This window comes from Zea mays, chromosome 2 (genome assembly GCF_902167145.1).
Source record: "Zea mays cultivar B73 chromosome 2, Zm-B73-REFERENCE-NAM-5.0, whole genome shotgun sequence".
Classification (NCBI taxonomy): Eukaryota; Viridiplantae; Streptophyta; class Magnoliopsida; order Poales; family Poaceae; genus Zea; species Zea mays.
In genome coordinates this window covers 140,148,620-140,220,708 of record NC_050097.1, presented here as the reverse complement: position 1 = coordinate 140,220,708, position 72,089 = coordinate 140,148,620, and the positions used below count along the sequence as shown (strand labels likewise).

The 72,089-nt window shown below is 48.4% G+C and overlaps 1 protein-coding gene across 3 annotated transcripts; it reads right to left on the bottom strand.

The window, feature by feature from the left end:
* Nucleotides 1-58,589: 58,589 nt before the first annotated feature.
* Nucleotides 58,590-63,105, bottom strand: LOC606407 (calcium-dependent protein kinase ZmCPK11). Of its 3 annotated transcripts, none has more exons than XM_008670432.3 (8): nucleotides 62,677-63,105; nucleotides 61,911-62,581; nucleotides 61,229-61,372; nucleotides 60,987-61,139; nucleotides 60,741-60,856; nucleotides 59,442-59,609; nucleotides 59,124-59,348; nucleotides 58,590-59,011 (listed from the first exon to the last, which is right to left on the bottom strand). In XM_008670432.3, the coding sequence occupies exons 2-8, from the start codon at nucleotides 62,503-62,505 to the stop codon at nucleotides 58,880-58,882; spliced, it is 1,533 nt and encodes a 510-aa protein (XP_008668654.1). In that variant the 5' UTR covers nucleotides 62,506-62,581; nucleotides 62,677-63,105; the 3' UTR covers nucleotides 58,590-58,879.
* Nucleotides 63,106-72,089: the final 8,984 nt, after the last annotated feature.

Sequence of the window (72,089 nt, the reverse complement as noted above, 5' to 3'; positions counted from 1 at the left end):
AACTCTCGTCCGTTGGGACGCCACAACGTGGAGTAGGCAAGTTTTGTACTTGGCCGAACCACGGGATAACCACCGTGTCAACTCTGTGATTGCTTTCTTGTGGTTATCGTGTTTTGAGTTCTCTCTAGCCACTTGGCCATACTTGTGCTAACCCTTAACAAGTTTTTGTGGCTTAAGTTTTGAACTTTTACAGGATCACCTATTCACCCCCCCCCCCTCTAGGTGCTCTCAGAACTTCACTGTGCTACACCACTTACACCCAACTATAAATACACCCAGCTACCCTCTCCCTCTCCACACACACTCAACACCCTCAGCCAAGGAAAACACCCCACCCACTCAGTTACTCTGCTCTGCCGGCTACACGCATACTGTCGCTTCGCCTCCAGTCCACCCTCCTAGTAAGCACCTCTGCTCCACCACCAGTAATATCACAACACCACATGACACATATTCTACTCAAGACTCTACCTATCCATATATCACTATTCTGACCACTATACTAAATATTTGTTGGTATACTTCTTGGTAAGCACCTTTGAGTAGGGATGATCAGGGACTCCCTAGTTTAGGGGAGGGTCTAAGGTGATGGCTCAGCTGGTTTAGGCGTGAGCAGAAGGATTGTCCCCTCATATAAGGACCGGTTTGTCGTCCTTCACTACCTGTACTCATGATAAGTACAATCACTCGAGATTGTGTGGACAGTCACTCAATCTGAACTCGTACGGTCCAACCCCAGGGTTATGAAGGCTGGGGAGCACCGGGAGGATAAGGAGGGGGAATGTTTTGTCCGGTTTGGACATGGCGGTGGCCTGATTCCTTCTGGTATAACCGTTAAGGTTAGGACGTGCGGGGAAAGAAAGAGATTCGGATTCGGGTCTCACTAGCTATGAGATCGTAGAGCCGGACTAGTGGGTAAAGTGTACACCTCTACGCAGAGTTTGAAAACCTATTCGAATAGTCTGTGTCCACAGGAATGGACGAGTCTGGTGTGGTATGACAATTAGTGTTTTGTTTTCAAAAAAAGAGGTGCGTTTGAGAAAATTGGTTTTTAAAAGGTCCGGCGGTTGAGCCGTGAGCTATGGTGGACGGGAAGTCCAGTAGCTGTTTTTGAAAATGAAAACCAGTGGGAAACTGCTGAGAGACCTGGATGGTTTAGTCCAGGGGATTTTGTTCTATATTGAAAAAAAAACTTCCTGCTCCTTTGGGAGAGGATGCGCTTTGAAAAATGCAAAATGTTTTACAAAACAACCTTGCATAAAATATTGTTGTTTCTGCAAAATATCCTGAGCTCCACATATTCCATGCATTATATCTGATTTCCCCATTCCACGGGTGAAGGTGGGCTGCTGAGTACGTTTGTACTCACCCTTGCTTATTTGTTGTTTTTCAGAAAAGGAGATTGGGTAAGAGTTACGACTGTTCCCAACCTTGCTTGTGGCTGTTGGACCGCTGATTTGCTTCGCTGCGTATATCGGGCTGCTTCATCCCCACTCTGATGATATGTCCCGAGTTGTGGACCAACTCTTAAAGTTGTTCACCACCTTTATAGGTTTGTCTCGTTTAAGCAGATCTGTAATCATCTGATGTATAAATGTGTTTACTAGCCTCCTAGGACTAGTAATTCTATCTTATTTGAGTCCTAGAGGATTGGGGCGCTTCAGGTGGTATCAGAACTGTTAGGTTGGCCGGAGGACGTAACCCTTAGCCTGATCCAAAAGTTTTTAAGTCAAAACTATTTTCTTAAAAAAATTCTTGCTCTCATCCCTTCATTTCAAAAATGCTTTCCCCCTTTCCTTCTCTCAGATGTCAGATGGAGGTTCGCTGCCAAACCAGCTTTTGCCAGAATGAAGATGGTTTCCCCAAGTTGCCGAGAGCATGCATAGTTCGCCTCGGAATCAGGAGCCAGCCAGAGTATGGTGGTCGTGAATTCGTAGAGCATGGCACAGAGAAGTGTGTCGTGACTGTATACATTGGATCCAGTCCGCACCATGTGGAATGGAGTGTCACTGCTGCTAGGCACAGATTCAAAGACACCTGCCAAGTCATCGCCCGCAAGGCATGGAGGGCCTTGTGTCAGATCTATTAAGAAGAAGTGGCCGACACACCGCTCACATTCTTTCCGCCCTTTCAGAGAGACCGTCCAGTTTGGATGGCCAGGATGCGTGCATTGTAAGGGAAGCAGCTACTTAAGGATGACCCCACAGTCGTGCACCTCATTGCATACCTGCTCACCCTGGATGCGTAGTATGATTTCTTGGCTCGGCACCACCGTCAGATGATTGCTCGAGCAGAAGATGCAGAGAAGCGCAACCGTCAGCTCCATGTGGATCTCACCACAGCTCAAGCCCGTGTAGCTGCCTTGGAAAGTCGTGAAGTCATTGCTGTTGAAGCCCTGAAGCAAGCCAAGGATGAGCATGTCCAGAAGTTGATGGAGGCCTACTTGGTAACCCATAACCAACGTAGAGCCCTGCGGATCCAAGAGCCTGCTTCATCCAACCCAGTTCAACCCAGGAGAGCTGAAGATCCCCAGATTCTTGAAGGTCACCCAGTCTGTATCAGAGAAGAGAAGAAGGCTTGGGAACTACCAGAAGAAGCCATAGTCTTGGAAGGAATTCCAGTCTTTCCTCAGGCTATGAATAAGCAAGAGCACCCTGAGTCCTCCCAAGATCCCCCGCCAGAGTTGTTTGAGCCCCTCACCATGAAGAAGATTCCAGCACCGTCCCGTGAGATCAAAGAAGAAGCTGCAAGCACCCCACCAGCACTGCCGCCCTCTAAGGAGCTACAAGAGCCAGTCCTGCTTGAGGAAGAGTCCAACCCCGTGCTTCCACCTCAGTCGCCGCCAGAAGAAGTCATCAACATCAGCTCCCTCTTAACCCATCCAGGAGATGTCTCAGATTGAAGTTGTGTGCAAGCCTTACCAGAAGAGAAGTTGCCTGGTCTGAAGTTAGTATGCCCAGTCCTCTGCATGCATTGGGTAGTGAAGTTTTTCTTCACTTTGGCTAGAGCTCTGCATGTATGAGAGGTAATCGTGTAATCCCGTGCTTTGAAAAACTCTATTTGTGTGGCCCCCTAGGGCATTTCAAAATGAAAATTGCTTGATGTTTTCTCCCCTTTCGTGTGCATATGTGATGCCTTAACATTAGTGCTTATAAGTCGTATTTAGCATAGTTCTCAGTTCAGGAGCCGAGCAATAGTAGTTATGCTTAGCCCCCGAATCTGAGTAGTCCGTGCTTTGGAAAAACTCTATTCTTCCCCTATTCAAAATATTTGATTTGTTTGTGCTTATCATTGCTGATTTTTCTTTCTTTTTAAGAAAGGTTTTCTCTAAAAACATAAATCACAAATTAGATCTAATCCTCACCTTATGCTTCCATTCTCATCTTAACCCATATCAAGAGAAAAGTGCCTTACCCAAGAAGATACCGGGAAGCTTACCCTTGAAGCATGGAATAAGCTACAGAGGAACCTATCCAGTCGCTCAGTCAAAAGGACCGACCGTGAGAATCAAAGCACTACCCCTGAGTCAAAGTAAACAGAAAAATAGGACAGAAGAAGTTATTACCATACAGAGAGGCAAAGATTCTTGGAACCAGAGACCACAAACATCAGGGTCATTGACCCCACCACTCACCCGTGCCCCTCGCACGCGTGCCCGCCTCCATGCGCACCACCACCACCCCACTTCCCCTTTGTAGCGCACCCACCGCCACCATTGTCGCCGGCAACACCAGGCTCCCTTTTCCCCTCCGTCGCATCCGTTGCCTCGTGTCACCTGCTCCATCACCACCACTCTGCAACCGAACACCACCGCTCGCCTATAAATCCCCCCACCAGCTCCCTTAGTTTTCATCCCATGCAAAGCACACACCAGATAAAAATCCCCTTTGCCAAACCACAAGCAACTCCATTTTCCCACTCCCTCGCCCCTAAGATCACAATGATTGGTGATTCTTGGGTTGAAGACTGTTGTACATGGTTCATAGTCCTTGGTTTCCTCCTCTGTATGATGGTAATACTCTTTGATAGAATCCTCCAGTGGGAAGAGCAAAGAGAAAGAAAGGGTCAGTGAAAAGAAGATAGTGAAGAGAAGATGAGAAGAAAGTTGTCCTAGAATCAACCCTGTGTCAGTCATTTCTCCGCAGACTGCTCAAGCAGCAATAGCAGAAGAAGGCCCCGTAACACCCTTGTTATGAGGTACTTCAAGGAGTTCAAATCCCCAAGATTCAAGAGTTCTACCCTCGTTCTTTTTAAGTGGGGTAGTGTTCCAGTAAGGTTCCTGCTATGGAGAAAAAAGAAGAAGGCCTGTAGCAAGCTTGTGGAGGACCAGATCATCAAAGCATATAAGTTTCTGGATGAGAAGTGGTCACCCAAGTTTTGTTGATAAAGCACCAGAAGACTAATCAAGGAAGGAATCCATGTGGAAGTTCGTAAGAGAAAGGTTTGCGTGTTGGCATCAATGCTTCTTCAATAAGCTAGCTGCCAAGCAAAACCTAGAAGCCTGAAGATGTTCTTGAGTAGCTCGAATCAGCGTTTGTAATCGGCAACCAGATGCTCCTCAAGGCCAGATCTTGTTGAAGTTCCATCTTCTCGAAGAGTTGCAAAGTGAAGATATGTAGCTGAAGTAAAGCTATACCCATAACCCTTCTAAGCCGAATCTCGAGGACGAGATTCCTTTTAAGTGCGGTAGATTTGTAGCATCCCAAAAATTCAAATCCTGAAATTTTCTCAAACTCCCTCTAAATTCAAAATGAATTTCAAATTTCGTTTCAAAATGTTTGTTTGCAAGTTGATATCAACAAATAAATTATAGTGGTCTATATTCTCCCCAAAATCCTCCTCAAAATATCCTACAAATATTTCCCCAGTGATCACCCTCAATTTCTTTTCAGAAATACTGCCCAAATATTTCTCCAAGTGATCCCCCTCAAATTCTTCCAGAAATACCGCCTAGATATTTCTCGAGTAATCCCCTTCAAGTTCTTTCCAGAAATACTGCCCAGATATTCCACTGATATATCTCCAAGTATTTTCTTCCTGAGAAATACCTTCAGAATCATTTTTCAAGTCCCTACAAATATTTTCTGCATAACTTTCCTCATGCTCATACGTATACGTATACCTCCAGTGTCATATGGTGAGCTCTACAAGCTAATCTCACTTATACAAGACAAATACATGCTAATCTCCCACTAATCCTCTCATCCTCCCACTAATCCTCTCATCCCTCCCCCTAATCCCCCCACCATGGCTATAAATAGACGGGCAAGGGCCTCCTCTCATCCCACCCCAAGCCATTTCATGGCAACTCTCTTCCCCCCCACACACACCCACTCCACTTCCCACACAAGCACACACTAGCACAAGGATCGTTCGGTCGTTCTTCGATCGTTCGTCCCCCTGTTCTAAGTTTGTTCGTTCGTTCGATCGATCGTTCGTCCGATCGTTCATGGTTCGTTCGCCCGATCGTTCGATCGTTCGTCCGTTCGTTCGTCCAAATAATCTTTTTCCTGCCGTTATGCTGCCGAAACTCCGATCGTTCGTTCGTTCGATCGTTCATCGTTCGTTCATAGTTCATATTCATCATTCGTTCATAGTCCCTATTCATCGTTCTTCCAGATAATCTTTGTCCTACCGTTATGCTGCCGAAATTCCGATCGTTCGTTCGTCCGATTGTTCGATCGTTCGTTCATCCAAATAATCTTTTTCCTACCATTATGCTGCCGAAATTCCGATCGTTCGTTCGTTCGATCATTCGATCGTTCATCGTTCGTTCATAGTTCCTATTCATCGTTCATCGTTCGTTCATAGTCCCTATTCATCGTTCTTCCAGATAATCTTTGTCCTGCCGTTATGCTGCTGAAATTCCGATCGTTCGTCCGGTCATTCGATCGTTCGTCCGTTCGTTCATAGTTCCTATTCATCGTTCATCGTTCGTTCATGCGAACTATTCACCATCACACCATTACTATTCATTGTTACTGTTTACTGTTACTATTCATCATCGTTACTATTCATCGACACTATTCACCATCGTTACTATTTATCGTTACTATTCATCGATCATTCGATCACCCCAAATTTCAACTACTCATCCGTCATGCTGTCCAGTCCACCTAAGACCAGCCAGACCCATATTCCAGTCATACGAACTCTGGTGACTGTGATTTTCCTTCCAGTAGGGAACTTCCCATCTGGTCACCCATCCCAGGTTTCTCCAAGTTGAGCACGCTTAACTTTGAGATTCCTTCGAACCAGGCTCCCAAACTCAGATTCCAATAATTCTTGTTTCTAAATTCTTATCAAATTATTCTCTATCCATCCATGTCATCCCTTAAGCATGGTTCATGTTCCAGAAAACTCCCAAAATACTCTTGTCCCATATTCTGCCTATAACTCTCCTGTTCATACTAAGTCAGACGATTCATTCGTCACTATTCTCACCAACAGTGAACTTCACTGTGCTACACCACATACACCCAGCTATAAATACACCCAGCTATCCTCTCCCTCTCCACACACACTCAACACCCTCAGCCAAGGAAAACACCCCACCCACTCAGTTACTCTGCTCTATCGGCTACACGCATAGTGTCACTTCGCCTCCAGTCCACCCTCCTGGTAAGCACCTCCGCTCCACCACCAGTAATATCACAATACCACATGACACAGATTCTACTCAAGACTCTACCTATCCATATATCACTATTCTGACCACTATACTAAATATTTGTTGGTATACTTGCTGGTTTGTATGTTTGCTTGTTCATGTTGCATAGTTATCGAAGCGTTCGTGTCGTCTCGTGGAGGCCAGATCTGTAAGTCTATGCCAGGCTGTGGAGCTAGAAGCCAGTTCCGCGAGCTTCCCTTCCCCCTTTGCCGAATAAGCACGGCAAGCTCACTGGATCCCTTTGATGCATAAATTACCTATGATTTTTCAACCACAACCCTCAGCCTGTTATTTTATGCATGATATGATTTTGAGACAAGTTATTATGGCCACCCAGCCGCTTGCCGCAATCAATCCTTGATATATTTGTTCCAAATGATTTGAGAAAAGGTGTGAGTTTTCAAAAGAAAATGCTTTTCAAAATGTGTATGATGAAGGGTTTTCACCCTTATCACCTTTGAGTAGGGATGATCAGGGACTCCCTGGTTTAGGGGAGGGCCTAAGGTGATGGCTCAGCTGGTTTAGGCATGAGCAGAAGGATTGTACCCTCATATAAGGACCGGTTTGTCGTCCTTCACTACCTGTACTCATGATAAGTACAACCACTCGAGACTGTGTGGGCAGTCACTCAATCTGAACTCGTACGGTCCAACCCCAGGGTTATGAAGGCTGGGGAGCACCGGGAGGATAAGGAGGGGGAATGTTTTGTCCGGTTTGGACATGGCGGTGGCCTGACTCCTTTTGGTATAACCGTTAAGGTTAGGACGTGCGGGGAAAGAAAGAGATTCGGATTCGGGTCTCACTAGCTATGAGATCGCAGAGCCGGACTAGTGGGTAAAGTGTACACCTCTGCGCAGAGTTTGAAAACCTATTCGAATAGTCTGTGTCCACAGGAATGGACGAGTCTGGTGTGGTATGACAATTAGTGTTTTGTTTTCAAAAAAAGAGGTGTGTTTGAGAAAAGTGGTTTTTAAAAGGTCCGGCGGTTGAGCCGTGAGCTATGGTGGACGGGAAGTCCTGTAGCTGTTTTTGAAAATGAAAACCAGTGGGAAACTGCTGAGAGACCTGGATGGTTTAGTCCAGGGGATTTTGTTCTATATTAAAAAAACTTCCTGCTCCTTTGGGAGAGGATGCGCTTTGAAAAATGCAAAATGTTTTACAAAACAACCTTGCATAAAATATTGTTGTTTCTGCAAAATATCCTGAGCTCCACATATTCCATGCATTATATCTGATTTCCCCATTCCGCGGGTGAAGGTGGGCTGCTGAGTACGTTTGTACTCACCCTTGCTTATTTTTTGTTTTTCAGAAAAGGAGATCGGGTAAGAGTTACGACTGTTCCCAACCTTGCTTGTGGCTGTTGGACCGCTAATTTGCTTCGCTGCGTATATCGGGCTGCTTCAGCCCCACTCTGATGATATGTCCCGAGTTGTGGACCAACTCTTAAAGTTGTTTGCCACCTTTATAGGTTTGTCTCGTTTAAGCAGATCTATAATCATCTGATGTATAAATGTGTTTACTAGCCTCCTGGGACTAGTAATTGTATCACATTTGAGTCCCAGAGGATTGGGGCGTTTCACGAAGCTACTACCCTAGGTGGGAAATTTTACTCTGAGATATGGCTGAAGGGCGGACAAGAAGTCGCTGATGAAGCCATCAAAAGGAACAAAAAAGAATCACATGATGCTTCAGAAGAGGCAAAAAGAGCTGAAGAAGCTGCCGAGCGGGCTAGGGTTATAGGTACATCTTTTGTGTTTTAGCTTTGTAATCTGTTTTGGCTTTGGAACTAACAAACATACTTTGGTGTAGCTGAACTATCTCCCCCTCCACAGCCATATGACCCAAAGGCTGATACGTCCCTGAAGGAAGCGCTCGAGACTATTAGAATTGCCAATGAAGCTGTTGATGAAGCTGTCAAAGAGTTGTTAAACGAAGCTGCTGAGAAGGTCCTGAATAAAAACTAAGAGTTTGTATTTTTGCTAGTTGAATGTCATTGATCATGATCCCTAGTTTTGCAAGAAACACTTGTAAACAATTTGTGTGTGTATTGTTGTAATATATTTCTTTGTGATGCATGAAACTTCTGTACATATCGTTTTTGAGCCGCTGGCGAAAAAACACCTTCCCTTCTTTTCATGCTTCACGAAGAAAAAGATTCCCCTTCTATTGATTCAATTCTGAGTATTTTGCCACAATTGCTGTGTAGTAATACTGCTGACGAAGATTCCCCTCATGTGTAAAAATATATCTGCCGAAGGCATATCTTGCGCTAGAGCACATCCTTTCATGATCCAACAGGTATTTTTGAAGGAGCAATTTTCCTTCTTCACGGCTTTTTTCTGATGCAAAATGATGTATGAAGTGATGCTATGCGATATGATATGATGGTATGATGCAAAATGGTGTTTATGCCGAAGATAAAAACTCACACGAATACACACCCAGACTCTGCATCCTCTTAGGAACGACTTTGGAGTCTCTTCACCTTTTACTTAGGTGGTATTTCAGCTCTGCATTCCCTTAGGAACAACTTTGGAGCTAAGCTCTACATCCCCTTAGGAATGACTTTGGAGCTTCTTCACCATTTACTTAGGTGGTATTTAAGCTCTGCATCCCTTTAGGAACGACTTTGGAGCTTCTTCACCTTTTACTTAGGTGGCATTTAAGCTCTACATCCCCTTAGGAACGACTTTGGAGCTTCTTCACCTTTTACTTATGTGGTATTTCAGCTCTGCATTCCCTTAGGAACGACTTTGGACCTTCATCACCTTTCCTGTTACACTCGATGGTGTAACCACAAATTTTTTACAACAGGTCGAAGGTTAAACCTTCTTATATTGTCTTCGAAGGGGAGCAACGTAAGGACAGAAAGGTAAAGAGTACATTAGGTATGAAAATTTTGTAATAGAGCTCCTATGTGACTTTAGTAAATAAGCCTTGACTCAGGCACAATGCTGTTGACTGTGCGAGCTTCGAATTCTTCACGCGCGTCACGCTGTTGTGGAGCCTAACGATGCCCTTCTGGCTGTTGGTTATGGACCAAGGTAGGCGCCAGTGGTGGCGGTGGTGGCAACTGAGCCCGGGAAGCTTGGGAGTGACTTGCCGAAGTAACAGAAGTCGTAGGCTGTTGATTGCCCACATACTCCAGAATATACGGAGAATAGCATGAAGCAGTATGCAAGACCTGCTTCGACGGGTTCTGCCGTGCTTCGGCTTCAGCGATTTCCTTCTGCTTTTAGATCGTGACTTGGCACGTCCTTGTCGTGTGTCCCTTATCTTCGCCATAGAACAGGCAGAACAGTCTCCTGGGCTGATTACCATATCTTCCTCCGAAGCTTATGCCCCCTCTGCCTCTTAGAGCTGGTGTCCTGAAGGAACTTTGTTGTGCCCCTGATGCTTGGGAGTTGTGTTGTTGCCCTTAGGTATGATTTTCCTTGTCGTCGCTTGAGCTAGGATTATGGATCGTCCTGACATGCCTTGGGTTGAGTCTTCCTTCGAAGCCCCTGGTCATCTCTGAGTATCTATAGGCTTCTTCCCTTCTTTGCCGAAAGTCATTGTTGGCTCTGATGTACTTGTCCATTTTCTGGAGAAGCTTCTCCAAGGCTTGTGGTGGTGAAAGGGAAATAGGGTCAAACCTTTTCCTAAATGATTTTGGTGGTTGAAATGCCCAACACAAACAATTGGACTAACTAGTTTGCTCTAGATTATATATTCTACAGGTGCCAAAGGTTCAACACAAACCAATAAAAAGATCTAAGTTAGGGTTCAAAAGAAACCGAAGATAACCCTAGTTTGGCGCACTGGACTGTCCGGTGTGCCACCAGACAGTGTCCGGTGCCCCAGGGACCGTACAGGCTGAACTCTTCACCTTCTAGTTTCTGGAAAGCCGCTCTGCTATAATTCACTGGACTGTCCGGTGTGTCACCGGACTGTCCGGTGTGCTAGTGGAGCAACGGCTAAGAAGCGCAACGGTCGACTCCAACGGTCGCCTGCACCGTGAACAGTGTGCGGACAGTTCGCGTAGAGTCAGAGCAGTGCCTGAAGGCGCACCGGATAGTGAATAGTGCATGTCCGATGCCCCAAGCTGTCAGAGCTCCAACGGTCGAAACCGTCAAAACCCTAACAGTTGGGTGACGTGGCTGGTGCACCGGATAGTGTCCGGTGGCGCACCGGACTGTCTGGTGCGCCCATCGACAAACAGCCTCCCCAACGGTTGGTTTGGTGGTTGGGGCCATAAATACCCCCCAACCACCACCACTTCAAGCATCCAAGTTTTTCAGACTTCACATTCAATACAAGAGCTAGTGCATTCACTCCAAGACACAAACAAGAGATCAAATCCTCTCCAAAGTCCAAAATCACTCCAAACACTTAGTGACTTGTGAGAGAGATTTTCGTGTTCATTTGAGTTCTTGTCGCTTGGATCGCTTTCTTCTTACTCTTTCTTGTTCTCAAGACACTTGTAATCAAAGCAAGAGACACCAAGTTGTGGTGGTCCTTGTGAGGGATCTAAGTGACCCGTTTGATTAAGGAGAAAGCTCACTCGGTCTAGGTGACCGTTTTAGAGAGGGAAAGGGTTGAAAGAGACCTGGTCTTTGTGACCACCTCAACGAGGACTAGGTTTGCAAGAACCGAACCTCGGTAAAACAAATCACCGTGTCATCCGCTTCATTTGCCTTGATTTGTTTTTCACCCTCTCTTTCGGACTCGGCTTTATTTCTAACGCTAACCCTGGCTTGTAGTTGTGCTTAAAGTTTGTAAATTTCCGTTTCCGCCTATTCACCCCCCTCTAGGCGACTTTCAATTGGTATCAAAGCCTGGTGCTTCATTAGAGTCTAACCACTCGAAGTGATGTCGGGAGATCACGACAAGAGGGAGATCATGACCGGCGGTGACAAGTCCGCAAGCTCGGGGAGAACCCATTCGAGGGAGTCCGACCACAAGCACAAGGAGGAATCCTCTTCCTCCATCAAGTCACAACGGAGAGGTGACAAGAAGAAGAAGATGAAGAAAGTGGTCTACTACGAGACCGACTCTTCGTCACCCTCCACCTCCGGCTCCAAATCGGCGTCCATCACTTCTAAGCGCCATGAGCAAAATAAGTATAGTAAGATGCCCCTCCGCTATCCTCGAATTTCCAAACGCACTCCATTACTTTCCGTTCCCCTAGGCAAACCACCATTTTTTGATGGTGAGGATTATTGTATGTGGAGTGATAAAATGAGGCATCACCTAACCTCACTCCACAAAAGTATATGGGATATTGTTGAGTATGGAGCGCAGGTACCGAAGGTAGGGGACAAGGACTACGATTCGGACGAGGCCGACCAAATTTGGCACTTTAACTCCCAAGCCACAACTATACTCCTCGCCTCCTTGTGTCGAGAGGAGTATAACAAGGTGCAAGGGTTGAAGACGGCCAAAGAAATTTGGGACGTCCTCAAAACGGCGCACGAAGGGGACGAGGTGACCAAGATCACCAAACGAGAGATGATCGAGGGGGAGCTCGGTCGATTCATCCTCAACCAAGGAGAGGAGCCACAAGCCATGTACAACCGGATCAAGACCTTGGTTAACCAAGTGCGCAACCTCGGGAGCACCAAGTGGGATGACCATGAAATGGTCAAGGTTATTCTTAGATCACTTGTTTTTCGTAATCCCACTCAAGTTCAATTAATTCGTGGTGATCCTAGATATAAGTTAATGTCTCCCGAGGAAGTGATAGGAAAATTTGTGAGCTTTGAGTTGATGATCAAAGGCTCCAAGCAAATCGTCGAGCAAGGTGGCTCCTCCACACTCGAGGTGCAACCCATCGCATTCAAAGCGACGGAGGAGAAGAAAGAAGAGTCTACATCAAGTAGGCTCCCCATCGATGCCTCCAAGCTCGACAACAAGGAAATGGCGCTCATCATCAAGAGCTTCCGCCAAATCCTCAAGCAAAGGAGGGGGGAAGGATTACAAACCCCGCTCCAAGAAGGTTTGCTACAAGTGTGGTAAGCCCGGTCACTTTATTGCAAAATGTCCTATTTCCAGTGACAGTGACAGGGGCGACGACAAGAGAGGGAAGAAGAAGGAAAAGAAGAAGTACTACAAGAAGAAGGGCGGCGATGCCCACGTGTGTCGGGAATGGGACTCCGACGAGAGCTCCACCGACTCCTCCTCCGACGAGGACGCCGCCAACATCGCCGTCAACAAAGGCCTTCTCTTCCCCAACGTCGGCCACAAATGCCTCATGGCAAAGGACGGGAAAAAGAAGAAGGTAAAATCTAGATCCTCCACCAAATATGCAACATCTAGTGATGAGGCTAGCTCTAGTGATGATGAAGATAACCTGCTCACTCTTTTTGCCAACTTAAACATGCAACAAATAGAAAAATTGAATGAATTGATAGGTGCCATTCATGAGAAGGATGAACTCTTGGTTAGCCAAGAGGAATTCCTGATTAAGGAAAACAAAAAGCATGTTAAAGTAAAAAATGCTTATGCTCAGGAAATAGAGAAAAATGAAAATTTGACTAAGGAGCTTAGCATTTGCCATGACACTATCTCTAACCTTAGAACTGAGAATGCTAGTATTAATGCTAAGGTTGAGAAATTAAATGATTGTAATGATTCAATTATCAGTCTTAGAAATGAAAATGACTGTTTAATTGCTAAGATTGATAAATTGAATAAATCTATTTCTAGCCTTGAAACTGAGAATGATAAGTTAATTTCTAAGGCTAAGGACTTGAATGTTTGCAATGTTTCTATTTCCAATCTTAGAAATGAGAATGCTATTTTACATGCTAAGATTGATGAATTAAATGTTTGCAAACCATCTACATCTACTATTAGTTATGTTACTATTTGTACTAGATGTAGAGACATTAATGTTGATGCTATTCATGATCACATTGCTTTAATTAAACAACAAAATGATCATATAGCTCAATTAACTAGTAAAATCAATGAGCATGAAATTGAGAATGAAAATTTTTAATTTGCTAGAAGCATGCTCTATAATGGGAGACGCCCTGGCATTAAGGATGGCATTGGTTTCCAACAGGAAAGCAATGTCAAGCTTAATGCCCCTAAGAGATTGTCCAATTTTGTAAAAGGCAAGGCTCCCATGGCTCAGGATAACGAAGGTTACATTTTATATCATGCTGGTTATCCTGAGCACATGATTAGAATAATTCATGCTAGGAAGTCTCATTTTGTTTCCCATCATGCTTTTATGTACAAGAATGAGGCATCTAGCTCTAGGCATTCTACACATGTTAAAATGCCTAAAAAGAAAACTCCTACTGCATCAAATGAACCCAATGTTTCATTTAAGACTTTTGATGCTTCTTATGTGCTTACTAACAAATCAGGCAAAGTAGTTGCCAAATATGTTGGGGGCAAACACAAGGGCTCCAAGACTTGTGTTTGGGTAACCAAGGTGCTTGTTTCTAATATGAAAGGACCCAAGACTGTTTGGGTACCTAAGAACAAGGCCTAAACTTGTTTTGTAGGTTTATGCATCCGGGGGCTCAAGTTGGATCATTGATAGCGGATGCACAAACCACATGACAGGGGAGAAAAGGATGTTCTCCTCCTACGAGAAAAATGAAGATTCCCAAAGAGCTATCACATTCGGGGATGGAAACCAAGGTTTGGTCAAAGGACTTGGTAAAATTGCTATATCACCTGACCATTCCATTTCCAATGTTTTTCTTGTAGATTCTTTAGATTACAACTTGCTTTCAGTTTCTCAATTATGCAAAATGGGTTACAACTGTCTTTTTACGGATATAGGTGTTACTGTCTTTAGAAGAAGTGATGATTCAGTAGCATTTAAGGGAGTATTAGAGGGTCAGCTATACTTAGTTGATTTTAATAGAGCTGAACTCGATACTTGCTTAATTGCTAAGACTAATATGGGTTGGCTCTAGCATCACTGACTAGCCCATGTTGGGATGAAGAATCTTCACAAGCTTCTAAAGGGAGAACACATTTTGGGACTAACCAATGTTCATTTTGAGAAAGACAGGGTTTGTAGCGCATGTCAAGCAGGGAAGCAAGTTGGTACCCACCATCACACAAGAACATCATGACGACCGACAGGCCACTTGAACTACTCCACATGGATCTATTCGGCCCGATAGCTTACATAAGCATCAGCGGGAGTAAGTATCGTCTTGTAATTGTGAATGATTATTCTCGCTTCACTTGGGTATTCTTTTTGCAGGAAAAATCTCAAACCCAAGAGACCTTAAAGGGATTCTTGAGATGGGCTCAAAACGAGTTTGGATTAACAATCAAGAAGATAAGAAGCGACAACGGGACGGAGTTCAAGAACTCTCAAATTGAAGGCTTTCTTGAGGATGAGGGCATCAAGCATGAGTTCTCTTCTCCCTACACACCTCAACAAAATGGTGTAGTGGAGAGGAAGAATAGAACTCTACTGGACATGGCAAGAGCCATGCTTGATGAGTACAAGACTCCGGACTGGTTTTGGGCTGAGGCGATTAACACCGCCTGCTACTCCATCAACCGGTTCTACCTTCACCAAATCCTCAAGAAGACATCATATGAACTCCTCACCGGTAAAAAACCTAATGTTTCATATTTTAGAGTCTTTGGTAGCAAATGCTTTAATCTTGTTAAAAGCGGTAGAAAATCTAAATTTGCTCCTAAGGCTGTAGAAGGCTTTTTACTTGGTTATGACTCAAACACAAGGGCATATAGAGTCTTCAACAAATCCACTCGATTAGTTGTGGTTTCTTGTGACATTGTGTTTGATGAGACTAATGGCTCTCAAGTAGAGCAAGTTGATCTTGATGAGCTAGATGATGAAGAGGCTCCGTGCGTCGCGCTAAGGAACATGTCCATTGGGGATGTGTGTCCTAAGGAATCCGAAGAGCCTCCACAAGCACAAGATCAACCATCATCTTCAAATCAAGCATCTCCACCAACTCAAAATGAGGATCAGGCTCAAAACAATGAAGAATATGATCAAGAAGATGAGCCACCTCAAGAGAAGGGCAATGATCAAGGGGGAGATGACCATGACAAAGACAAGGAAGATTATCAAGAAGAACAGAGTCAAAGACCGCCACACCCAAGAGTCCATCAAGCGATTCAAAGAGATCACCCCGTGAACTCCATCCTCGGCGATATTCATAAGGGGGTAACAACTCGATCTTGAGTCACACATTTTTGTGAACATTACTCTTTTATGTCTTCTATTGAGCCATACAGGGTGGAAGACGCATTAAGAGATTCAGATTGGGTGTTGGCTATGCAAGAGGAGCTCAACAACTTCACGAGAAATGAGGTATGGCATTTAGTTCCATGTCCTAACCAAAATGTTGTAGGAACCAAGTGGGTATTCCGCAACAAGCAAGATGAGCATGGTGTGGTGACAAGGAACAAAGCACGACTTGTGGCCAAGGGTTATTCACAAGTCGAAGGTTCGGATTTCGGTGAAACCTATGCACCCATAGCTAGGCTTGAGTCAATTCGCATATTACTTGCCTATGCTACTTACTATGGCTTTAAGCTTTATCAAATGGATGTGAAGAGTGCCTTCCTCAATGGACCAATCAAGGAAGAGGTATATGTTGAGCAATGTCCCAGCTTTGAAGATTGTAAGTACACTAACCATGTTTATAAACTCTCAAAGGCGCTTTATGGGCTCAAGCAAGCCCCAAGAGCATGGTATGAATGCCTACGATATTTTCTTATCACTAATGGCTTCAAAGTCGGTAAAGCCGATCCTACTCTCTTTACTAAAACAATTGCAAAGGATTTGTTTGTATGCCAAATTTATGTTGATGATATCATATTTGGGTCTACTAACAAATCTACATGTGAAGAGTTTAGTAGGATCATGATTCAAAAATTCGAGATGTCTATGATGGGGGAGTTGAAGTATTTCCTAGGATTTCAAGTCAATCAACTCCAAGAGGGCACCTTCATCAGCCAAACCAAGTATATTCAAGACATACTCAACAAGTTTAGAATGAAGGATGCCAAGCCCATCAAGACACCCATGGGAACCAATGGGCATCTCGACCTCGACACGGGAGGTAAATCCGTAGATCAAAAGGTATACCGGTCGATGATAGGATCTTTACTCTATTTATGTGCATCTCGACCGGATATTATGCTTTCTGTATGTATGTGTGCAAGGTTCCAAGCTGATCCTAAGGAAGTTCACCTTAGGGCCGTGAAAAGAATCATGAGATATTTAGTTTATACACCTAAGTTTGGTCTTTGGTACCCCAAGGGATCCACTTTTAATTTAATAGGATATTTCGATGCCGATTGGGCAGGGTGTAAAATTGATAGAAAGAGCACATCAGGGACTTGTCAGTTTCTGGGAAGATCCCTAATGTCTTGGGCTTCAAAGAAACAAAACTCAGTGGCTCTTTCCACCGCCGAAGCCGAGTATATTGCTGCAGGCCATTGTTGTGTGCAATTACTTTAGATGAGGCAAACCCTTAGGGACTATGACTACAAATTGAGCAAAGTCCCTCTCCTATGTGACAATGAGAGTGCAATCCGCATGTTGAACACAACCGCACTAAGCACATAGACATTCGGTATCACTTTTTGAGGGATCACCAACAAAGGGGGGATATCGAGATAGCTTATGTTAGCACCAAAGAACAACTAGCCGATCTTTTTACCAAACCATTAGATGAGAAAACCTTTACCAAACTTAGGAATGAGCTAAACATTCTTGATTCTCGGAACTTTGATTGATACTTTGCACACATAGCTCATTTATATACATTTGATCATATCTCTTTTATGCCTATGACTAATGTGTTTTCAAGTGAATTTCTACTAAGTCATAGATTGAAAGGGAAATGGAGTCTTCGGCGAAGACAAGGCTTCCACTCCACTCCATCGGTATCATTTACCCTTCGCCGTCACTCCGCACCACTCTCCACTTCAGTATAATCTTCACTCATATTTTATTTACCAATGGAGGAGAAAGTAAAAAAGGGCTCTCAAAAGTCTCCGTTTTTGGCGATTCATGCCAAAGGGGGAGACAATATTAGCCCAAAGCAAAAGGACCGCACCACCACCTAAAAATTTCAAAATTTTCAAAAGAACGTTTTCAATAGGTATCTTGTTAAGTGTTATACTTCAAATTGGAATGATATTTTCAATTGGTATAAGTTTTTCAAAAACTAGCATCTCAATATATTTCCAATTGGTATTTATTAAAACCCCCTTGAAAACTAAGAGGAGAATTTCATTCAGGGGGAGTTTTGTTTAAGTCAAAAGAAAAGCATTCGAAACAGGGGGAGAAAATTTCAAATCTTGAAAATGCTTCTTGCAATCTTATTCATATATCTTTGACTATTTACAAAAGGACTTTGAAAAGATTTTCCAAAAAGAATTTGCAAAAACAAAACAAGTGGTGCAAGCGTGGTCCAAAATGGTAAAAGAAAGAAAACGATCCATGCATATCTAATCAAAGTATAAATTGGTTTAATTCCAAGCAACCTTTGCACTTCCCTTATGCAAACTAGTTCAATTCTGCACTTATAAATTTGCTTTGGTTTGTGTTGGCATCAATCACCAAAAAGGGGGATATTGAAAGGGAAATAGGGTCAAACCTTTTCCTAAATGATTTTGGTGGTTGAAATGCCCAACACATACAATTGGACTAACTAGTATGCTCTAGATTATATATTCTACAGGTGCCAAAGGTTCAACACAAACCAATAAAAAATCTAAGTTAGGGTTCAAAAGAAAGGAGCAAAAGAAACCGAAGAGAACCCTGGTCTGTCCGGTGCACCACCGGATAGTGTCAGGTGCCCCAGGGACCGTATAGGCTGAAATCTTCACCTTCGGGTTTCTGGAAAGCCGCTCCGCTATAATTCACCAGACTGTCCGGTGTGCCAGCGAAGCAACGGCTAAGAAGCGCAACGGTCGACTCCAACAGTCGCCTGCAATATGAACATTGCGCGGACAATTCGTGTAGAGTCAGAGCAGCGCTAGAAGGTGCACCGGACAGTGAACAGTGCCTGATTGGTGCGGCACCGGACTGTCCGATGCCCCAAGCTATTAGAGCTCCAACGATCGAAACCGTCAGAACCCTAACGGTTGGGTGACGTGGCTGGCGCACCGGACAGTGTCCGGTGCGCCCATCGATAGACAGCCTCCCCAACGGTTGGTTTGGTGGTTGGGGCTATAAATACCCCCCAACCACCACCACTTCAAGCATCCAAGTTTTTCAGACTTTACATTCAATACAAGAGCTAGTGCATTCACTCCAAGACACAAACAAGAGATCAAATCCTCTCCAAAGTCCAAAACCACTCCAAACACTTAGTGACTTGTGAGAGAGAGATTTTCGTGTTCATTTGAGTTCTTGTCGCTTGGATCGCTTTCTTCTTCCTCTTTCTTGTTCTCAAGACACTTGTAATCAAAGCAAGAGACACCAAGTTGTGCTGGTCCTTGTGAGGGATCTAAGTGACCCGTTTGATTAAGGAGAAAGCTCACTCGGTCTAGGTGATCGTTTGAGAGAGGGAAAGGGTTAAAAGAGACCCGGTCTTTGTGACCACCTCAACGGGGACTAGGATTGCAAGTACCGAACCTCGGTAAAACAAATCACCGTGTCATCCGCTTCATTTGCCTTGATTTGTTTTTCACCCTCTCTTTCAGACTCGGTTTTATTTCTAACGCTAACCCCGGCTTGTAGTTGTGCTTAAAGTTTGTAAATTTCCATTTCCGCCTATTCACCCCCCTCTAGGCGACTTTCAGGTGGCTTCCTTGCAAAATATTGTGTCGTAGTTCCTGGTCTGAGCCCCTTTATCATGGCTTCAATGACAATCTCATTGGGTATTGTAGGCGCCTAAGCTCTCAGTCGCAAGAACCTTCAGATGTACGCCTACAAGTACTCCTCATGGTCCTACGTACACTGGAACAGAGCTTGGGTAGTGACTGGCTTCGTCTGGAAGCCTTGGAAACTGGTCACTAGCATATCCTTTAGCTTCTGCCACGAAGTAATTGATCTTGGCCGAAGAGAAGAATACCATGTTTGAGCTACACTTCTGACCGCCATGACGAAGGACTTCGCCATGACAGCAGTGTTGCCCCCATATGAGGATATGGTTGCTTCGTAGCTCATCAGGAACTGCTTCGGATCTGAGTGGCCATCATACATGGGGAGCTAAGGTGGCTTATAAGATGGTGGCCACGGGGTAGCCTGCAACTCTATTGCAGAGGAGAAGCATCATAAAAAGCAAAGTTACCATGATAAAAGTCATTGTACCATTCATCATCATTGATTGGGCTTTCTTGGCGAAGCTCCCTGTGTTGGGGCCTTCGGTCTTGGTCATCCTGAGTAAGGTGACGCATTTCTTCGACAGCTTCGTCGATCTTCCTCTAAAGGTCGGCTAGCCGAAGCATCTTTTCTCTCTTCCTTTGTACTTGCTGGTGAATAGCCTCCAAGTCCCTGATATCCTCGTGTAAAGCCCTAAAATTTGTATAAGGTAAAAATAATAAAATAAATAAATACATGTATTTACATAAAAGTGTTTTGGGAATTACTTGATTTCCTTTTTTGTGCATATTCTTCCATAGGATAATGAATAAAAGTAATTTCGAACACAAATGGATCAAAATAATCTTGGGTGAATTATGCATTTGGATATATTCTCTAAAAAATAATATATATATATATATATATATAGTTGTAAATAATGCATTTCCTTAATAAGAGATTACATATTAAGAAATAACTTCTCTTAAAACAAATAAATATTCAGTTCGGAATAAACTTTCAATTTAACTACATATATAAATCATATTATGTTAACATAACAAACTTTGAGTATGTGGATTTCCATAATTGAAAGCATTTGTTTAATGAACAAGATAAAGAAATAAATAAACAAATATAATTTTGTATTTTGCAATCTGGAGTTTTATTATGACTCAGCACATAAATTTGAACCTAGATCTAAATTAAAAATTTAGTTTGAATCTAGTTTGGAAAATAAAAAGAAAAGAAAATGGGCAAACTGGTTCTTAGGCTAAGTTACCTCCATTCCGACCCATTTGCCATTTTCTGTCGCGTGGTCCACTTACTTCTCCGCGCGCACCGGCGCCGACGTGTGGGCCGCCCTCGTCAGCCTCACGTGATGTGCGCCTGCGTTTGCTCCAAGCCGATGGCAGGTGGACCCTGCCGTGTCAGATCCTCTCCCCTCGGCCCAAGGAAACCGCACCTGGCAGCCCATGTTTCCCCCAGGCCAACCTTCTTTGCCCCGCGCGGACCGACTCCTCTGGGCCAAATAGTCGGCCCATTTCCCCGATGACTGCACTGCCCACACCGGTGGAGCGTGCTGACGTGTGGGCCCATGTGTGGGTCACCGCCATGTGGGGGCCATTTGTCAGCTCTTTCTTCTAGACCGGTCCGTTGGGATCTTCTGAGTCTACCGTAGCTCGTTCCCCTCCCGGCGATCCAACAAACCGCACCCGAAATCCCTGCCAACTCGGGCTATAAAACCCCGTGTCGCGCTCCTCTCGTACCCCATGACCGATCCATCACACCTAGAAAACAGAACACAAGGAGCTGCCATTGCTGGGAGCTCACTCCAAGAGGCGAAGGGAGAGATGAGTGCCGCCACATGACAGTTCGGTCCACAACCATGAAAAGCTTGCGCTATGGCGTGGAGATAAGCCAATGGCCCGTGACGCATGTGCGCGGGGTATTGTTTAGCACGGGGGTTCATTGGAACCGTGGGAATTGCTTGCCGGAGCAATTTTGGCATCCCGGATCCGCCCAACGCCGTGGGGAGCATGTTTCTGCCGCCACTGCCGGTAAGAATCCTTTCTGGTATACTCGTGTTGATCTTAGCTGCGTGTAGGAATGGTCGGCGATGGAGTCTGGGCCCCGGGCCAATGGATGGCCGTGGGCGGCAATGGCACCGCCGGATGTGCTGGACATGCCATCGGCCGACGTTGGGGGGAGAAAAAGGATGCGGGACCATTGGATCCTGGGCGTACGGCCAAGATTAAAGCGAGACATACCCCTTCGCCTAATAAGATCTGAGCCATAGGTATAGGATCGGACGGCCACAGGCAGATCTTGGCGCCGTGATATCAGGGTCGTTGATCGCGTGATGGGCGGCCCGGATCGTATACCGATTCGTTTTAAAATAAATCTAATCCTGGCGCTCTGTTATTGATCGAATGGCTCTGATCGGCGCGTACCCCTTCGCAGGCGTACCTTTTCATATGAAATTTATAACGTCCACATTTTAACTCCGTTTTGATCCATTCTAGTTGCAGTAGTCTCACAATAATATTTATTATCATCTGGTAATTTTATTTTGTCATGAAATATAGGTTAAAATGTTGAACTTAGTATATTCTATATTTAACCATGTGGATCTTCGGAAAACCATAACTTCATAATCGTAACCCCGAATTTAGCAGTTCTCGAACCCACGATCTCGTAGCGACGCGTAGATTATTATTATGCAGTTTATTCTTATGTTTGGTGTGATGTTAATTTTTCCTATACCATGTTTGTTTGTATTGCTACGACTAGCACGAGGTTATGAGCCACCTGAAGATCATCCTGGTACCTAAAATCTCAAGTCCCAGGCAAGTTGTGCCCTTGATCACTTTTTTTTACCAAGTCATGTTCTTATTAATCATAATGATCTGCATAGGTTAATTTTGATGGGACCCAATAGGTTACCCTAGTTTGACTATCTTTATACCTTGTTCACCACTGAATTTTTGGGTAGTACCTGCTATTGCTTTATGTGGTTTTGGGTATAGAGATACACACTATTCATTATCATACTTATATTATCAGTTGTTATTTATTGTTCATGATAAGACCATTATGTTAATTTGAACATGGAGCGACCACCCGGGAAAACAGTGCTACCACAAGGGTGGTATGGGACGTCCTTGGTTGACTAATTAGGAAAGCTAGTGGAAGACTACCTTACCCGAAAGGGGCAAGGGCAGTAGGGGAGTGGTCAGTGTAGGGAGGCCCTTGGGTTGATTTTGCTGCGATGGCGGTCAGGCAAGGGGTCCCTGCATTGGAGCTTCCTATAAACTGTAGCGGGTTTTTGGAAGCTAGTGAAACTTTGTAAAGGCCTCGTAGTGTTACCCTGCCTCACCTCCTAGGTAGAGGTGTATGGGAGTCACTATCCCTTGGCAGATGGGTAACATGACTTGTGGGTAAAGATGTGCAACCTCTGCAAGGTGTAAAACTAGTATATCAGCCGTGCACACAGTCATGAGCAGCTCGGACCCTCACATGATTAATTTATGGAACTAAATTCAAATTTGTCATATGCATTGCATCGCAGGTGTTGTTAACAATTTTGTTCTAATACTTAATTGGGTTGATATTTACATATACTTAGTAACTGCTAATAAAATTTTGACGAACTTTAAAAGCAATGCTCAGCTTCAACCATCCTCTTTGGTAAGCCTTACACTTCACGTGAGCTCCCACCTTTGGCGAGTTCATGCACATTATTCCCCATAACTTATTGAGCAATGAACGTATGTGAGCTCACTCTTGCTGTCTCATACCCCCCCCCCCCACAGGTCAAGGACACGTACCGCAGGATGAGGCGCATGGAGGATGCTGTGACGAGTCTGTGAGAGGTCTAGGTCGTCGTCTCCCAGTCAACTTTAGGTTGTTGGATCGTGTCTTCATATGATGTAATTATTTATTTATTTATTTTGTACAGAACTCATATTATATAGTAAAGATGTGACATTCTTTTCTGTACCACTATTCATCATATGTGTGTGACTTGGTCCCAGCACACCTGGTGTTTATTTCGCGTCTGGTTTTTGGAACCCTAAAATCTGGGTGTGACAGAAGTGGTATCAAAGTGATGTTGACTGTAGGACGAAACCTAGATAGAACTGGACAACCATTGTCTACTTACCTTTGCTACTCTGATTCTTTCTAAACTTTTCTTAATCTTTTCTCATCTATTTTCACTTTACTCTGATTACTCTTATCTTTTTCTTTTCCAAAGACAAAAGTGGATTTCACACTTTGAAATCATATACCTAAACTGACCTTTAGGAAATAGGATACCTACTCTTAGGGACAAAAACAAAACTATTTTTTTAGTATCTATGTACTTCAATGTTTGTTCTTATGATACTTGTTTGATTTGGATATTTGATTGAGTGTGATGAGTTGTGGAGTAATATCCACAATTACATCTGCATATACATATAGGCAAAAAAATGCTTATAAAAATAACTAGACAAACTAGATTATCCCTCATTAAAGTATCTAGCCTAACCATATCTATCTTATCTTAAAAGATACTCTATTACCTTAGTAGACTCATCTTGTCCTAATAAGCATACTTACCCCCACCACTTTGCTTATCCCATATTAGTGTAACAAACTTGATCTATTCCAAAATAAATTAAGTAGATCTTATCTAGTCTAAAATAGTTATATCAATTTATTCTAGATCTGATCCAATCTAATAGGTTAATCCAACCTAACGAAGTATAACCTTAAGTTGAGCTAACCTAAGGTCAGTCACTTAACCAGATAATAGTGGTAAAATAAATGAGACTCTACTCCTATAAAATATGTTTTAATTTAATTCACTCTACACTAAATTAAGAACGACAGATCAACTCGGTCATACCCAACAACTTGACCTACATATTAGGTTACATAACCTATCCAAACCATTCAGAAGCAAAACAACCAAACCAGACTCTGACTAACCTCATCTAATTCATAGCCATATACTAAACTAATGTGGTCTACTTAAACAGATTAGTGATACTGGTAGAAAAGATTAGACCCTATTAGCCTGGTATTAACTTAACTTAGTATATTAGACCAACTCAACCAAGAGCAAAAAGATCTAAATCAACCAATAGAGTCATGATGGATGGTATAATCTGTCTATCCCCACCTAACATCAAACAAACTTTTGACCTACATCATGTAGTCTATCTTATTCATAACTATCTTAACCATATTCCCCAACTCTGATAATATACACTAATGTCGAATCAGTAAGACCAAGAGCGGAGAAGAAATTATCAATATCGACAAGGAAGGATATAACAGTCAAAGCAAATCTCTAGATGAATCAAGACTTAAACATTTCGAACGAAGTCTTTTCCTTGCCATAATCTTTCTTACCTCAAACTTGCCCAGCTTATATTCTATATAATAAGTAGCTAGATACCTATGCTCTCCCAATCACCCACTATTGACCATAAAAAATGAGACTCTAAATTTTTGAACCAATTATAGATTAAAAACTGAATTACAAACCAAACCGTGTGTATCCCTTTTCTTACAAATCTCGAGGATGAGATTTCTGTTAGGGGGTAGGATTTATAAAGCCCTAAAATTTGTATAAGGTAAAAATAATAAAATAAATAAATACATGTATTTACATAAAAGTGTTTTGAGAATTACTTGATTTTCGTTTCTTTGTGCATATTCTTCCAAAGGATAATGAATAAAATTAATTTTGAACACAAATGGATCAAAATAATCTTGGGTGAATTATGCATTTGGATACATTCTCTAAAAAATATAATATATATATATAGTTGTAAATAATGCATTTCCTTAATAAGAGATTACATATTAAGAAATAATTTCTCTTAAAACAAATAAATATTCAGTTCGGAATAAACTTTCAATTTAACTACATATATAAATCATATTATGTTAACATAACAAACTTTGAGTTTGTGGATTTCCATAATTGAAAGCATTTGTTTAATGAATAAGATAAAGAAATAAATAAACAAATATACTTTTGTATTTTGCATTCTGGAGTTTTATTATGACTGAGCACATAAATTTGACCTAGATTTAAATTAAAAATTTAGTTTAATCTAGTTTGGAAAATAAAAAGAAAAGAAAATGGGCAGACTGGTTCTTGGGCTGAGTTACCTTCATTCCGGCCCATTTGCCATTTTCTGTCGCGTGGCCCACTTACTTCTCCACGCGCACCGGCGCCGACGTGTGGGCCGCCCCTGTCAGCCTCACATGATGTGCGTCTGCGTTTGCTCCAAGCCGATGGCAGGTGGACCCCGTCGTGTCAGATCCTCTCCCTCGGTCCAAGGAAACCGCACCTGGCGGCCCATGTTTCCCCCAGGCCAACCTTCTTTGCCTCGCGCGGACCGACTCCTCTGGGCCAAATAGTCGGCCCATTTCCCCGCTGACTGCACTGTCCACACCGGTGGAGCGTGCTGACGTGTGGGCCCGTGTGTGGGTCACCGCCATGTGGGGGCCATTTGTCAGCTCTTTCTTCTAGACCGGTCCGTTGGGATCTTCCGAGTCTACCGTAGCTCGTTCCCCTCCCGGCGATCCAACAAACCGCGCCCGAAATCCCTACCACCTCGGGCTATAAAACCTTGTGCCGCACTCCTCTCGTACCCCACGACCGATCCATCGCACCTAGAAAATGGAACACCAGGGGCTGCCATTGCTGGGAGCTCACTCCAAGAGGCGAAGCGAGAGCTGAGTGTCGTCGCATGCCAGTTCGGCCCACAACCACGAAAAGCTTGCGCTATGGCGTGGAGATAAGCCAATGGCCCCTGACGCGTGTGCGCGGGGTATTTCTGAGCACGGGGGTTCACTGGAACCGTGGGAATTGCTCGCCGGAGCAATTTTGGCATCCCAGATCCGCCCAACGCCGTAGGGAGCCTGTTTCTGCCGCCACTGCCGGTAAGAATCCTCTCTGGTATACTCACGTTGATCTCAACTGTGTGTAGGAATGGTCGACGATGGAGTCTGGGTGCCGGGCCAATGGATGGTCGTGGGCGGCAATGGCCCCGCCGGCTATGCTAGACATGCCATCGGCCGACGTTGGGGGGAAGAAGGAGGATGCGGGACCATTGGATCTTGGACGTACGACCAGGATTAAAGCGAGACATACCCCTTCACCTAATAAGATCTTAGTCGTAGGTATAGGATCAGACGGCCAGAGGCAGATCTTGGCGCCGTGATATCAGGGTCGTGGATCGTGTGATGGGGTTGCCCGGATCATATACCGGTTCGTTTTAAAATAAATCTAATCCTAGCGCTCTGTTATTGATCGGATGGCTGTTATCGGCGCGTACCCCTTCGCAGGCGTACTTTTTCATATGAACCCCTCAGTTTACTTAAAAACAACCAGCGGTCCAGTCCTGAGCCTTGAAACTATTTGCGTAGTAGACCCTGTGCTCTCTGGAATTCACAGCTGTAGTACAACCAGTTATTAATTAAGAGAAAACATAATCAAAATGAATTTCTTATATAAAAACAATTCCAGAATCTTGTTAAATCCATAAGAAATTCATATTAAGTTCGAATTGACCCATTTCAGTTTCTATAATTTTATAATATTATTGTTTGTCAACTAGTGTCTCTGGTTTGACATGAAAACTGTATTAAAATTAATCTCTTAATTAATTTTGTATCAAATACATAAAACCTTTGGAAATTTATAACGTCCCTATTTTAACTCCGTTTTGATTCATTCAAGTTACATTAGTCTCACAATAATATTTATTATCACTTGGTAACTTTGTTTTGTCATGAAATATAGGTTAAAATGTTGAACTTAGTATATTCTATATTTAACCACGTGGATCTTCGGAAAACCATAACTTCATAACCGTAACCCCGTATTTAGCGGTTCTCGAACCCACGATCTCGTAGCGACGCGTAGATTATTATTATGCAGTTTATTCTTATGTTTGGTGTGATGTTGATTTTTCCTATACCATATTTGTTTGTATTGCTACGACTAGCACGAGGTTACGAGCCACCTGAAGATCATCCTAGTACCTGGAATCTAAAGTCTCGGGCAAGTTGTGCCCTTGATCACTTTTTTTACCCAGTCATGTTCTTATTAATCATAACGATCTGCATAGGTTAATTTTGATGGGACACAATAGGTTACCCTAGTTTGACTATCTTTATACCTTGTTCACCACTGAATTTTTGGGTAGTACCTGTTATTGCTTTATATGGTTTTGGGTATAGATATACACACTATTCATTATCATACTTATATTATCAGTTGTTATTTATTGTTTATGATAAGATCATTATGTTAATTGGAACATGGAGCGACCACCCGGGAAAATAGTGCTACCACAAGGGTGGTATGGGACGCCCTTGGTTCACTAATTTGGAAAGCTAGTGGAAGACTACCTTACCCGAAAGGGGCAAGGGCAGTAGGGGAGTGGTCAGTGTAGGGAGGCCCATGGGTTGATTTTGCTACGATGGCGGTCAGGCAAGGGGTCCCTGCATTGGAGCTTCCTATAAACTGTAGCGGGTTTTCGAAAGCTAGTGGAACTTTTTAAAGGCCTCGTAGTGTTACCCTGCCTCGCCTCCTAGGTAGAGGTGTATGGGAGTCGCTATCCCTTGGCAGGTGGGTAACATGACTTGTGGGTAAAGATGTGCAACCTCTGCAGAGTGTAAAACTGGTATATCAGCCGTGCTCACGGTCATGAGCAGCTCGGACCCTCACATGATTAATTTATGGAACTAAATTCAAATTTGTCATATGCATTGCATCACAGGTGTTGTTAAAACTTTTGTTCTACTACTTAATTGGGTTGGTATTTACATATACTTAGTAACTGCTAATAAAATTTTGACCAACTTTAAAAGCAATGCTCAGCTTCAACCATCCTCTTTGGTAAGCCTTACACTTCACGTGAACTTACACCTTTGGCGAGTTCATGCACATTATTCCCCATAACTTGTTGAACGATGAACGTATGTAAGCTCACTCTTGGTGTCTTACACCCCCCCCCCCACAGGTCAAGGATAGGTGCCGCAGGATGAGGCGCATGGAGGATGCTGTGATGAGTTCGTGAGAGGTCTAGGCCGTCATCTCCCATTCAACTTTGGGTTGCTGGATCATGTCTTCATATGATGTATTTATTTATTTATTTTGTACATAACTCCTATTATATAGTAAAGATGTGACATCCGTTTCTGTACCACTATTCATCATATGTGTGAGACTTGGTCCTAGCACACCTGGTGTTTATTTCGCGGCCGGGTTTTGGACCCCTAAAACCCGAGTGTGACACCTGGTCCAACTCCTCCTTCTGAGTTGTTGGGCCGGTAGCCTTTCTCTTCTGGCTCCTAGCTTCTCACAGGGATAGTGTATGCTGATTTGTGTCCAGTGGCTACAGGGCAGCCCCTGGCGCTGTTGTCTTCTTCAGCGGCATGACGAAGGTGGATGCTTGCCGAAGGTGGTCTTTTGAGTTCACCGGAGGTGGGCGCCAATGTTGGTCACTTGTTCTCAAATGTTGTAGGTCAAGAACAAGGCAACACAATTGTTAATTATTCTGGACCTTCGTCTTTCGAAGCATTATTTCCACATGGGTATAATGCTCATCAGACGAAGGTCAAGAAGGACATACCTTCATCATTTAACATGCGAATAGGAATGCAAAGGGATGAAAACAGTAACTGCATCTCATTAATTTATTCATATTTGCATTCCACAAAACATGTATGAATATTAACAGTATTAATATTACATTGATACCTTCGGATTGCTCGAAGGTGAAGACGCGAGAGAGTTATTATAAATCAGCGTGAACAGTACATCGCTACTGATCATCTATTTATAGGCACAGGACGCAGCCCGGGAAAAAGTACATTTATGTCCTTGACATCTATTTATAATCATAACATGAACTATTAAGGACTAACTAGTCTTTTTCCCCTTTCGATCGACATCATATTTGGTCTTCGTCACCATATTAAGCTGAAGCTCTTTGGCTACAGCTTCGACGATTATTCTTATCACCTTCGGGTTACATCTTCACATCGTATGTCTTTGCCATGAGAGAAGACCTTTATGCCAAAACCGAAACCCCCCTGTAATAATCCATATACTGAAAACTTATGGTCAGTCACGTTTTTGAGGACCTTTTCGGAAGAGGAAGGCCCCCAACAATTAATAATAAAAACTTTTATATCTATATCATACAAAAAGCTACAAAAGCTTGAAAGTTCCCTTTGCCCGGGAACATGATCTAGATATCGCCTAGACGGGGTGAATAGGCGAATAAAAATTAACACTTAAAAACTAGAAATTCTCACTCTACTCGAAGACTGGATCGCAGTGGAATGAAAGACCCTTTGAGTAGGTCGCAGCGGAATTAAAGTTCTTATCTCAAAATACCTTGCACTTCAAAGACAGCTTGTACCACAGATAAGTATTAAAGTCAACTATAAAAAGCAAATAAGACATATAGACAACACACAACACAGATCAGAGCACACATATATAGGGATTTATCCTGAGGTTCGGCCAAGCCTGAATTGCTTGCCTAGTCCTCGTTGGAGTTAGCCGCACCTTGGCTTAGAGTATATTTTAACTCCTTCCTACGTTTGCTCAGATCTGTCAATGTGATAGATAGAGCCTTCCACTATGTTGATGATGGTTACAACGATGATGCTACTGCTTACAGTCTTCTTGACAACGCTCCAGTGCACTTCAAAGACAGCTTGTACCACAGATAAGTATTGAAGTCAACTATAAAAAGCAATTAAGACATATAGACAACACACAACACAGATCAGAGCACACATATATAGGGATTTATCCTGAGGTTCGGCCAAGCCTGAATTGCTTGCCTTGTCCTCGTTGGAGTTAGCCGCACCTTGGCTTAGAGTATATTTTAACTCCTTCCTACGTTTGCTCAGATCGGTCAATGTGATAGATAGAGCCTTCCACTATGTTGATGATGGTTACAACGATGATGCTACTGCTTACAGTCTTCTTGACAACACTCCAGTAGAGTAACAACGCTCAAGATCTTGCTCTTGCTCTCACCAGCACCTCCCCTCTCTCTAAAGGCTTATAACTGCGCATCTACACAAACTAGAGAGATACACAAGAGAGGGAGAGAAAGAATTGATCACAATGATGTATGGACTTATTGGCTGCACTTCTATACTTCAAATGGTCGCCTAGGAGGCCTTTTTATAGCCCCAAATGAGCCCCTAGCCTTTCCTTGTGAAGATCTCAATCCAGTGAAAAAACGACCACTTTTACGGGGGCACTAGACTGTCCAGTTGTCAGATACCATAATTAAGGGTACCCAGATCACAACCCTAAAGTGCCTGACAATTGGCCAAATCATTGTCACTAGGTGATGGTTCATCTTACTTCAATACAACAAATCTATCTCTGACAATTGGCCAAAATTTTCCTCCCATTGCTCTAAGATGCATTGACATTCTTATTTTCCAATAGTTATAATTGTTCCCATCAAAATGTGATGGCTTCCCAATGTGCACAATGTTGTTACTAGTCATTTTATCCAACTCCGGATGGTTAGATCCACAAACAATGGAGTCCTTGGCTCTGATACCACTTGTAGGATCTAGGACACCGACTAGAGGGGGTGAATAGACGGTTTTAACTAAAATCAAAGAAACTAGAGAAATTTAATCAATACGACAAGAGATATAAATTCTTTAACTGTGACAAGTAAACAATCTATGAGGGACAATTATGGCAATGCTAGAAATGAGAGACAATACACAAATTACTAACTACTTGCAAAGTAATAAGTAAAGAATAAAGAGAATGACACCGAATTTTATCCCGTGGTATCGGTGATTTGTCGATCACCCCTAATCCACGTTGAGGTGGACTTCAAGCTCTCACTTGCTCCTCTATCAAGACATGGCTTGATCTTTGAGCCAACTGGACAAGAAATTACTCAATACCTCGATTCCACTAGTGTCGCCTTTGCCGCTCCAGCGAGGTAGGCGTGAACCCCTCACAATCAACATCGCGACTCCTCCACAATCTTCACAAAAAGCTCGACGGAGACAACACCCGAGCCGCCTAGGAGGCGGCAACCTCCAAGAGTAACAAGCCAATGACACTTGCTTGGTGTACCACCTAGTGCCTCAAGGATCACCAATGGATGCAAATGCACTAGGAGTTCCCAATCTCTCACTAGAATGCAATCCCAAGCAAAGAGTGTGAGAGAATGAGTTAGAGGATCACAAATGAGCTCAATGTGTGTTAGGAATGGCCAAGAGAGTCCTCACACACGAGCTTCACTTCTATTTATAGTCCACCTCACATTTCCAACTGTTATGTGCAACTAGCATAGCTTCTGCGCACACGTGGATGGTCCATGCCCTAAGGCCGGACGGTCTGTCGTACAAGTAATGGGTATAATTCCCGTTTGAAACCTGTCAGTGTTGTTAGAAAAAGTAAAGTCCGGACGGTCCGCCAACCCCGGACGGTCTGAGACCTGGTAACTTAAAACACCAGAGCACTGACCAAGTTGATTTACATGAGCGGACGGTCCGCCCTTCACAGCTGGACGATCTGCAACCTTGGAGTTAGTACTGTCCGGTCTAAAACCCCGGACAGTCTGTAGTTCAAACACCCAAAAACACACAGTCCCTGCCCAAATCCAATTTGGCACATGTGGACGGCTCGCCGACCCCGGCCGGATAGTCCGCACAAACACACATGGATTTGTGCAAACTTAGATTCTCTCTGGTTAGAAGTGCGGACGATCCGGCCCCAAGGCCCGACGGTCCACAGTACAAACATACCGGACCGATCCAAAGTGAACACACTTCGTACCCCTCTGGATGGATCGAGGATGGTCCGGCCTCCAGGCCTGGACAGTCAACTGACCCCATTTCTTAGTCACTTTTCAAACACGCTTTTGAAAAGATTTTAACTCTCGAAATCTAAAGCGATGTAGGGGGTTACAAGCGTCCACGCGGGAGAGGGAGCGAGCGGCTTCAAGCGAGCGCCTGTCTCGTCCTCGTCCCCGCGCGGCCCACCTTCTCTAAGAGGGCCCTGGTCCTTCCTTTTATAGGCGTAAGGAGAGGATCCAGATGTACAATGGGGGGTATAGCAGAGTGCTACGTGTCTAGCGGAGGAGAGCTAGCGCCCTAAGTACATGTCGTCGTGGCAGCCGGAGAGATTTTGGCACCCAGCTGGTGTGATGTTGTGGCCGTCGGAGGAGTGCTGGAGCCTGGCGGAGGGACAGCTGTCGGAGCTGTTGAGTCCTTGCTGACGTCCTCTTGCTTCCGTAAGGGGGCTGAGAGCAGCTGTCGTCACAGAGTATGCGGGGCGCCATCATTGCCTATCTGGCGGAGCGAGCCAGATGGGACGCCGGTCTTGTTCCCCATGGCCCGAGTCAGCTTGGGGTAGGGTGATGATGGCGCCTCCTGTCGATGTGGCTGGTCTGCGCCCTAGGTTGGGCGATGTGGAAGTTCCTCCGAAGCCGAGGTCGAGTCTGTCTTCCGTGGCCGAGGTCGAGTCTGAGCCCCTGGTTCGGGCGAGGCGGAGACCGTCGGTTGAGGCCAGGGCGGAGTCCGAGCCCTAGGGTCGGGCGAAGCGGAGTTCGTCGTCTTCTGGGGTTGAGCCCGAGTCCGAGCCCTAGGTCGGGCGGAGCGGAGTTCGTCGTCTTCCGGGGCTTAGCCCGAGTCCGAGCCCTAGGTCGGGCGGAGCGGAGTTCGTCGTCTTCCGGGGCTTAGCCCGAGTCCGAGCCCTGGGTCGGGCGGAGCGGAGTTCGCCGTCTTCCGGGGCTTAGCCCGAGTCCGAGCCCTGGGTCGGGCGGAGCGGAGTTCGTCATCTTCCGGGGATTAGCTCGAGTCCGAGCCCTGGGTCGGGCGGAGCGGAGTTCGTCGTCTTCTGGGACTTAGCCCGAGTCCGAGCCCTGGGTCGGGCGGAGCAGAGTTCGCCGTCTTCCGGGGCTTAGCCCGAGTCCGAGCCTTGGGTCGGGCGGAGCAGAGTTCGCCGTCTTCCGTGGCTTAGCCCGAGTCCGAGCCCTGGGTCGGGCGAAGCGAAGCTTCCTATGGTGCCTGCGGCCGGGCCTGACTGCCTGTCAGCCTCACTCTGTCAAGTGGCACCACAGTCGGAGCGGCGCAGGCGGCGCTGTCTTTCTGTTAGGCCGGTCAGTGGAGCGGCGAAGTGACGGCGGTCACTTCGGCTCTGCCGGCTGGGGGGCACGCGTCAGGATAAAGGTGTCAGGCCACCTTTGCATTAAATGCTCCTGCGATTTGGTCGGTCGGTGCGGCGATTTGGTCAGGGTTGCTTCTTGGCGAAGACAGGGCCTCGGTCGAGCCGGAAATATGTTTGCCGCGGGAGGGGGGCCTCGGGCGAGACGGAAATCCTCCGGGGTCGGCTGCCCTTGTCCGAGGCTAGGCTCGGGCGAGGCGTGATCGAGTCCCTCGAATGGACTGATCCCTGACTTAATCGCACCCATCAGGCCTTTGCAGCTTTGTGCTGATGGGGGTTACCAGCTGAGAATTAGGAGCCTTGAGGGTACCCCTAATTATGGTCCCCGACAGTAGCCCCTGAGCCTCGAAGGGAGTGTTAGCACTCGCTTGGAGGCTTTCGTCGCACTTTTTTGCAAGGGGACCAGCTTTTCTCGGTTGCGTTTTGTTCCGGTGGGTGCGCGCGAGCGCACCCGCCGGGTGTAGCCCCCGAGGCCTCGGAGGAGTGGTTTCACTCCCCCGAGGTCTTAATGCCTCGCGTAATGCTTCGGCTGGTCTGGTCGTCCCTCATGCGAGCTGGCCGTAGCCCGGGTGTATGGTCGGGTCCCAAGTTCTTGGGCTGGTATGTTGACGCTGTCAACGGTTCGGCCGGAGCCGGGTTTGCGAGAGCAGCCCTCGAGCCTCTGCACAGGGCGAGAGGGCGATCAGGGACAAACTCGACTTTTTCACATATGCCCCTGCGTCGCCTTTCCGCAAGGAGGAGGGGGGGAAAGCGCCATGTTGCCCTCGATGGGCGCCGAACATGGTGTCTCCGGTGAGCTGCAAGCGGGTAATCCGAGTGGACGTCCGTGCCCCGTTCGTTAGGGGTCGGCTAGGGGCCCAAAGGCACGCCCAAAAGTACCTGCGGGTGATCTGCCGGACCCGGTCCCCTGGCGACGGGGTCCGAGGGCTCGATGCCTCCCTCTGATGGGATTCCGTTACAAGATCGTTCCCGCTAGTCTCGGAAATGTCCTTGGGTACCTCGGGAGCGCAGCCCGAGCCTTGGTTGTGTATCGAACGTACCCATGGTCATCCCTCGCTCTGTGTCTGAGGCGGTTGTGAACCCTTCGGGGGCCAGCCTTCGAACCCCTAATCAGTAGTGGGCGCGGAGCCCGAGTAGCCTGAGGGGGCCGTGGAACCCTTCCGAGGGGCCGGCCTTCGAACCTCTGACCAGTAGTGGGTGTAGAGCCCACGCGATCTGAGGCGGCTGTCGAACCCTTCCGAGGGGCCAGCCTTCGAACCTCTGATCAGTAGGGAGGCTCGGAGCCTGGTTCCTTCACGGGGAAGGGTCCTTTTCGGGGTATCCCCCTTTCCCAGTCCCTGTTGCAAGAGAGAGAAAGAGGAAAAAAGGAAAAGGATACGAAACCGAACGACGCGGCGTACCTTTTTTGACGCGGTCATTATGGCGAAGGCGAAGCGTCGCCCGCTTCTCCGGCCAGAGGCGCCGCCTGTCCCGCCGCGGAGTTAATGCGACGGGGCGAGTGGTTGGCGGGGCGGCCGTTGCGCGTGCGCGAGCCGTTCGAGGAACGGAACACGGGCGCGTTGTCTTCACGCCGTGAGAGAGGGTTCTCTCGTCGCTCCTGGATGGGACGTAGGCTTGGCTGACGACGTGACTGCTGCTCCTGCCCGCCTGCCACCGCCATTACTGCCGGCCCATTTTTGGCCGTATTGACCATCACGCCAGGCTGGCGCTGCTGGGTCGTGCGCTGGGTCGTCTCGAGCCGCGGTATTGGTTCCGCAGTCGAGGAGGCGCGGTGGTGGCGCAAGTGGCGGTGCAGCTGTATGCACGAAGCATTCGGCGCGCTGGTCGCATGACGCGTGGGCCTGGGTCTCCATGCCGGGCGTGTTGGGAGTCGGAGAAGTGCGCCCATTTGGCGCGGTTGCATGCCGCCTGCATGGCTGCTCGCCCTCCCGCCCGTTGGTCTGGGAAAAAGTGGAGAGCCGCTTGCAACCGCTGGGCGGTTGCACGCACCGCGCGCGGCGGTTTGGCTTCTTCTGCTCTGAGCCGGCTTGCATGACGTGTGGGGCCCAGCCCCCGCGCCGTAGGGGAGGACCTTGGAGTGTGTTGGAGAAGACTCATCCCACGACGGCTGGGGACGCAAGTAGGGAGAGTTGCCTTTAAAAGGAGGGTGACCCCCTTGGAAGGCGACCATGTCTTCGCGCTCCCTTATGCATCGCGCCTTTCCACCTTCCAAGCCCCCGGATGGGGGATGCCCGCCGTCTTTTTGCCTTGTCGTTGGGGGAACGCAACTCCGCGGGAGTTGGTACCTTTCAGCCATCGTTTGGCTTCAAGGATTTTCATCATGCAGCCTGGTTGCACCCCTCCACCGGCGGTCACCCAAAACGGTGACCTCCAGCCCCTGGATGGGGAGAGGCAAACCGGGCTATGACCTTGGTCCCGCCCTCAGCCTCGAGGATGTTCGTCATCCTTGCTGGGGCGGGGGGCGAGGCGAGCCAGGGCTCTACCTCTCGCACGGGCCGGCTGGCCACCTCTTCTTCCAGCTTCTGGTGGTGGCAACCATCCTCCGGCTCTGCGGAGGAGACGTCCTCCAGCCATGCCGGGGAAGGCGAACTGTTGCTGCCCAGCTAGGATGCAACATTCCGCCCTCTTCCTCGCTTTCGTGGCGAGGACGGGAGCGAGGACCTGCCGGTGCGCTTTGGAGTGGCCCGCTCTTTGGCTTTAATAGCTGGTTCGCGTCCCTTGAGCGGGAACGCGAACGAGAGCCCTCCGGCGGCCGCGTCCGTCCTGGGACCATGGCTGCTGCTGCAGAGGTCGCTGGTGGGTCCCCCGGTGCTCGTCGCCCCGTAGGTTCCCCGGTGTGAAGGTTGTTCATACCTGCGGGGATGGAACCAGAGTTCCGTCTGTGATGGCACTTCGAATGCCAGTGTTTTTGTTCATTGTGGCTGTCGGGGCCTGAACATGTATGTATTTTTCCTCATTTTCGAGCACTAAGACTCGCCTGTTGGTTGTCTGAGCCGCTTCACCAAGCGTGAGTCGCCCCGTGTAAAGGTGACGAGTGAGGTACCCGTATCCCAGAGGTGTAGGAGTCCCTCGGCTCGGTCAGCCTTGTTGTCCGAGGCTTCCCTTGCTTAGTTAAAGGAACCCCTCGGCCGCTCTTCGATGAGCCGAGGCCAGGGGTAGCGGTGTCAGCGTGAACAGAGGCAAAGTTGGCTCGTGAGGAAGACCTGGTCGGCCGGAGCCTGGCCGGGTCGTCCGTTAGCGGGACCGACGCCGGAATTGACCTGCCGAGGCCTCGGGTCGGGCTGATGTCCTCGGGGGACAGCCGGCCGAGGCCCCAGGGTGATCGACCGAGCCGCCTGCTCGGGCCGGATCCTCGGGGAAGACCCTGGCGGCGACGGCCCGGGCTTGGTGATGACGCCGTCCTTCAGAGTGGAGGTCTTCGGACAGCGTCGCCGTCCGAGGCTGGGTCGGACTTCGCCGAAGGTGTTGTCGACGCTGAGGGTGTTGCTGCTCCCTTCAAGCGTCAAGATCCGAGCCTGCAGGATCGGATCGTCTTGTAGCGTGTGTTTCCTACGGCCGCCGAGGCCAAAACACACCCTCGCCGTGTTGTGAAGCTGCGTCTCTTTTCCTCTTGCTTCGAGTCCCCGGACTTTTTGTTGGTAACAGAATTGTTTGTGCGAGCGAGAGTTGCTTCTCACGAAAGGTGATGAGTGAGGTATCCGTATCCCGGAGGCATAGGAGTCCCTCGGCTCGGTCAGCCTTGCCGCTTACGCGCACTCTTACCCGTCCATAGGGTTCTGTCACCGACGCAGTCAAGAAGGCTCGAAGAATCGCTCCGGCAGAAGAGCTTCCGAACGTGAAGACTTGTTCGGTCCGCGGAATCACTTATCCGAACGTGAGTTACTTATCGCAGAAGGTGATGAGTGAGGTATCCGTATCCCGGAGGCGTAGGAGTCCCTCGGCTCGGTCAGCCTTGGCTGCTTACTTGTACTCCGCCGTTTTCAGGATCCACTTTCGAAGTAGTCAAAAAGAACGAAAGACATTCTGGCAGAAGGGATCTTTTTTCGAGGAAAAAATTCGACGCAGAGGGGGTTCCCCCCTTTTAGCCCCCGAGGGAGGGTCGGGCTTTGCCGAGGCGAGGCTGACCCTTCCTTGATGACTAAACTTTGCGTGGGAGTGAGGTATATGAACAACTTGAAAACATCTTAAGGGTAGAAGCGACGTAGCTGTTGGATGTTCCAAGCGTTGTTGTAGACCTCGCCTTGACTGTTGGCCAGCTTGTACGTTCCGGGCTTCAGAACTTTGGCGATGACGAACGGCCCCTCCCAGGGGGGCGTGAGCTTGTGCTGCCCCCGGGCGTCTTGCCGTAGCCGAAGCACCAGGTCACCCACCTGGAGGTCTCGGGACCGGACCCCTCGGGCGTGGTAGCGTCGCAGGGACTGCTGGTACCGCGCCGAGTGTAGTAAGGCCTTGTCCTGGGCCTCCTCCAGCTGGTCCAACGAGTCCTCTCGGCTAGCTTGGTTGCTTTGGTCGGTGTAGGCCCTCGTCCTCGGGGAACCGTATTCTAAGTCTGTGGGCAAGATGGCCTCGACCCCATAGACTAGAAAGAACGGCGTGAAGCCCGTGGCTCGGCTCGGCGTTGTCCTCAGGCTCCAAACCACCGAGGGGAGTTCCTTCATCCATCGCTTGCCGAACTTGTTGAGGTCGTTGTAGATCCGAGGCTTGAGCCCTTGTAGAATCATGCCGTTGGCACGCTCTACTTGCCCATTTGACATGGGATGAGCTACGGCGGCCCAGTCCACCCGGATGTGGTGATCCTCGCAGAAGTCCAGGAACTTTCTGCTGGTGAACTGGGTGCCGTTGTCGGTGATGATGGAGTTCGGGACCCCGAATCGATGGATGATGTTGGTGAAGAACGCCACCGCCTGCTCGGACCTAATGCTGTTTAGGGGTCGGACCTCGATCCACTTGGAGAATTTGTCGATGGCGACCAACAGGTGCGAGTAGCCCCCGGGTGCCTTCTGCAAGGGGCCGACGAGGTCCAGACCCCATACAGCAAAAGGCTAGGTGATGGGTATTGTCTGCAGAGTCTGAGCGGGCAGGTGGGTCTGCCTTGCGTAGAACTGACACCCTTCGCAGGCACGGACAATTCTAGTGGCGTCGGCCACCGCCGTGGGCCAGTAGAAGCCTTGTCGGAAGGCATTCCCGACAAGGGCTCGAGGCGCTGCGTGATGGCCGCAAGCCCCCGAGTGTATCTCTCGCAGGAGTTCCTGACCTTCGGCGATGGAGATGCATCGCTGGAGGATGCCGGAGGGGCTGCGGTGGTAGAGCTCCTTCTCATCTCCCAGCAGGACGAACGACTTGGCGCGCCGCGCCACCCGCCGAGCTTCAGCTCGGTCGGACGGTAGCTCTCCTTGGTGGAGATATTGCAGGTACGGGGTCCGCCAGTTTTGATCAGGCGTGACCCCGCTTTGCTCCCCCTCGACGCGCAGCGCCTCGCCCTCGGGGGCCGAGGGTACCTCGGGCCGAACCGAGGGTGCCTCGGGCCGAGCCGAGGGTGCCTCGGACTGTGCCGAGGGTGCCTCAGGCTCGAGCGTGTCATCGATCTTGACGGAGGGTTGATGCAGATCTCGGGAGAAGACGTCCGGGGGAACCGTTGTTCGCCCCGAGGCCATTTTAGCCAGCTCGTCCGTAGTCTCGTTGTAGCGCCGAGCGATGTGGTTGAGCTCGAGCCCGTAGAACTTGTCTTCCAGGCGCCGAACCTCATCGCAGTAGGCCTCCATCTTCGGGTCGCGGCAGTGGGAGTTCTTCATGACTTGGTCGATGACGAGCTGCGAGTCACTGCGAGCGTCGAGGCGTCGGACCCCTAGCTCGATGGCGATTCGCAACCCTGTTGACCAGAGCCTCATACTTGGCCACATTGTTGGACGCCGGGAAATGGAGGCATAGCACATAGCATACGTGCCTGCTGAGGGGCGAGATGAAGAGTAGGCCTACGCCGGCTCCTGTCTTCATCAACGACCCATCGAAGAACATGGTCCAGAGCTCCGGTTGGATCGGCGCCGTTGGTAGCTGGGTGTCGACCCATTCGGCTATGAAGTCTGCCAGGACCTGGGACTTGATGGCCTTTCGAGGGGCGAACGAGATTACTTCGCCCATGATTTCCACCGCCCACTTTGCGATTCTACCCGAGGCCTCTCGGCACTGGATGATCTCCCCCAGGGGGAAGGACGACACCACAGTTACCGGATGAGACTCGAAGTAGTGTCGCAGCTTCCGCCGTGTCAGGATCACCGCATACAGCAACTTCTGGACTTGTGGGTAGCGGATCTTGGTTTCGGACAGTACCTCGCTGACGAAGTAGACTGGCCTCTGAACGGGCAATGCATGCCCCTCTTCTTGCCTCTCGACCACAATCGCGGCGCTAACCACCTGAGTGGTCGCGGCGACGTAGACCAAGAGGGCTTCTCCGGCAGCTGGGGGCACCAAGATAGACGCCTTCGTGAGGAGCGCCTTTAGGTTCCCGAGGGCTTCCTCGGCCTCAGGGGTCCAAGTGAAGCACTCGGCCTTCCTTAAGAGGCGGTACAGAGGTAGACCTCTTTCGCCGAGGCGTGAGATGAAGCGGCTCAGAGCTGCGAGACATCCCATGACCCTCTGTACGCCTTTCAAGTCCTTGATGGGCCCCATGCTGGTGATGGCTGCGATCTTCTCAGGGTTGGCTTCGATGCCCCGCTCGGAGACGATGAACCCCAAGACAATGCCTCGGGGCACCCCGAAGACACACTTCTCGAGATTGAGCTTGACGCCTTTTGCCTTGAGACATCGGAATGTCACTTCAAGGTCGGAAAGGAGGTCGGAGGCTTTCCTCGTCTTGACTACGATGTCATCGACGTAGGCCTCGACCGTGCGGCCAATGTGTTCGCCGAACACATGGTTCATGCACCGCTGGTACGTCGCACCCGCATTCCTCAAACCGAACGGCATGGTAACATAGCAGTACATGCCGAAGGGTGTGATGAAAGAAGTTGCGAGCTGGTCGGACTCTTTCATCCTGATTTGGTGATACCCTGAGTAGGCATCGAGGAAAGACAGGGTTTCGCACCCAGCAGTGGAATCCACGATTTGATCGATGCGAGGCAGAGGGTAGGGAACCTTCGGACATGCTTTATTCAGACCAGTGTAGTCTACACACATCCGCCATTTCCCCCCTTTCTTTCTCACAAGCACAGGGTTGGCAAGCCATTCGGGATGGAATACCTCTTTGATGAACCCTGCCGCCATTAGCTTGTGGATCTCCTCGCCTATGGCTCTGCGGTTCTCCTCGTCGAACCGGCGCAGAGGCTGCTTGACGGGTCGGGCTCCGGCTCGGATGTCCAGCGAGTGCTTGGCGACATCCCTCGGTATGCCGGGCATGTCCGAGGGACTCCACGTGAAGACGTCGGCGTTCGCGCGGAGAAAGTCGACGAGCACTGCTTCCTATTTGGGATCGAGCCCGGAGCCGATCCAGATCTGCTTGGAGGTGTCGCCGCTGAGGTCGAGGGGGACGGCCTTAATCGTCTCCGCTAGCTCAAAGTTGCCGGCATGACGCTTCACGTCTGGCACCTCCTTAGAGAGGCTCTCCAGGTCGGCGATGAGGGCCTCGGACTCGGCGAGGGCCTTGGCGTACTCCACGCACTCCACGTCGCATTCGAACGCGTGTTTGTACGTGGGGCCGACGGTGATGACCCCGTTGGGGCCCGGCATCTTGAGCTTCAGGTAGGTGTAGTTGGGGATGGCCATGAACTTCGCGTAGCATGGCCTCCCTAGTACCGCGTGGTAGGTTCCTCGGAACCCGACCACCTCAAACGTCAGGGTCTCCCTTCGGAAGTTGGAGGGTGTTCCGAAGCAGACGGGAAGGTCGAGTTGTCCGAGGGGCTGGACGCGCTTCCCGGGAATGATCCCATGGAAGGGTGCAGCGCCTGCCCGGACAGAGGACAGATCGACACGCAGGAGCCCGAGGGTCTCGGCGTAGATGATGTTGAGGCTGCTGCCTCCGTCCATGAGGACCTTGGTGAGCCTGACGTCGCCGATGATGGGGTCGACGACGAGCGGGTATTTCCCCGGGCTCGGCACATGGTCGGGGTGGTCGGCTTGGTCGAAAGTGATGGGCTTGTCGGTCCAGTCTAGGTAGACTGGCGCCACCACCTTCACCGAGCAGACCTCCCGGCGCTCTTGCTTGCGGTGCCGAGCCGAGGCATCCGCCGCTTGCCCACCGTAGATCATGAAGCAGTCGCGGACCTCGGGGAACTCTCCTGCTTGGTGATCTTCCTTCTTGTCGTCGTCGCGGGCCTTGCCACCCTCCGCGGGTGGCCCGGCCCTGTGGAAGTGGCGCCGAAGCATGACGCACTCCTCAAGGGTGTGCTTGACGGGCCCCTGGTGATAGGGGCACGGCTCCTTGAGCATCTTGTCGAAGAGGTTGGCACCTCCGGGGGGTTTCCGAGGGTTCTTGTACTCGGCGGCGGCGACAAGGTCCGCGTCGGCGGCGTCGCGTTTCGCTTGCGACTTCTTCTTGCCCTTCTTCTTGGCGCCGCGCTGAGTTGACGCCTCGGGGGCATCTTCTGATGGGCGGCCCTGGGGCTGCTTGTCCTTTCAGAAGATAGCCTCGACCGCCTCCTGGCCGGAGGCGAACTTGGTGGCGATGTCCATCAGCTCGCTCGCCCTGGTGGGGGTCTTGCGACCCAGCTTTGCTCACCAGGTCGCGACAGGTGGTGCCAGCGAGGAACGCGCCGATGACATCCGAGTCGGTGATGTTGGGCAGCTCGGTGCGCTGCTTCGAGAATCGCCGGATGTAGTCCCGGAGAGACTCTCCCGGCTGCTGTCGGCAGCTTCGGAGGTCCCAGGAATTCCCGGGGCGCACGTACGTGCCCTGGAAATTGCCGGTGAAAGCTTGGACTAGGTCGTCCCAGTTGGAGATCTGCCCCGGAGGCAGGTGCTCCAACCAGGCGCGGGCGGTGTCGGAGAGAAACAGGGGGAGGTTACAGATGATGAGGTTGTCATCGTCCGTTCCACCTAGTTGGCAGGCCAGACGGTAGTCTGCGAGCCACAGTTCCGGTCTCGTCTCCCCCGAGTACTTTGTGATAGTAGTCGGGGGTCGGAACCGGGTCGGGAACGGCGCCCGTCGTATGGCCCGGCTGAAGGCCTGCGGACCGGGTGGTTCGGGCGAAGGACTCCGATCCTCCCCGCTGTCGTAGCGTCCCCCACGCCTGGGGTGGTAGCCTCGGCGCACCCTCTCGTCGAGGCGGGCTCGACGGTCGTGGTGATGGTGCTCGTTGCCGAGGCGACCCGGGGCCGCAGGCGCTGTGTTGCGCGTGCGCCCGGTGTAGACCGAGGCTTCCCGCATGAATCCGGAAGTCGCGGCATGAGGTTCCGAGGGGTACCCCTGCCTTCGGGAGGCGGAGCTCTCGGCCCGTCGGACTGCAGCGCCCTCCAGGAGATTCTTGAGCTCTCCCTGGATTCGCCGCCCCTCGGTGGTTGATGGCTCCGGCATCACGCGGAGGAGCATTGCTGCTGCAGCCAGGTTCTGGCCGACCCCACTGGATGCGGGTGGCGGCCTGAACCTGACGTCGTCGGCGATGCGGTGCTGGAAGCCCTGGGGTAGATGACGTATTTCTCCGGCCGGAGGTTGGCCCGCCCATGCCTGCCCGACGTCCCGACGGATCGGCTCAAGCGCTCCTGCTCCCTCGTCGAGCCTGGCCTGCATCCCGCGGATTTGCTCGAGCTGTGGGTCATGACCCCCCGCCTGAACGGGGACCACAGCTAGCTCCCGTGGGATGTCAACGCGAGGCACCGGCCTAGGGAGATCACCGTCCTCCGGCATGCCGAGATGGTTGCCTTCGGAGGGACCCTCTAGATCGACGTGGAAACATTCGCGGCTCGGGCCGCAGTCCTCGTCGCCGAGGCTACGGCTACCGTCGGAACAGTCGGAAAGGCAGTAGTCGCATGCGGTCATGAAGTCCCGCATGGCACTGGGGTTGCCAAGTCCAGAGAAATCCCTACAGAAGCTGGGCTCATCGTCTTCCTCGGACCCAGAGGGCCCGTAAGTCGAGACGTCCGTCAGCCGGTCCCAAGGTGACCGCATACGAAACTCTAGAGGGTTTGAGCTCGCCTCTACGAGAGCGCCCACCAAAGCGAAGCCGCTAGGCGGGTAGAGGCTGAATCCAAATGACGTGGGATGGGAATCGGTCGGTACCTCTTGGTCGATGGGCGGTGATGAAGTCACGTCGGGGACTGACTGCACCGTCATCTCAGGTACAAGGGTGACACCCAACAAGCCTTCCGCAAGCGTGCTGGCGTCGTCCGCTTGCTCGGGATTGGCGTGTCGCGGGGAGACGGCGCTCGTCTTCGTCTCAAGCGCGAGGTCGATGCCCGGTGTGCCCCCCGTTGGGGTGCTGGCGCTATCGGCTCGCTCGACAGCCGACGAGGCGCTGCCTCCTGCTTGGCCTTGGTTGCCCCGCCTTCCCCTCCATCGGTGGGGAAGAGGGCGGGATGAGCTCGAAGGTTGTTCTTCCACCACGCGGGGAAGACGCCGTCGATTCTGCCACCGGCGGGCGGGCTGTCGGCGGCCATTGCCGCTATCGCCCGGCGGTGGAATGAGTATCATGTCGTAGCTGCCGTCGAGGGACATGAACTCAAGACTCCCGAAATAGAGCACCGTCCCGGGTTGGAGAGGTTGCTGGAGACTGCCCATCTGGAGCTTGACGGGAAGCTGTTCGTCAACACGCAACAGGCCCCTACCTGGCGCGCCAACTGTCGGCGTTTCGAGACCGGGGGGTCCCTAAGCCGACGAGTGAATGTCGCCGCGTGCCCCAGCCCAGATGGGTCGACGCGAGGCCGAGCGCGAAGGGGGGAAGTGAGGTGGCCGGAGACTGGCGTGAGAGAGGTGGAAATCCCGCGGCCTTCGTGTTCGTCCCGCGCCTAGGTCGGGTGCGCTTGCAGTAGGGGGTTACAAGCGTCCACGCGGGAGAGGGAGCGAGCGGCTTCAAGCGAGCGCCTGTCTCGTCCTCGTCCCCGCGCGGCCCACCTTCTCTAAGAGGGCCCTGGTCCTTCCTTTTATAGGCGTAAGGAGAGGATCCAGATGTACAATGGGGGGTAAAGCAGAGTGCTACGTGTCTAGCGGAGGAGAGCTAGTGCCCTAAGTACATGCCGTCGTGGCAGCCGGAGAGATTTTGGCACCCAGCTGGTGTGATGTCGTGGCCATCGGAGGAGTGCTGGAGCCTGGCGGAGGGACAGCTGTCGGAGCTGTTGAGTCCTTGCTGACGTCCTCTTGCTTCTGTAAGGGGGCTGAGAGCAGCTGTCGTCACAGAGTATGCGGGGCGCCATCATTGCCTATCTGGCGGAGCGAGCCAGATGGGACGCCGGTCTTGTTCTGAAAGGGAATTAGGCTTACACCTAGTTCCTAAATAATTTTGGTGGTTGAATTGCCCAACACAAATATTGGACTGACTAGTTGCTCTAGTGTATAAGTTATACAGGTGCAAAAGGTTCACATCTAGCCAATAAAAAGATCAAGTGTTGGATTCAATAAAGGAGCAAAGGGGCAACCGAGGGCACCCCTGGTCTGGCGCACCGGACTGTCCGGTGTGCCACCAGACAGTGAACAGTACCTGTCCGGTGCACCAGGGGACTCAGACTCAAACTCTTCACCCTCGGGATTTCTCGGAAGCCGGCGCGCTATAATTCACCGGACTGTCCGGTGTGCACCGGACATGTCCGGTGCTCCAAGGAAGCTCGGCCTCCTGAACTCGCTAGCCTCGGGTTCGCGCGGCAGCCGCTCCGCTATAATTCACCGGACTGTCCGGTGTACACCGGACTGTCCGGTGTGCCAGCGGAGCAACGGCTCCCTGCGGCGCCAACGGCTCCCTGCGGTGCATTAAATGCGCGCGCAGCGCGCGCAGAAGTCAGAATCGCCCATGCCGGTGCACCGGACATCAAACAGTACATGTCCGGTGTGCACCGGACACCCAGGCAGGCCCACAAGTCAGAAGCTCCAACGGCTAGAATCCAACGGCAGTGATGACGTGGCAGGGGCACCGGACTGTCCGGTGTGCACCGGACTGTCCGGTGCGCCATCGAGCAGACGCCTCCAGCCAACGGTCACCTTTGGTGGTTGGGGCTATAAATACCCCAACCACCCCACATTCATTGCCATCCAAGTTTTCCAACTTCTAACCACTTACAAGAGCTAGGCATTCAATTCTAGACCCATACAAAGAGATCAAATCCTCTCCAATTCCACTCAAGCCTTTAGTGACTAGCGAGAGAGATTTGCCGTGTTCTTTTGAGCTCTTGCGCTTGGATCGCATTCTTTCTTTCTCCTTTGCTCTTGTGATCAACACTCAATTGTAACCGAGGCAAGAGGCACCGATTGTGTGGTGGCCCTTGCGGGGAAGTTTTGTTCCCGGTTGATTGAGAAGAAGGAAAGCTCACTCGGTCCGAGGGACCGTTTGAGAGAGGGAAGGGTTGAAAGAGACCCGGCCTTTGTGGCCTCCTCAACGGGGAGTAGGTTTGCGAGAACCGAACCTCGGTAAAACAAATCCGCGTGTCACTCTCCTTATTTGCTTGCGATTTGTTTTGCGCCCTCTCTTGCGGACTCATTTATTATTACTAACGCTAACCCCGGCTTGTAGTTGTGTTTATATTTGTAAATTTCAGTTTCGCCCTATTCACCCCCCCTCTAGGCGACTATCAATTGGTATCAAAGCCCGGTGCTTCATTAGAGCCTAACCGCTCGAAGTGATGTCGGGAGATCACGCCAAGAAGGAGATGGAGACCGGCGAAAAGCCCACTACAAGCTACGGGAGCACTTCATCGGAAGAGTCCCGCACCAAAAGGAGGGAGAAGAAGAAGAGCTCCTCCAACAAAGGGAAGGAGAAGAAATCTTCCTCTCACCACAAAGAGAAGAAGGAAAAATCTTCTTCCCACAAGCCGCATCGGAAAGGCGACAAGCACAAGAGGATGAGGAAGGTGGTCTACTACGAGACCGACACTTCATCAACATCGACCTCCGACTCCGATGCGCCCTCCGTCACTTCTAAGCGCCAAGAGCGCAAGAAGTATAGTAAGATCCCCCTACGCTACCCTCGCATTCCAAAACATACACCTTTACTTTCCGTCCCATTAGGCAAACCACCAACTTTTAATGGTGAAGATTATGCTATGTGGAGTAATTTGATGCGATTTCATCTAACCTCTCTCCACAAAAGAATATGGGATGTTGTTGAGTATGGTGTACAGGTACCATCAATAGGGGATGAGGACTATGACACGGACGAAGTGGCCCAAATCGAGCACTTCAACTCCCAAGCCGCAACTATCCTCCTTGCCTCCCTAAGCAAGGAGGAATACAACAAAGTACAAGGATTGAAGAACGCCAAGGAGATTTGGGACCTACTCAAGACGGCGCACGAGGGTGATGAACTCACCAAGATCACCAAGCGGGAAACGATCGAGGGGGAGCTCGGTCGCTTCCGTCTTCGCCAAGGGGAGGAGCCACAAGACATGTACAACCGGCTCAAGACCTTGGTGAACCAAGTACGCAACCTCGGGAGCACAAAATGGGATGACCACGAAGTGGTTAAGGTTATTCTAAGAGCTCTTATTTTCCTTAACCCCACTCAAGTACAATTAATTCGTGGGAATCCTAGATATCCACTAATGACCCCCGAGGAAGTTATCGGGAATTTTGTGAGTTTTGAATGCATGATTAAGGGCTCCAAGAAGATCAACGAGCTTGACGAGCCTTCCACCTCCGAGGCGCAACCGGTGGCCTTCAAGGCAACGGAGGAGAAGAAGGAGGAGTCTACACCAAGTAGACAACCAATTGACGCCTCCAAGCTCGACAACGAGGAGATGGCCCTAATCATCAAAAGCTTTCGGCAAATTCTCAAGCAACGGAAGGGGAAGGACTACAAACCCCGTTCCAAGAAGGTTTGCTACAAGTGTGGTAAGCCCGGTCACTTTATTGCAAAATGTCCTATGTCTAGTAACAGTGACAGGGGCGACGACAAGAAGGGAAGAAGAAAGGAGAAGAAGAAGTATTACAAGAAGAAGGGCGGCGATGCCCATGTTTGTCGGGAGTGGGACTCCGACGAAAGCTCAAGCGACTCCTCCTCCGACGAGGACGCCGCCAACATCGCCGTCACCAAGGGCCTTCTCTTCCCCAACGTCGGCCACAAGTGTCTCATGGCCAAGGACGGCAAAAAGAAGGTAAAATCAAGGTCCTCCACTAAATATGAAACATCTAGTGATGAGGATGATGATAAAAATGAGGAGGATAACTTACGTATTCTTTTTACTAACCTTAACATGGAACAAAAGGAAAAATTAAATGAACTAATTAGTGCCATCCATGAAAAGGATGATCTCTTGGACTCCCAAGAGGACTTCCTAATTAAAGAGAATAAGAAACATGTTAAGGTTAAAAATGCTTATGCTCTAGAAGTAGAAAAATGTAACAAATTATCTAGTGAAGTAAGCATGTGCCATGACACTATTGCCAACCTTAGAAATGAAAATGCTAAATTAATTGCTAAGGTAGATTCTCATGTTTGCATTGATCCTAGAAATGATAATGTTGATTTGCTTGCTAGGATTGATGAGTTAAACGTTTCCATTGCTAGCCTTAGAAATGAGAATGAGAAACTAATTGCTAAGGCTAAGGATTTTGATGTTTGCAATGCTACTATTTCCGACCTTAGAACTAAAAATGATATGTTGCATGCTAAGGTTGTTGAACTAAAATCTTGCAAACCCTCTACATCTAATGTTGAGCATATTTCCATTTGTACTAGATGTAGAGATATTAATGTTGATGCTATCCATGATCACCTAGCCTTAATTAAAAAACAAAATGATCACATAGCTCAACTAAATGCTAAGATTAGAGAGCATGACTTAGAAAATGAAAAATTTAAATTGGCTAGAAGCATGCTCTACAATGGGAGACGCCCTGGCATCAAGGATGGCATTGGCTTCCAAAGGGGAGACAATGTCAAACTTAATGCCCCACCTAAAAATTTGTCTAACTTTGTTAAGGGCAAGGCTCCCATGCCTCAGGATAACGAGGGTTACATTTTGTACCCTGCCGGTTATCCCGAGAGCAAAATTAGGAAAATTCACTCTAGGAAGTCTCACTCTGGCCCTAACCATGCTTTTATATATAAGGGTGAGACATCTAGCTCTAGGCAACCAACCCGTGCCAAGTTGCCTAGAAAGAAAACTCCTAATGCATCAAATGATCATGCCATTTCATTTAAAACTTTTGATGCATCTTATGTGCTTACTAGCAAATCCGGCAAGGTAGTTGCCAAATTTGTTGGGGGCAAACACAAGCATTCCAAGACTTGTGTTTGGGTACCCAAAGTTCTTGTATCTAATGCCAAAGGACCCAAAACAGTTTGGGTACCTAAAGTCAAGAACTAAATTTGTTTTGTAGGTTTATGCATCCGGGGGCTCAAGTTGGATACTCGACAGCGGGTGCACAAACCACATGACCGGGGAGAAAAGGATGTTCTCCTCATATGAGAAAAACAAAGATCCCCAACGAGCTATCACATTTGGGGATGGAAATCAAGGGTTGGTCAAAGGTTTGGGTAAAATTGCTATTTCACCTGACCATTCCATTTCCAATGTTTTTCTTGTTGATTCATTAGATTACAACTTGCTTTCTGTTTCCCAATTATGTCAAATGGGCTACAACTGTCTTTTTACTGATATAGGTGTCACTGTCTTTAGAAGAAGTGATGATTCAATAGCATTTAAAGGTGTGTTAGAGGGTCAGCTATACTTAGTAGATTTTGATAGAGCTGAGCTCGACACATGTTTAATTGCTAAGACTAACATGGGTTGGCTCTGGCACCGCCGACTAGCCCATGTTGGGATGAAGAATCTTCATAAGCTTCTAAAGGGAGAGCACATTTTAGGACTAACCAATGTTCATTTTGAGAAAGACAGGATTTGTAGCGCATGCCAAGCAGGGAAGCAAGTTGGCACTCATCATCCACACAAGAACATAATGACGACTGACAGGCCACTGGAGCTCCTACACATGGATCTATTCGGCCCGATCGCTTACATAAGCATCGGCGGGAGTAAGTACTGTCTAGTTATTGTGGATGATTATTCTCGCTTCACTTGGGTATTCTTTTTACAGGAAAAATCTCAAACCCAAGAGACCTTAAAGGGATTCTTGAGACGAGCTCAAAATGAGTTCGGCTTAAGAATCAAGAAAATAAGAAGCGACAATGGGACGGAGTTCAAGAACTCTCAAATTGAAAGCTTCCTTGAGGAGGAGGGCATCAAGCATGAGTTCTCTTCTCCCTACACGCCACAACAAAACGGTGTAGTAGAGAGGAAGAATCGAACTCTATTGGACATGGCAAGAACCATGCTTGATGAGTACAAGACACCGGACCGGTTTTGGGCCGAAGCGGTCAACACCGCCTGCTACGCCATCAACCGGTTATATCTTCACCGAATCCTCAAGAAGACATCATATGAACTCCTAACCGGTAAAAAGCCCAACATTTCATATTTTAGAGTTTTTGGTAGCAAATGCTTCATTCTTATTAAAAGAGGTAGAAAATCTAAATTTGCTCCTAAAACTGTAGAAGGCTTTTTACTTGGTTATGATTCAAACACAAGGGCATATAGGGTCTTTAACAAGTCCACTGGACTAGTTGAAGTCTCTTGTGACGTTGTGTTTGATGAAACTAACGGCTCTCAAGTAGAGCAAGTTGATCTTGATGAGATAGGTGAAGAACAGGCTCCATGCATCGCACTAAGGAACATGTCCATCGGGGATGTGTGTCCTAAGGAATCCGAAGAGCCTCCAAGTACACAAGATCAACCATCCTCCTCCACGCAAGCATCTCCACCAACTCAAAATGAGGATGAGGCTCAAGTTGATGAAGGGCAAAATCAAGAAGATGAGCCACCTCAAGATGACGGCAATGATCAAGGGGGAGATGCAAATGATCAAGAAAAGGAGGATGAGGAAGAACCAAAACCGCCACACCCAAGAGTCCACCAAGCAATCCAACGAGATCACCCCGTCGACACCATCCTCGGCGACATTCATAAGGGGGTAACTACTCGATCTCGGGTTGCACACTTTTGTGAACATTACTCGTTTGTTTCCTCTATTGAGCCACACAGGGTAGAGGAAGCACTTCAAGATTCGGATTGGGTGATGGCGATGCAAGAGGAGCTCAACAATTTCACGAGGAACGAGGTATGGCATTTAGTTCCACGTCCTAACCAAAATGTTGTAGGAACCAAATGGGTCTTCCGCAACAAGCAAGATGAGCATGGTGTGGTGACAAGGAACAAAGCTCGACTCGTGGCCAAAGGGTATTCACAAGTCGAAGGTTTGGATTTTGGTGAAACCTATGCACCCGTAGCTAGGCTTGAGTCAATTCGCATATTATTAGCCTATGCTACTTACCATGGCTTCAAGCTTTATCAAATGGACGTGAAGAGTGCCTTCCTCAATGGACCAATCAAGGAAGAGGTCTATGTTGAGCAACCTCCCGGCTTTGAAGACAGTGAGTATCCTAATCATGTCTATAGGCTCTCTAAGGCGCTTTATGGGCTCAAGCAAGCCCCAAGAGCATGGTATGAATGCCTTAGAGATTTCCTTATTGCTAATGGCTTCAAAGTCGGCAAGGCCGATCCTACACTCTTTACTAAAACTCTTGAAAATGACTTGTTTGTATGCCAAATTTATGTTGATGATATTATATTTGGGTCTACTAACGAGTCTACATGTGAAGAGTTTAGTAGGATCATGACACAGAAATTCGAGATGTCGATGATGGGGGAGTTGAAGTATTTTCTAGGATTCCAAGTCAAGCAACTCCAAGAGGGCACCTTCATTAGCCAAACGAAGTACACTCAAGACATTCTTGCTAAGTTTGGGATGAAGGATGCCAAACCCATCAAGACACCCATGGGAACTAATGGGCATCTCGATCTCGACACGGGAGGTAAGTCCGTGGATCAAAAGGTATACCGGTCGATGATTGGTTCATTGCTTTATTTATGTGCATCTCGACCGGACATTATGCTTTCCGTTTGCATGTGTGCAAGATTTCAAGCCGACCCTAAGGAATCACACCTTACGGCCGTAAAACGAATCTTGAGATATTTGGCTTACACACCTAAGTTTGGGCTTTGGTACCCTCGGGGATCCACGTTTGATTTGATTGGTTATTCGGATGCCGATTGGGCGGGGTGGAAAATCAATAGGAAGAGCACATCGGGGACTTGCCAGTTCTTGGGAAGATCCTTGGTGTCTTGGGCTTCAAAGAAGCAAAATTCGGTCGCTCTTTCCACCGCCGAAGCCGAGTACATTGCCGCAGGACATTGTTGCGCGCAATTGCTTTGGATGAGGCAAACCCTGCGGGACTACGGTTACAAATTAACCAAAGTCCCTTTGCTATGTGATAATGAGAGTGCAATTAAGATGGCCGACAATCCCGTCGAGCATAGCCGCACTAAGCACATAGCCATTCGGTATCATTTTCTTAGGGATCACCAACAAAAGGGGGATATCGAGATTTCTTACATTAATACTAAAGATCAATTAGCCGATATCTTTACCAAGCCACTTGATGAACAATCTTTTACCAGACTTAGGCATGAGCTCAATATTCTTGATTCTAGAAATTTCTTTTGCTAGCTTGCACACATAGCTCATTTAAATACCTTTGATCATATCTCTTTTATATGCTATGACTAATGTGTTTTCAAGTCGATTTCAAACCAAGTCATAGGTATATTGAAAGGGAATTGGAGTCTTCGGCGAAGACAAAGGCTTCCACTCCGTAACTCATGCTTCGCCATCACTCCGAGCAACTCTCTCGTCTTTGGGGGAGAAATGAGCATCAAGGAAAAGGACTTCATCCTTGGGGGAGAGAGTAAAAGCTCAAACGCAAAAGGACTTCATCTTTGGTATAATCTTAACTCATTTATTTTATGACCAAAGGGGAAGATAGCACTTAGAGGGCTCTAATGATTCCGTTTTTGGCGATTCATGCCAAAAAGGGGGAGAAATGAGCCCAAAGCAAAAGGACCGCACCACCACCACCAAATTCAAAAACTTAGTGCTTTCCAAAAGTCTTTATCATTTGGTATCCTATTGTGTTCAAAAGGGGGAGAAAGTAGTATTTCAAAAATGGTATATCAAAACCCTCTTGAACACTAAGAGGTGGATCTCATTTAGGGGGAGTTTTGTTTAGTCAAAGGAAAAGCATTTAAAATAAGGGGAGACAATTTCAAATCTTGAAAATGCTTTGCAAACTCTTATTCATGTACCTTTGACTATTTGCAAAAGATCTTTGAAATGGATTTACAAAAAGAATTTGCAAAAACAAAACATGTGGTGCAAACGTGGTCCAAAATGTTATATAAGAAAGAAACATTCCTTGCATATCTTGTAAGTAGTTATACTGGCTCAATTCCAAGTAACCTTTTCACTTACATTATGCAAACTAGTTCAATTATGCACTTCTACATTTGCTTTGGTTTGTGTTGGCATCAATCACCAAAAAGGGGGAGATTGAAAGGGAATTAGGCTTACACCTAGTTCCTAAATAATTTTGGTGGTTGAATTGCCCAACACAAATATTGGACTGACTAGTTGCTCTAGTGTATAAGTTATACAGGTGCAAAAGGTTCACATCTAGCCAATAAAAAGATCAAGTGTTGGATTCAATAAAGGAGCAAAGGGGCAACCGAGGGCACCCCTGGTCTGGCGCACCGGACTGTCCGGTGTGCCACCGGACAGTGAACAGTACCTGTCCGGTGCACCAGGGGACTCAGACTCAAACTCTTCACCCTCGGGATTTCTCGGAAGCCGGCGCGCTATAATTCACCGGACTGTCCGGTGTGCACCGGACATGTCCGGTGCTCCAAGGAAGCTCGGCCTCCTGAACTCGCTAGCCTCGGGTTCGCGCGGCAGCCGCTCCGCTATAATTCACCGGACTGTCCGGTGTACACCGGACTGTCCGGTGTGCCAGCGGAGCAACGGCTCCCTGCGGCGCCAACGGCTCCCTGCGGTGCATTAAATGCGCGCGCAGCGCGCGCAAAAGTCAGAATCGCCCATGCCGGTGCACCGGACATCAAACAGTACATGTCCGGTGTGCACCGGACACCCAGGCAGGCCCACAAGTCAGAAGCTCCAACGGCTAGAATCCAACGGCAGTGATGACGTGGCAGGGGCACCGGACTGTCCGGTGTGCACCGGACTGTCCGGTGCGCCATCGAGCAGACGCCTCCAGCCAACGGTCACCTTTGGTGGTTGGGGCTATAAATACCCCAACCACCCCACATTCATTGCCATCCAAGTTTTCCAACTTCTAACCACTTACAAGAGCTAGGCATTCAATTCTAGACCCATACAAAGAGATCAAATCCTCTCCAATTCCACTCAAGCCTTTAGTGACTAGCGAGAGAGATTTGCCGTGTTCTTTTGAGCTCTTGCGCTTGGATCGCATTCTTTCTTTCTCCTTTGCTCTTGTGATCAACACTCAATTGTAACCGAGGCAAGAGGCACCGATTGTGTGGTGGCCCTTGCGGGGAAGTTTTGTTCCCGGTTGATTGAGAAGAAGGAAAGCTCACTCGGTCCGAGGGACCGTTTGAGAGAGGGAAGGGTTGAAAGAGACCCGGCCTTTGTGGCCTCCTCAACGGGGAGTAGGTTTGCGAGAACCGAACCTCGGTAAAACAAATCCGCGTGTCACTCTCCTTATTTGCTTGCGATTTGTTTTGCGCCCTCTCTTGCGGACTCATTTATTATTACTAACGCTAACCCCGGCTTGTAGTTGTGTTTATATTTGTAAATTTCAGTTTCGCCCTATTCACCCCCCCTCTAGGCGACTATCATGTTCCCCATGGCCCGAGTCAGCTTGGGGTAGGGTGATGATGGCGCCTCCTGTCGACGTGGCTGGTCTGCGCCCTAGGTTGGGCGATGTGGAAGTTCCTCCGAAGCCGAGGTCGAGTCTGTCTTCCGTGGCCGAGGTCGAGTCCGAGCCCCTGGTTCGGGCGAGGCGGAGACCATCGGCTGAGGACAGGGCGGAGTCCGAGCCCTGGGGTCGGGCGAAGCGGAGTTCGTCGTCTTCTGGGGTTGAGCCCGAGTCCGAGCCCTAGGTCGAGCGGAGCAGAGTTCGTCGTCTTCCGGGGCTTAGCCCGAGTCCGAGCCCTGGGTCGGGCGGAGCGGAGTTCGTCGTCTTCCAAGGCTTAGCCCGAGTCCGAGCCCTGGGTCGGGCGGAGCGGAGTTCGCCGTCTTCCGAGGCTTAGCCCAAGTCCGAGCCCTGGGTCGGGCGGAGCGGAGTTCGCCGTCTTCCGGGGCTTAGCCCGAGTCCGAGCCCTGGGTCGGGCGGAGCGGAGTTTGTCGTCTTCCGGGACTTAGCCCGAGTCCGAGCCCTAGGTCGGGTGGAGCGGAGTTCGCCGTCTTCCGGGGCTTAGCCCGAGTCCGAGCCTTGGATCGGGCGGAGCGGAGTTCGCCGTCTTCCGGGGCTTAGCCCGAGTCCGAGCCCTGGGTCGGGCGAAGCGGAGCTTCCTATGGTGCCTGCGACCGGGCCTGACTGCCTGTCAGCCTCACTCTGTCAAGTGGCACCGCAGTCGGAGCGGCGCAGGCGGCGCTGTCTTTCTGTCAGGCCGGTTAGTGGAGCGGCGAAGTGACGGCGGTCACTTCGGCTCTGCCGGCTGGGAAGCGCGCGTCAGGATAAAGGTGTCAGGCCACCTTTGCATTAAATGCTCCTGCGATTTGGTCGGTCGGTGCGGTGATTTGGTCAGGGTTGCTTCTTGGCGAAGACAGGGCCTCGGGCGAGCCGGAAATATGTTCGCCGCGGGAGGGGGGCCTCGGGCGAGACAAAAATCCTCCGGGGTCGGCTGCCCTTGTCCGAGGCTAGGCTCGAGCGAGGCGTGATCGAGTCCCTCGAATGGACTGATCCCTGACTTAATCGCACCCATCAGGCCTTTGCAGCTTTGTGCTGATGGGGGTTACCAGCTGAGAATTAGGAGCCTTGAGGGTACCCCTAATTATGGTCCCCGACAAAATGCAACTATTGGATGCTCTATGAGGCACTAAGTTTTACACAGACCAAAGCCATTGATACCTCTTTATAGTACAACTATCTAGCATACTAATCCGGTCAATTCCTTCTCTCTACGCGGTGGGTCTCTTCTTGGGCGTATCTGCTACGCGGTGCAGAGTTCCCTATATGTCCGCTATGCATGAGATGGTTCCGAAGCGGAACATAGCTCCTAGGCTGAGAGCGATCTTGTTCTTGAAGACGATGGCCATGGAGTTAGCTTTGATCAACGACACACCCCCTACCTGGCGCGCCAGCTGTCGGTGTTTAGTGTCCGACCGCACACCCAGGGGTACCCTCGTGGTGCTTTCGGGTAGGACGATGTCATAGATCGTAACTCAATGGTTCGTGCCATGGACACGAGGAAGAGAGAGTCGGGCAATTTTCTGCAGGTTCAGGGCGCTTTGAGGGGCGTAATACCCTACTTCCTAGGGTGGATTTGTATGTATGGTGTGTTTACAAGTGGTGTCTCCTGAATGGAGAGGTGCTAATGAGATGAAAATGATGGGGTTCTCCCTAGGCCTTATATACAAGACCGTAGGGCGCTCCCTGCGCACATGCTGATCACACTCTTCCAGCTTATCTCCTAGCTAATAGCGAACAAACTTTGCTTATCCTGAGGAAAACCCGGTGGCTCCGTTCCGAGCTATCCCCGGTATTTGAGTATGTCGGGCGCGGGAAAAACAAACAGCTTCCACGGGATCATGCCTAATCCCGCGAACGATCCAGACGTGAGCCCATTGCCTTCTTGGGGTCTTTGCCCAGCCCATGATGCGGCGACCTTGCGGGGCGACTGGCTTGTGGCCCCAAGCAGGGTTTTCGCCTTCTAGTGGACCCGGGGGATATCTGTCCCCCACAATTGGACTCCAAAATTCTAAGTTTCCAAGACTTGATCCAGATTGCAATCTATGAGCTCGAACACCTTGCATAGATCACATAGAACATATCCAGACACAGTAACAACCTAAACTCAGGGTCAAAGTAAACTTAGCTCTTTTGGGTTGCTTCCAGGTTCTAGCTTTGACACTACTCCTTCTAGTGACCTTACTCCGTGTCTTGAGCTTGATCTTGAGCTTTATGACTTACACCACATAATTATAGATATTACCTCATTGGTTGTAAGTCATGTCCTTATATAGTGATTCTCAATGCACCATATCTTTTGTCAACTCGATCAATCCTTGACTTTGCAAGTCTTCTTCACCCCTGGCTTTGGGTTCCTCGGCCTCCTTGACCTTCTCATGTGCACTCGGTACCTCGAAGCTCTTCTTGCCTCCATCCTTAGCTTGACCAATTGTCTTCAAGATATGCACACTAAGTCTCACATAAGTAATGTTCTCCTTCACTTGTGATGTCCACAATCATAATCAACTCAGCCTTTGGACCATCACTCTTTAACACTTGTGTTGAACTTTATAAGATTTTATACTAAGCATCTGTCCAACACTTAACACATATGCCAGTCCTTTAATTGAGTTATCATCCAAACCACCAAAACCCACAAGAGAGCTTTCAAAGCTTCTTATGGTCTGTTTAGTTCAACTTTATATTTTTGAAAATCTAATTATAGTTGTAAACTATAAGAAAGCTATTATGAACTGACGGTGACCGTCAACTATAGACTCTAAACAATCATGATAGCTTGGTAGTATGGATGAAAAAACAAGAACATTTGAGGTAGGATTTGTTTTTAAATTGAACTAGATGAACGTTAAGGATCTATTTGTTTCAGCTTTTTTGCTGATTGTGGCCACTAGAAGCTATTACAGATTGCCAAATGCTCAGAGCCCGCTTCTATGAGAATCATTTTGGTGAATATCGTCCTAATAAACGTGAAAACACAATCGGCCGAGTAATCATGATAGAAGTAATTTATCACTTCATATACCCTAAACCCTAAACTCTCTGTACACAGATTCTTTTTATAGTTAGATTCTCGCTACAACAAGATTCTCAAAAAAACTCGTTAGAAAAAAGTGACGGTGGAGGCATATAACTACACGCCCACTGTATTTTGTACAATTGACACACATATCAGTTGCATCTTATGCCCAGTGGTACTCCAATCCTTTTTTTTAAAAAAAATGCACATGATAATTGAAACTAATTATTTTATATTATATATCTGATTCATCTAGACATACCATTTTTCCTTTTTTTTTGTTATTGTTCAGACAGACAGATGGGTGGGCGGGCGGACGCATATTCCTCCCAGAGTCCGAGCACAAGTACGAGTGACAAGTCCATCTACGTTTGTCCAAAAAAAAATTCGTTTAACTTTGACTAACACTATCTATAAAAATATGTTACCACAAATGAAAAGAGTTGTATAAATCGTAGTAGTTTTGACAATAAATTATTTAGAAAAGTTAATCCAGTGTCATCAATCGATATTATGGAGGTGTTTGTTTATGATTATAATCTAACCAGATTATAATCTCAAACAAACACCCTATAATTATAGATATTGATGGTTAAGTTAGAAAGAATATATATATATAGGTAATGTTTGGTTGAGGAGCCAAGTAGAACGGAACTGTTTCATCCCTGATTCTATGAACGGAGCCGCTCTGTTCTGTGTTTGGTAATCTGGAACGGAGCGGCTCTATTTTTTGTTTGGTTGCAGAGTGAACGGAACGGAGCGTGACTGTGAGAGCGGGATGGGAACGGAGCGGCTCCGTCCGGTTGTTTTTTTGGAGCGGAATGGTTCCGGATCTGAGGAGAATATTCCCTAATTGGAGTTATTCCGTTCTAGTTACTTTGTAACCAAACAGCAACAAAACTGGGACATAACGGCTCCGTTCTACTTGGCTCTTCAACCAAACACTACCTTAGAGAACGAAATATCAACTAAACTGATGTTTAGACCATAGTCAATCTACATCGATAGTTACACATACAAAAGCAGTTGGCGATAGTAGCCACATTGTGCCAGCCATCCCTCTTCTCTAGAGGATACCACCAGCACTACGAAAATTGTCCAGCATCTTAGTAATACCACAGGATAACCACTCAACATCTCAGAATAGGCCAGCAGATCGACAACGCATCCAAAAACTTCAGATGCCATGGGAATGTACCTGACAAGGCCTTCCAGTAACGCGCTAGGTTTTGCTGGGATTCAAGAGTTCGCCGAGATTCAAGTGCAAGCTGTTCCTCATGGTTCTCCTTCCTGTTGCACCAGCATTGCCCTTCCTCATCATCGCCGTGAACTCGCTGTAGTCGATTTGGCCATCCTGAAGTGGAAAACCATACCAAAATTAAGTGGCGAACAATCAAAACCGAGATTTATCAATGCAAGTAAAACATAGAGACAGAGAAAGTAGATTAGATATAAAAGGGACTAACATTGTTCTGGTCAACATCTTTAATCATATCCTCGAGGTGGAGGTCATCGAGACCAAATTCGCGACATGCTTGTGACAGCTCATCGATGGTTATAAAGCCACTTCCATCTTTGTCAAAAAACGAGAATGCTGAAACCAAGTTTTCCTCCCTCTCCAGTTTGTTCATGTGCAACGTAGCTGCAATGAATTCGCCGTAGTCGATGGTTCCGCTGTTATCAATATCAGCCTGAAAAGAAAAAAAATCAATATCCACAGAGCATACCTGCAAGGAATTATGATTGAACTAGTGAAAGTACAAAGGCTGGAGGAGCACACTTACTGCTTCCATTAGAGCCTGGATTTCGTTCTCTGTTAATTCAGAGCCTACCCTTTTCAAGCCATCTTTCAGCTCATCAAATGTTATAGTCCCACTACTGTCAGTATCAATCATCTTGAACAACTCCTTGAGGCCTCCAATCTCTTCCTCAGACAGGCTTTCAGCAATAACCTGAATATTGAAAAGATGCCTACAGTATGTCAATTTTTTTAAGATGACCACTGCAGGTTTCATGTTATGTACTGAGCATTATAAGCATTCTGCAATCCCTGTGATGCAATAGTCCAAATTAATAAATTTGTAGCTACTAATTACTAAGTAAAATGGCGGAAAAGCAAAGGCAATCCAGAACATCATATCCAATATATATAATGTTTTGCTTTGATGGCATGAATCAGAAAACCCGGACGGAACATAGTGAACATTGTGACACACAAGAAAGCAGGGGTATAAATAAGCATGAGATGAGACATATGAGAATATGACTATCAACCTGTCTGAGCTCTGCTAGATTGTATTTGGTTAGAGAATAAAGCATTGCCTTCAGAGTGATCAAGATAGAGGATCCACTACAGTGAAACAGTAAGATTATTTCTGTCCAGACAGAGTGGGAAAACAGAGCCATATAATATGGAGCTAGCTTATTCAACACTGGTTGAGATGGTTTGGGCATATCCACCAGAGACCCCAGAGGCACCGGTGCATAGAGACATCATAAGACGTGACAATAATGTGAAGAGAGATAGAGGACGGTCAAACTTGACATTGGAGGAGGCAATCAAGAGGGACTTGATAGAATGGAATATCTCAATAGAGTTGTGTTTGGATAGAAGTGATTGGAAAGAAGCTATCCGCGTGCCCGAACCGTGGTTAGGCTTTTTTCCTTTTAGTGCTCTCAAAAGTTTTTCCCCTCCCCTTTCTCTCTCTTTCTCTTTTTGGTGACATCTTGTTGGGTTTCAACTCTAGCCTACCCCAATTTGCTTGGGACTAAAAGGCTTTGTTGATGTTGTTGATAATATGGAGCTAGCCTTGGTATATCAAGAAACAGATATCATGCAAACAGTAACGTACACGATGCCTTAACTATTAGGAGGTCCTCATAAAACCAAATGGTATAGAATCAGTTATCACGTTAAATAAGGACAAGTAAATATACATACCCTTAATGCCATCTTTATATCAAGAAACAGATATCATGCAAACAGTAACGTACACGATGCCTTAACTATTAGGGGGTCCTCATAAAACCAAATGGTATAGAATCAGTTATCACGTCAAATAAGGACAAGTAAATATACATACCCTTAATGCCATCTTCTTGAGCTTGTTCATTGCCGAAAAATGCTTCAGCCTTGAGAGAACAGCAGAATCAATAGGCTTATCAGGTGCCACGGCATCGTCAACAATCCATGCGTGACCTGACATAGTGGCATAGACAATGCTATTATTATGAGGGAATCAATAATAGGTATCCCATGTAATGTAGCACCCAGGATATGCATCCACACCCCAGCTACACTAGATAGATGAGGGGAGGAATGTACTTACAGAGAACCTCATGAGCACTAAATCTCTTTTTAGGATCCCGTGTAAGCATATTGCAGACCAGATCCTTAGCACTATCAGAAATACTAGGCCAGGGTTCAGATTCAAAATCAAGTTTGCCTCGCAGAATCTGCCTGAAGATTCCAGCCTCAGTTTCTGAAAGAAGAAAATCATATAACATAATGGAAAGCATGTGAATTTGAAGTGACAAACGAATTTCATGGTTTAAATGACAGATACATTACCTGCCCAAAACGGGGGCACACCACAAAGCAAAATGTACAGAATTACTCCTGCGCTCCACACATCAGCTTCTGGACCATAGCATTTCTGAAGCACCTCTGGTGCAACATAGTATGGACTTCCAACGACATCAGAGAATTTATCACCTGGTGAAATGGAAATGAGCAGTTTGCATCATCAATAATCTTAGCACAAGGGACACTGAGAACATCTAGCAACACAAGAGTCAAACCGAGTACAATTTAGAATGCAAGTACCATTGCAACAAACACATCAAAATAGACGCTCATAAATCACTGTCTCAACACCACAAATGGCTTCTTGTAAGTTTCTATTAACAGTTGCAGTAACTCAATCACATTCTAAAACGAGAGTGGAACCTTCAACATGGTTTTGTATCTTCTCTCCTACCATTCTCGTCAAATCAAATAATAATATCGTCATCAATATGATGGATAGCATTCTCGTTCTGTGAAAAACAAACGATCAGAAAGCACTAATGCCAAATCCATCAGCCTTGACCACGGCGTTATATCAAGTGTCTTTGTTTTAATAACAAACTGAAAAGGTCATTCTAACTCAGCAAATAACTACCTTGCATCCTCAGAACTATCAATGGCAACGGCAAACAGCAGCAGTTGACCTACCAAATTGAGCAATGTAAAAGCAAAGAAACACGCATACCGGGCTTGTAGAACATGGAAAGCCCAAAGTCAGTGGCCTTGAGTGGGGCTTCCTCGGCGGTGCTGGCAAAGAGAAAATTCTCCGGCTTGAGGTCCCGGTGCATGACGCCGAGCGAGTGACATCCCTCCACGACCCCGACAATGGTCTTGATGAGCTTCGCAGCCGCGCGCTCACTGTAGTGGCCCTTGGCGACGATGCGGTCGAAGAGCTCGCCGCCGGCGCAGAGCTCCATGACGATGTGCACGAAGAGCGCGTCCTCGTAGGCGCCGCGGATGCGGACGACGTTGGGGTGCTCGGAGAGGTGGTGCATGATCTGGATCTCGCGGTAGACGTCCTCGTAGTCCTCCCGGCACAGCAGCTTGCGCTTGGGGATGGACTTGCATGCGTACTCAGCGCCGTCCGCCTTGCCCACGCACTGGTACGTGGTGCCGAACTGCCCCTGCCCCAGTTTCTTGCCGATGCGGTAGTGGTCCCGCACGTTCGCCGTCTTGTACGGAAGCACGGACGCCGGACGCCCCGACGACGGAGCCGGCGCCGTCACCAGCTGCGGCAGTTTCGTCTTCGCATTGGCGTTCCCGCTCGGGTCCGGCTGCATTGGCGCGCCCCAGGTGCGCTCCCCGGATCAAAAACCGTGCGGAGGCCGCCGCAGCAGGAAAGCTGGAAAGGAAAACCTGTCCTTGGTCAAGAAACCGGAAAAACGGAGAAAAATGTGAGAAATTTGAGGAGACGGTGATCAAGAACCGGTCAAAAGGGAAAAGAAGCCCACCTCTTGCTACAAATTTCCGCAACTCCTCCAAGGATTTCCGCGGGTTGGAGACAGAAGAAAAGGGGGGAAGATCTTGGAGAGAGGAAACGGGGGAGCCCTGCCGATTGATACCAAAAGCCGACGAACGAAGCTTTATGCGAGGTTTATCTTCGACAAACCCACGAGCAGAGAGGAATGGAAGCGAGAAACGGAAGCGGCAACGGCAAGGGAAAGAAGAAATCTATGCTCTCCTCGCCCTTTGTCAGGTGTTACTTGGGGAAGATGTGCAATCCTGCCAAAATAAAAGGGGGGAGCAAGCGGGAGGTAAAGGTTAGCCTCTTCTATCTATCCGGCGTGGACAGGATCTTGGGGGCGTGGGTGATGGCTCCACCCATATTTTTTATAAGAATTACTGGGACTTTCAGACATGTTTGGTTTGTGGCTTAAATGTACCACACTTTGTCTAAGTTTAGTTATTTAAATTGAATAACTAATTTTAGACAAAAAAAAGTTATACAAAATGTGGCAATTGAGGTAATAAACCAAACATGCCTGAAAGCTCAAATATCTGCCTTTTGATTCCGAATCGAGGTTGGGAATGGGCAAAAGGTATTGGTGAGGAGAGGATTGGGAGAAGGGAAATGCGGGGGCTGTCGTTGTGCAGCTAGGTCGTATCGGAATTGTCCATGGTGACCAGGAAGGAGGGACGGAGGAGACAACGACGATGTCTCCATTGTTTTTCCTTTTTATTTTAACTATTTCTATTTTATATACTTTTCTACTTCGGTAAATGGCAAATCACGCAAGAGTCCACGTCTGGTAAGAATTAGAACGTGTACAATCTACTAATCTAGAGCCCATAAACTAGTTTTCCAAATATAAAAGCAATAGAAGACTGTATCTATAGAATAATGTGGTTCTAAATCAAATCTCTTAAGGAAGAAGAGGGAGGAGAGCTTACGTCCGAGAGAGCGTTCACATCCGACTATTTTTGTGGAACGGGATCCCTCCAACTATTTATAGTAAATTTCTATTTGGAAATCAAACATCCAAAAACTAGAATGAAGACGCTTCATTTCCCTCCACTCCTCAACCAAACACACCCTTAATAAATGTAATATCTCTACAGACAACTTAAAAGATGGAAATTAAATGAGGTTATATATGTTCGTTACTTGTTGTCAAATACTATAAATTAAGAACAAGACAACACAATTGTTAATGGTTAAAGACCTTCGTACTTCGAAGCATTATTTCCCTTCGGATATAATGTTCTTCAGACGAAGGTCATGAAGGACATACCTTCATCATTTTAGCATATAAGTATAAATATAAATAAGAACGCGAAAGAACATTAAAGAATGAAGGTAATGATTAAATTCTCACAATTTATTTATATTTATATCCATAGATAAGAATTAACATTAATGATATTTATAATAACATGGTACATTTGGTTCGCTAAGAGGTGAGAATGCAAAGATGACGCGAGAGAGATTACAATCCAGTGTAAACAGTACGATGTTACTGTTCATCTATTTATAGGCACGGGACGCAGCCCGGATAAGATTACATTCATGCCTCTAACATTTACTCTTAATTATAATGCAAGTTATTAAGGAATAAGTAGTCTTTTCCCCTTAGGTCAGTTTCGTCCTTCATTTTTGCTATCATACCAAGCCGAAGCTCCTTTAACCATAGTTTCGGTGTCCATCCATGTCACCTTTAGGTTGTATCTTCATATCGTACACGCCTTTACCATGAGAAAACCTTCATCCCAAAGTCGAAGCCTCCTGTAACAGTATATGTCATACTGAAAACATATGGTTAGTCACGTTTTTTAGGACCTTCGGAAGAAGAAGGCCCCCAACAGTAGCCCCTCGCAGTATTAATTTATTTCTTTGTAACAAATTTAGACTGCGACGTGAACGAAGGTCTTTAGCCGAAGGTCCGAAAAACACCTTCCCTTCGCTAGAATAGCGAAAGACACTGACATGTAGGACCCACCAAATCGTAAGGCGCTAGGCATATAAATAGGGACTCACATTGAGAGCATTTGCTGCGCCATTTTAGCTGCTTACACTGTGTTCGTCATTCTAATTTTCTTGCTCTTCCAAGTTTTGATTGAATTTTAAGCTTCGACATTTCAACAAGACTTGATGGCTGACGAGAAGAAGACTGACGACCCAGCTCTTTCCGAGTTTTACAAAGCTATGGAAGAGACCAAAGCAGAAAAGATTGCTCGTGAGACACTTGCTGGAATATCTGAAAGTTCGAGTGACAATGAAGATTTTGACATAGAGAGTGGGAACGAAGGTGCTGAAGATCGGCCCTGGCGACTGAGTCATACTATCTTCGGGATATCAACCATCAAACAAAGTCAAATTGATGCAATGAAGGGGAGGTACTTCCGCGATATTTCTATTGTGAGGGCTGAGGGAGATAGCAATGCCCCTTTGCCTGAAGCTAACGAAGTAGTCGTTTACAGAAGCTTCATGAAAGCGGGACTTCGGTTCCCTTTAGATAAATTGTTAGTTGAAGTTTTGAAGACTTTTGAAATATTCCTTCATCAACTCACCCCCGAGGCTATCATCAGAATGGGGATTTTTATTTGGGCCATGAGGAGCTAGGGGTTAGAACCAAATGCAAGATGTTTTTGCAATATTCACGAACTGTCATATGAGACGAAGGTCATTGGCAAAGAACAATATCACAATAATTTTGGTTGCTACAGCTTCATGCCCCGCTCTGATGTGAGCTATCCAGTTCCAACATTTCGTAAGAGGTGGCCAGGGGCCTAGATGCAAGAGTGGTTTTATGTGAAAAACGACCTGGTCGAAAGAGAAGATATCAAGGGTATCATTCAATGCCCTATCTGGTCTCGCTTTGGCATTAGGAGGTCGTCTCTTGCCCTTGGGAATGATGTACAAGCGTGCCAAGCTGCTTATAACACAGTTTGCACTTACATTGGCACCAGGGACTTAGTCCAGGAGCACATTGCTTACAGAGTGTGGCCTCTCGCAAGTGGCTGGGAGATGCCGAACGAAGCTGCTTCTGGGTCCAACCAGGATGGTTTAGTTTACCTGAAGTACACCTTTAGGTACAGAAATCAATTCGATGAGCCGAACGATGACTGGCTAGATTGCATTGAGGCATCTAGCGACGAGTTGCTTGGTGCCTACACGAGGGCCGAGGATGATGCCATGACAGTGGCCTTCGGAGGGCGAGGCAAGAAGAGATTAAACAGGGTCTTTGATGTCATTGGTTTTGTGTACCCAGACTATTGTTATCCCTCGCGAAAGCAGGGAAAGAAAAGAAAGGTTGCTGCTTCGGCTATCTCCACCACGTCTGTCGGAGAGGAAATTCTCCGGCCGGGTGGCGGAATGCACCCGCCCTAAATCCTAAGATGAGGAGGGGCCTAAGCGTTTTGCCTATCTGCTAAGCGATGAACAAACACAAGAACACATAAGAGTTTAGAGTGGTTCGGGCCGTTGGAGCGTAATACCCTACTCCACTGTGTGATGTATTAAGCTTGAGAGCTTGTATGAACTTGTGAGCCTGAGCTGGGTCTAAGTGTGTCTGAGTGAGCCTGAGTCTGTAACGTTGCGTGCCTCCCCTTTTATAGCTGAAGGGGGGCACATACAAGGGTGTTGAGCCCCGACATGCGGGCCCAGGGACATAACAGACGTAATGCTTGGAGCAACTAATGCTAGTCGCCAGTGCAATCTCCTTGCGCCCTAATATCCACAACGCGCGTAGTATTGGCGTGCAGGGGAAGCTTCCCTGGCCACGTACGAGTGATGACGAGCACAGTGCGCGCTGTAGCATGGGCGCACTGCCTGCCAGCAGAACGGATAGGCACGTCGCTTGTGAGACGGCCTGGTCGCTGCCTGGTAGTGGAGTGGATAGGGCACATTAAATGCTGAAGGGGCACATTGCCTGCCAGCGGGGTAGACAGGTGACGCGTCTTCTCCGCAATAAATGCAGAGACAGCACGACCAGAGGCCTTACGTCAGGCTCCGCCCGCTGGCTTACATCACGGGAGCTAGGCCACGTGGCAGCAACGGGCTTCCGCCTGAGCGGGGAGCGGAAGCGCACAGGATAAAGCCTGGACACGTGTCAGCACCGGACCCCCGCCTGCCCTTGATTAAGGCCTGGGTGTTCTTTGCCTTAGAATTCCGGGACCTCACTGTGAGTAGCCCGGACCCCTCCTGAGGGGTCCGGGACCCGTCCCAAAGATCTGGTTTGTACCTGTGGAGGTCTTGAACCTCACCCGGAGGCCCAGGCTGTGCATCCAGGGGTCCAGCACTTTCCCGTGGGGGTCCGGACCCACTGTCGCCACCTTGGAGTGTATCGTCTCCTCTGGCCATGTGGCAGCCCCGGAGACGCCCACGTGGTGGGTTTGGGCGCTGTTTGCCGCGCGACTAAAGATAGCCGCGTGGGCACCGTGCCCTCACACTGTAGTAAGGGGTACCCCTGTTCCAGGGTACCGACAGTGGCCCCCAGGCCCACCTTAGGGGAGGATACGAGCCTGCAGGTGGGGCCAAAACTTGTACTTTGCGATTGGCACGCTGCTTCTGTGTGCTTGCTGACACAATTACTACCAGCCCACCTCTGGTCACACCAACTACCACGCCTGTCCCCGCGGCTGACTGACTCGTGGTCTCCGCACTTGATGGTTTTGATGGGCCACGCGCGGGGTGCCTCGATACTGCTGCATTGGTTTTGAAAATTCACCTTCTCCATCCTCTGCGGCGGCCCCGAGGAGGCGCAATACTGGCGCGAGCGGCGGTTTGACTTCTCTGTACCCAGGAACCGGCGCCCAAGGAGGATGACTCGTGGGCCCGGGCCCCCGTGTCAAAGACTGGGCTGTTGGTTTCGGCGGAGGTGAAGAGATGCACTACCACAGGCAGTGGCGTGCTCCTCACGCGGCAGTTCGCCTTCTCCGCACACGGAGGCTGACGCCTGAAGAGTATGACTCGTGGGCTTGGGCCCCCGTGTCAGAGACTGGGCCACTGCTTTCGGCGGGGGTGGAGAGGCACACTACCGCAGGCGGTAGCGTGTTCCTCACGCGGCGGACTGGTCCGCTGCTTTCGACGGAGGTGAAGAGACGTACTACCACAGGCGGTGGCGTGCTCCTCACGTGGCGGTTCGCCTTCTCCGCACACGGAGGCCGACGCCCAAGGAGCATGACTCATGGGCTCGGGCCCCCATGCTAGAGGCTGGTCCGCTGCTTTCGGTAGAGGTGGAGAGGCACACCACCGCAGGCGGTGGCGTGTTCCTCACGCGGCGGACTGGTCCGCTGCTTTCGGCGGAGGTGAAGAGACGCACTACCGCAGGCGGTGGTGTGCTCCTCACGCGGCGGTTCGCCTTCTCCGCACACGGAGGCCGACGCCCAAGGAGCATGACTCGTGGGCCCGGGCCCCCGTGCCAGAGGCTGGGTCACCTCGGCACGCGTCGGGCGAGGTCTTCTGTGGCGCTTCGGGGCGTCAGTTGGGGGAATCTCTCTTTAAAAAGGGACTCGCCCGAGCGTGGTAGCCATTCTCATCACTCGCAGCGCCCTTTCGCCCTCGAGTTTTTCGCGCTCTTCTGCCGCCGTAGCCACCATGGCCTTGCTAGATCCTCCCGAGTGCTTCCAGCCCGAGGTGGCACTCAACTTGGTGCGCAACCTGCTCGGATGGGGTGCGTCGGTGTTCGCCGGAAGGATCTGTGTTGGTGCCTCTCCTCACAGCAATTTCACCACTGGAGAGTTTGTGTTCTTCGTCTCCAACCTCCCTAGCGGGTTGGCGCTGCCGATCCTGTCTTTCTTCGTGCTGCTGCTGGAGGGGCTTGGCCTCCAACCTCTACACGTTATGCCTTGCTTCATCCTTCAGGCAGCCATCATCACCTACCTCCGCAGGATGTCCGTGGGGGCGACGCTCCTTCCCGCTTCTTCCTCCAGCATTCGGAGGGAAGGATGTTCACCAGCCTCGTGAAGGTGGACCGTGCTACATCCTGAGCTATGGCTCCATCCTGAGCTGTGGCTCCATCCCTCGCGCCCTCCAACTCTTTGGGGTGGGAAGCGAACCGTGCTACGACTCCATCTCTTCGGCTTTGATGGCTTCGGTGCCGCCGGCTGCTGAAGACGTCACCCGGAGGGTCGTACAAGACGTCGTATGCCACGGAGATGGCGGCCGCGTGCTTCTAGCGCGACCCTACTGATGTCGAGTAGGTCATACCTGTAGACATAAGGCTAGGGCCCCGCTTGAAGGCGGATGTAATAACTTTGTTTTTGTAAGGTACTTTTTGAGTACTATTTATCGAGCAGTATTAGCACTTATCTGCATACTATTTGTCCCTGTTGTGTGTGGTTCTACCGACTCCTCCCTGGTACCTGCCCCCCTTGGGATGTAGGCTCGACGTGTCGAGGCTAGATACCAGCATACCTAAAAGAGTTGGCAACGACCCCTATAAGGTAGCCTCGACTGGGATCTAGACCTGTACATAGCTTCGGCTAGGGAGCGTTAGTAGCACACCCATAGGACCCATCGTCTGACATTAGCCATCCTTTGATACATGCACGGGACCTGCAGGTTTTAGTCTGGGAAGCCAAGTTGTGAGTCCGGACCTCCTGGACCACGGTTCCAAATACTAGGACACCCGTCGCAGAGTGGTGGAGCGTGCAGGCTAACGGTACGGGACCAGGCTAAGCAGCTACACGACTCCGGACCACCCCAGGAGACAAGTATCCATTCTCTAGAGCCGGACCCCAGGTTGTCGGACCCACAGGACTATAGCTCCAAATACTAGGGTGCCCGTCACAGAGTGGTGGAGTGTGCAGGCTTTGGGTACGGAACAAGGCTAAGCGGCTACACTGCTCCGGAGCACCCCATGGAACGAGCTCCTGTTCTTTAGAACCGGCTCCTAGGCTACCGGACCCCCTGCTTTCGTAGAGGGGTCCTAAACTGCAGGCCTGGCTACTCAATTCGGATGTCATCATGCCGGAACAGATGGGAACTGCACGAGTGGGTTAGATAAAAATAATATCCGGAGACTGCAGGATAAAACCATGGAGGCAGGAGGATAAAACTGTCATAGAAGCACATCTGAGGGGGTAAATGAGAGCACCTAGAGGGGGGGGTGAATAGGTGATCCTATAAAAACTTAAACTTATAGCCACAAAACTTAGATTAAGCGTTAGCACAGTAATTGCCAAGTGGCTAGAGAGAACTCAAAACACGATAACCACAAGAAAGCAATCACAGAGTTGACACGGTGGTTATCCCGTGGTTCGGCCAAGTACAAAACTTGCCTACTCCACGTTGTGGCGTCCCAACGGACGAGAGTTGCACTCAACTCCTCTCAAGTGATCCAATGATCAACTTGAATACCACGGTGTTTTTCTTTCCTTTGATCTTTTCCCGTTTGCGAGGAATCTCCACAACTTGGAGTCTCTCGCCCTTACAATTGAGTTCACAAAGAAATACGGAGTAAGGTGGGAATGAGCAACGCACACAAGACTCGAAAATCAGAGCAACAACACGCACACAAGTCACAATAAGAGCTCGCAATGCAACACAAAGAGTTCACAACTCCACAAGAGCTCTATATGCTATCACAATGAAACGAATGCGTGAGATTAATGTCTTGGTGCTTAGAAGAGTTGTAGGAATGCTTGGTGTACTCCTCCATGCGCCAAGGGGTCCCTTTTATAGCCCCAAGGCAGCTAGGAGCCGTTGGGAACAAATCTGGAAGGCCATCTTTGCCTTCTGTCTCGTGGCGCACCGGACAGTCCGGTGCACACCGGACACTGTCCGGTGCCCGATTTGTTTCCATCAACAACGCATCCGACCGTTGCTGTCTGAGTCAGATCTGCGCACCGTTGGCGCACCGGACAGTCCGGTGCCCCTTCTCGACCGTTGGCTCGGCCACGTGTCGCGCGCCGATCGCGCGGCCGACCGTTGGCTCATCGGACAGTCCGGTGCACACCGGACAGTCCAGTGAATTTTAGCCGAAGTCGCCGGAGAAAAACCCGAGAGCGGCTGGTTTGCTCCACGCTGGTCTGGCGCACCGGACACTGTCCGGTGCACACCGGACAGTCCGGTGCCCCAGCCTGAAACAGCCTTTGGCTGTACACAGCCACTCTCCACTTCTTTTCTTTTCTTCTTCTTCCTGTTTCTAACACTTAGACAAGATATTAGTACACAAAACCAATGTACTAAGGCTTAGAAACATACCTTTACTTGTGATTTGCACTTTGTTCAACCATGGGCACATTTAAGCACTTGTGTTGACATTCAATCACCAAAATACTTAGAAATGGCCCAAGGGCACATTTCCCTTTCAATCTCCCCCTTTTTGGTGATTTATGCCAACACAACATAAAGCAACTAGAACAAGTGCAAAATCACTTAAAATAAAAACTCAAATTGGTTTTGATTCAATTTTGGCATATATGGATCATCCTTTGCCACCACTTGGTTTGTTTTTGCAAATCAAACTCAAATCTCTATTTCTATGTCAAACACACATGTTGAGGCATAAAGAGAGTCATTCCAAAAGAGATTGATCAAAGATTTCAAAAACTCCCCCTATTTCCCATAGTCAAAACTTCTCCCCACCAGAAGCCAACTTTTGACAATAGAGACAATAAAAGACAATAAAAGCTTTTGACACAACAAAAACTCTATTCTACTATTTTCAAAATCTCTCAAGTGGTAGCTGATCCATTTATCACTTTGGCCTTTATTTTCTCCCCCTTTGGCATCAAGCACCAAAACGGGATTAATCTTGGCCTTTTAACCCCATTGCCTCACCAAAGTCTTCAATTAAGAGCAAATGGCAATAAGATGTCATGAGATGAACTTGGAATAAGTTACCCTCTCATCGGAGTGCAGTGGAAGTCTTTCATGGTCCAAGTCCACCTTTTCCCTTTCAATCCTCCTTCGAGACTAAAACATCAAACTCAAGCACATGGTTAGTCTCAAAGGGTCAAGTTGTAACACATCTCCCCCTAAACATGTGCATCACTTTGCAACGGACTTGTGAGGTCCAGGGGAGTGTTTTTACAACTTGAGCACCATAATAAAGCAACAAAATGCAAAAAGGAACATGATCAAAAGCATAAGTACATGTATGCTACAATTCAATCCAGGTTCCGCGAATCTATGACATTTAGCTCACTACGCAACCTGCAAAAGGTCTTCTCATCTAGAGGCTTAGTGAAGATATCGGCTAGCTGGTTCTCGGTGCTAACATGAAACACTTCGATATCTCCCTTTTGCTGGTGGTCTCTCAAAAAGTGATGCCGGATGTCTATGTGCTTTGTGCGGCTGTGCTCAACAGGATTCTCCGCCATGCGGATAGCACTCTCATTGTCACATAGGAGTGGGACTTTGCTCAGATTGTAGCCAAAGTCCCGGAGGGTTTGCCTCATCCAAAGTAGTTGCGCGCAA

Bases quoted from the DNA above. Each gene is read 5' to 3' on its own strand.
- LOC606407 (XM_008670432.3), bottom strand. From the start codon at position 62,505: ATGCAGCCGGACCCGAGCGGGAACGCCAATGCGAAGACGAAACTGCCG. The intron at 60,857-60,986 runs GTAAGTACATTC...CCACTATGTCAG, and splicing joins TAGTGCTCATGAGGTTCTCT to GTCACGCATGGATTGTTGAC. The intron at 59,610-60,740 runs GTATGTATATTT...TTCAATATTCAG, and splicing joins TCAAGAAGATGGCATTAAGG to GTTATTGCTGAAAGCCTGTC.